The following is a 72089-nucleotide window of genomic DNA, read 5'->3' as shown; positions in this document are numbered from 1 at the left end:
TGTTTTATGGAGTCTTGTATGATTACATTTTAATCATCAAACGAGATATTCATATACTTACTTTCGTCGTCAAAACCTTCAAAATTATTATTTGATTTTTCATTATTGTCCTAAATGATTCAGTTTAGCGGACGTTGACGATACTATGCGCAGTACGTTCAAGTGGCCCCTACGACACCAGGACAAAGCCTGTTAAGCGCGAGCCCAAGCAGATAACTGCCCACCTCCCACCTGACCGACCGGTGCAGCCGGCACGAATCGCGTGGAACATATACAATAGAAAAAACAGACAAACAAATAATACTATCTATTAACTTAATGGGATAGGATAGATGTTTTAAGTATATTATTAGAAAACTCTGAGCCGATTACAGGGAATAGAAGGTTGTAATCAGAGCAGAGGACCCTAAAAGGTTCATGCATGGCATAGTTAGAAGAACAACGACTAAGGGATAAAGGTATCAAAGGATGTCTACTCCGTCTACATGGTACCGACAGATTTACCTGAGCTAATAACTCAGGCGAGTCGATACCAATTAAAAGCTTGTGCATAAAAATAACACCAAGCATAATTCTACGGTTAGTTAGGGACGGAAGGTTAATCAAGAAAAGTCTACTAGAATACGAAGGCAAATTGACATTGCGATCCCAGCTTAAGCCACGAAGAGCAAATAGCAAGAACTGCTTTTCAACGGATTCAAGTCTAATCTGGTGCGACTCATATTGAGGTGACCAAATGCAAGATCCATACTTTAAAATAGGACGGACAAGCGAAGTGAAAAGAACTTTAGTTGTATAGGGGTCGTCAAATTCTTTTGAATGAAGCCCAGAACACTCATGGCCTTTGTTAAGCAGCTCGAATTCAATAAAAATTCAAAAAAAAATTTAACAAATCTATTCGGTAAACATTTAGAATTTGAACATCAGAAGTGAAATTTCCACTAGGATTAGAAGATAAGTCAACGTAATCTGCTACAATCTTAGCATGGCAAATAACCAAGATATTGACCAAAGTCACTATTTTCCACCAGCTATATGATATGTATAGTCACCCGATTTTTAACCAAATCGGAACAGTCATTAACAGATATATTAAACTAACAAATGTTTAATTTGAAAGCCATCGCGTCAAAAGTAACAAAGTTATTGACAAAAGTCACTGTTTTCGATCGATCGTTCCTATGGGAGCTATCTACATGATATAGTCATCCGATCTTGATCAGATTTGGCACAATCATTTATGGGTGTAATAAACTCACCAATATTAAATTTCACGACGTTAGCTTAGAAAATAAAGAAGTTATTGAGAAAAGGAATCCCACAGGACAACTTAGCTACTGTTCAAAAAAGGAACCGAATGTCGATCCTTCTGCATATATTTCAAAATTAATTCAGTAATTCTTCATTAGAATTTGTCCATTTGCCCTAAAAATATAGTGATTACATCCTTCAGTACTTATCTTTCAACTTATTTGGACATTTTTTCTCTCCATTCATGAGATATTCGAGAAAATCTGAGCAAAAATTTGGCTCAAAGTATTCAAAGCTAAATGTATAGAGAAAATTCATAATTTAAGTACTAAGATAAGTACTAACCTAAGTACTTAAATCCTTAGAAATGAAATTACCGGAATACCATATATGTAGGTACTTATCCAGTTACTCACAAAAATATTCTGAAATGAAAATCAAATGAAAACCATTCCCAAATAAAAAGGACTCGAAAAGTTTTCATTACTTTGTGTTTTAAATTGTATAAATATATATTTTATTTAATTACTTAATGATTCGCTTCGCTCTCTCTCTCTCTCTCTCAATCGATCTCTCACTCTTTCTTTCTTTTTATTATTTATTAACATTTTAATTACAAAAAATTTCTAAAATTGTGACCAAGAAAATGTAATTTTTCCTTTTAAATTTCTCACATATAATTTTTTTTCATTTTAGAATTTTGTTTAACAGGCTGGCAAGAGGGCGTGGCACTGCGCTTTGTCAAATTATAAAAAAAAATTTAAAAAAAAAACAGAAAAAACATTTACAATCTTATTGCGGGGGTTTCGAAGAGGAGGGGAGGGGCTTCTGGGCACTGGACAAATAATTTTCTCCTGCCAATTTATCAAAAGTTTTCTTTTTATTATTTTTTTTTTTAATTTTTCTTGGTTTTTCTTTTTTGTTTATTTTAATTTTAACTTAAACAAAACAATTGCCATATTTTCAAGTGGTTTTTTGTTTATTATTATTATTATTATTAATAATTATATTTGTTTTTTTTTGTTTAAATTTTATTTATGATTAAAAATTTTTATGTAATACATTTTCAACGTGAATTTTAAAAAATACAAATACTTAATTCGATTTTTCTTTTACTTTTATGATTAATACATAGATGTAGGGGGGTGGTGGGGGGTGCGAAGGTCAAAGAAGGTCGGGGGTGGTGTGTGGTTGTTGTTGTTGTTGTTGTTGCTGTTGATGTCCATTAAAGAAAGCGCAAGAAGCTTAGGCTTAGATTGAAGCTTTCCATTGACGTCGAACAGTAAAAAAACAACAAAAGAAAAATTTGTTGATAAGGTTGTTGTTGCTGCTGTTGTTGTTGCTGTTGCTTATTGTGGCTAATGCTGATGAGTTGTTCAATTTCAATTTACTTGGTATAGACGCCACGCCCACAGGTATTAAGATGTAAATTTCTGCAAATATTTTGTTTGTTGCCTTTTTTTGTTTATTTTTGTGCATTGTATTTGTTATTGTTGTTGTTGTTGTTGTGCTGCGCCTGCGCAACATTATGGAAATGGTGTCTGTGTGTAGTGGGTTTGGGTGTGTAGGAGGGGGCGTGGCAGGGCGTGCTTTAAATAACCATATAACCAAATTCTATATAAACGAAATTATTCTCGCTTATTTGTTGTTGTTGTATCATATGTATATATATATATACCAACCACCCGCGATAAGGCATATTCCGGCGTCTTTGTAGATTGCATCTAGTAGTAGTAAGCAGTTTGTTTTTAGGCGGTAGGCGGTAGGCTTATGGGCGTGGTGTTTTCTGGCTTATTTTCTTTGTTGGCTTGTTGTTGGTCTTTAATCCCAGTTTATGTTTTTTTCTTTTGATTTCATATATATATTTAATTATTGTTTTTATGTGTCTTTTACTTTGTTTTTATTTTATTCTTGTTTAATATTTAAGAAAAGATATTGTAGATAGTTGTGATATTGCGGTGCTGTTGGTGCTGCGGTGCGTTTTGTTTTTTGTTTTTGTTTTTGTTTTTTTATATATGTATATATATATATTGCTGTGTGTGTGTGTATATATTGATTGGTAATTTAGCTTATCGCCAAACACACTGACTACATCTACAAATAGAAGAGAAGAAAGAGAGAAATATATATATATATATGTATATTGAAGGTGATGTATGTATGTATGTATGTATTGGTAATGTTTTCCATATGGTTGCTGTTTTTTTTTATGATTTTTGGTTAGGCCAGGTGTGGTGGGTGTGTGTGTTGAATGATATGTATGTATGTAGCGTTATGTGTGCAGAAGCTTTTTGAGCTTTTATTTATTTTATCAGAATTTTTATATATACATATGTATATGTATGGATGTATATATGTACAAATGTACCATGATATCTGATATCCAAAGAATCAAATAACATTTCATTTTAAGAAAAGTTCTCCAAATGTTAAAAAGTATTTCCAGAAATATAATAATAACTTTCTAATTTAAGAATTAATCAAAAATGTCTTTATAAACTTACAAATCATTGTGACTTTTTTTTTGATTATAATTATTTTTTTACCAAAAGCAACAGAAGAAAATGACTAAAAAATGGCTACAAAGTCTTTTTAAACCAAATATTTTAGACGAATAATTATAATCAAGTATTCCTACAGTTGTTTTAATGCTTTAACAATAATTCTTTTAAGAAACATAAATTGTTTTTAAGTACTGAACATTTTATTAACTACTTTGCTCTCTTTTTCTATCTTGTTTTTATTAAAATTGAATTTCAAACAAACCAGTAAGCAAATTTTGAGAGTTCTTTATAAAAAATAATTGAAATATTCAAAGAATTACAAATGAAATGGCTAAAAAATGAACTATTTTTAACAAAAAACCAATCTCCAATCGTCTTTATATAATTATTCTACATTTTTTTAATGTTCACAAATAAAATGACAAATGAATTGAATAAAATTGACTAATTGTGAGATTTTTTCTTTAAGTACTTGTTTTAAACAACTCTAAATAAAATATTTAAGAGATTGCAAATAAAAAGGCTAAAGAATTAAATGAAATTAAAATAGTTTTAATAAAAAAAAGTACTAGGTAATTGTTTCAAGTCAACAATAAACATAATTTTTAAGGCATTACAAATGAAAAGACTTGAAAATTTAATTAAATTTACCTATTTTCCTTCAATTAATTGTCCTAATTCAATGAAAATGATAAATATTAAGACATTTTAAATGAAAAGCCTAAAGAATCAAATAATTTGTCAGCTAATTCATTCCTATTGACACATTTTAAACGTATTTATATTTGTTAAATTATTCAAACTACTGAAAGCAAACGAATCTAATTAAAATTGTATACTAAGTAACCCATTCTATTTTTATTTGACTTTGACACATTAAATTCCATCAGTTTGTGGTTTAACTAGAATTGTAAATGCCGCGGGGAAGTTTTCTCCACTTATCTCACTAGTTCTCTCTAAACTGGGATTTACACATTAGGCGAATGAAATGTATTTGGTTTCTGGATATCATGTGTCGAAGAGGAAATGTATTTGCCTTTGACCAACACCAAGAAAAATAGTAAAGGAAATATGTTTTCTGTTTTTGGAAAACATTCTTCATGCACTTTAGCCTATGTATTTGATATGTACAAACAAGTTGTTGGTTGTGTTTTTGGAAAAGTTTTATGTTTTTTGGGTATTTTTGGGTTTTTTTTTTTTGGGATATAACTCACCTGTGCTGACGCAGATTATCACGTTGCTTGAAATATTTGCCACAAACCTCACAGGAATATGTTATCTCTGGCGATTTGTGTGTACGCTCGTGGATCATTAGATTGTATGGCTTGGTGAAACGCCGCTGGCAATACTTGCAAATGAATTCACACTTTGGACGCATCTTGCGACGGAAATCCGACCGGCAGTCATCGTTGTCGATTCGCATTACAGCAAACATTTTGACAGACGATATATGTATTACGTTCTGCTTCTTCTTACTAGTTAACAATGCCCACAGTGGGAGATATCAGCTCGGGCGCAAGCACTGGCACGGCACAGGTATATATCAGCAGGCCAACACACACATACACAGAGAGACAGAGTGTGTGTGTGTGTACTCGGGGGTGTACTAGCAGAGAGAGTGTGTGCACTCTCTTTCTCTCACACGCTAAATGCTAGCTGAGTGGAATTAGGTCTCTCTCTCTCTCTCTGTTTCTCTTCTTTAACAAATGTTCTCGCTCTCTATCACTATCACTCTCTCACTCGATATCTCTAATTGAGTGTGTGTGTGTGAGTTTGCCTGGTGTGAGCTTTCTTGTTGCACTGAGAGCGCAAGTATTTAACTTTAACGGTACTCTCTCCCACTATCTTGAAATCGTCAACCAGATAGATAGGTTAGGTAGGTGGATAGGTGAAATGTGGCAACGCTGCGAGATTTCTCCACTTCTATTCAATGTAGGCGTTCTTTTGGGTGGGCCGCCTCTGGTTTCTACTGCAAGACACCTAAAAAAAACAAACCAAAAAATAATAAAATTAAAAAAAAAAATTTTAAATAAAGTTAGCAACGCCTGGGACGACTTTTATGTGCCAATAAATTTCATTAAAAATACCAACCGACCGACCAACCGACAACAACAACAAGTTGTCAACTTAAATCACGCAACATGAAATTGAAAATGACTCATTAAAAAACGGCCACAGAGACACTTAGTTGGCGGTGGTGGTGTCGGTGGTGTCAGTTAGTGGTGGTGGATTCTCTCTTGGTGTTGACATTTACAAATCACCCAACACTTTTTCAGTCAGATCAGCTTAACCTTCGCCTTTGGTTCAGATTTACTTTGCGACTCATCGGCATATTAATATCCAATGTTTCAGTGTCAAAGTAAAACAACTACAACAACAACCCCATAAACTGCTTAAAACGACAAAATGTGACAAGAAAATAGTGTTTTTGTCACCTACTGTACACTTGCATAATAAACTTTAAGGAAAGTCAGCATTTAGCTTTTAAAAGAGAGCTAAATGCAATCAAAGATTAAGGCTAAACGGAAAAGACCTTATATAGATGGAACTCTAGGCATAAACCTCAATAACCGTACAATAATTTCCTCATAAGCTTATCAAATTTAGGTTTCGAATGTCCTTTATCCGAAGAAGTGACTCTATGGATCATGGCTCAATAAAATGGTGAGAACACTTTTCCTTTCAAACAAAAAGCTTACCTCTTGATAATGGCTTAATGAAATGGTGAGAACACTTTTCCCTTCAAACAAAAAGTTTTCCTCTTTGTATGCTAGCGACAAATAGAAGATCCAATTTGAAATTCAATTTGTTAGATCGGATTTGAATACTTTCATTATAAACTTGGAATAATTTCTCATTCGACTACTTTTAAGGAGATCAAAAACAAAGTTTTTAAACATTGACCCATTAATTGAACCTCATTAAGGCTCTAGATTCTAGAAGATCTCTTTAAAACCAATGGACCTGTAATTAATTGACGTAGGATCATGAAAAAATAAAGGTCAAATAGATAAAGTGTCAAAAGAAGACAACTTTCAAAAGTGCTTCTTGCAGATTTCAAAACTTTTCTCTTTAAAACTATAATTTTGTCAATCTTTATGAAACCTTAAAATTTCCTTTTTGATCTATGACAACATTATGGACTAAAGAAAATATTGTCAGAATAGAAAAAAGTTTTTCTGGAAACTCTATAGATCAGGTAGTTTACTGACCAAACTACAAATTGACAATTTTTCATAAGAATTTTATTGGGCAAAAGTTTATAGATTCTCAAGAACTGTTCTCAACAGTTTTCTCAACGATTTTGTGAATCATTGAGAATAGTTTTTAAAGTTGTACTTTTCCTATCAAAACTAAGAAATACTTTTGTTTAAAAAGAAATCTTTGAGTAATTGTTTAAATTCAGTCTAAATATTTGTAAGAAAAGTAAGGCAAATGCAAAAGATTTCTTGGAAAACCAAATGATTTGTTGTTTAAAGAAAAGTATTTCTTAGTTTTGGATGATTTCAGAAAGTATTTTAATTGCCAAGTTTTGAGTAGTTACTGCTTTCATTGGAAGTCCCTGGGTTCCCTGTTAAGTGCTTTGCATAATAATAATAATAATTTTTCGCTCTTCATTAAGTCTGTCTGAAATTGACAGAAGTTGGTAACAAGTTGATATTTTTTTTCTTTATTTTTATTTTGTTTGTTTGTTTGGATTTTTAATTGGCGCCTTGCCAAGCTCTGCGAAATTCGAATGAGAATTTATGTGAGGCGTCGAGCCGATCCTTTCTTGCAGTAGTTAACAACTGTTATTTTTTATGTAATTTTATTTTTGTCATTTCGGCGCCGCTGGATGGCATATATTTTAGTCAATTTCTTGTTGTTGTTGTTGGGGATATCTGAACAAACAAAAGGCTATGCTGACTGGTAGCGACAACCTATACACCACTTCTCCCCCCTCCCTTCACTAACCCCACAATTCTTAGCTGTGTGTTTCTTTGGGTATACTCGGTATACTGATTTCGATATTTATTTATATATGCTTTTTAGCTCGCAGCTGGAACACTTTTAGGATGTATATATGTAGGGAAACGTTGACAACAAAAGCCTCAAAAACGTCATCACAGCGGGTGATGCACTGACCGGACTGGAACTTGGACTCCGACTCTGAATTCGACTCGGACTCAATGTCGTATTTGGGACCAGGCAAAGCCGACGTTACGTAGTTATTGTCATTATAACATTAATGCCCACTAAACATATTCAAATTATAACACTGAGAGATATTTGGGTTCTCTCTGTCTCTTTCTGTCTCTGCTCTCTGGGCTATCTAAGCGGTTTTTGGGACCTGGCCTGGCCTGGCATGGCCTGGTCTCTTACCAATGTTAATTTGTGTACACAATGTGGCGTCACATCGGCATTTTAACGCCGTTAATCATGCGACACAGGGCGCCTGCATAAGGCCATCCATTTCGTTATGGATTCTCAGTTTAGTTACGGATTATTGGAGTTTGAGGTTTTTTTTTTTTGTTTCTCTGAATTTGTGTTTGAGTGGGCTTAAATGGAGCAACAACAACAAGAGTTTGCCATCTGATGGGGGGGGGGGTTAAGCACTCTATTTGATGTTTTTAACAGTAGGCACATGGGTTAAGGATAAGACCAAAAGGTAAAATAGAGTGATAAAGATTTAATGTAATGGCTTGAGGAAAACTTTGTTTCCAATCTTATTTGAAAATGGTTTTTGACTAAACTAATCGAGACGTGTTAGATAAAAGTGTCATGTTATTATGATATTTTAAACCAACTCAATCAATCTCTGATCGAATTTCAATCCCGAAATTTCCCTTTTATCCTTTTTATCACTAAACGATGAGCCAAGTTCTCCACTGGTTAACAAATTATATCTATCTCTAGTCTTTAACTATTCTGTAATCTATGTGATCAATTGAAACTAGCTTATCGAATATTAAATTGTATGTATTATCTAAACGAAATAAAGCCTAAATTCGTTTAGAAATCTTTATCAAATTGGCAATTCATACTTCTCGATAAGATCTAAGTAACTTCTCGATCTAAGATATTTTGATTTCCCAGACTCTATGCTCTAACTATGGGATTTCCTGGAAATCAAGCTAGTCTCTAATTTTAGAAAATTTATTCACTAGGCGTTAACTTTGTACGCTTTTTGTACGCAAATCCGCTTAACCTTCTGTTGTAAGATTGTAACACCCAAAATACTGGCCAGATATTGTACAACATGTCTGGATAATCCCATTAATCCTGGCACTGAAAATAATTAGTTGTTTTGTACACACAAAACAGCAAAAAGAAAGAGAGAGACAGCAGACAGAGGAAGATCAGGCGATCAGGAGAGATCTTCTTGGTCTCAGCGTGATTTCCTTTTTCTTTTTTTTTTTTTTTTTTTTTTTGTTGTTCGTTGTGACCTGAAGGGCCATGCGAAAGGCGTTAATGCTGCGTGAAATTAGATTTGCAGCAAGCCAAAAACCCAAGTGAGCGAATAAAAATCAAAAGAAGTGCAAAGTAAGTGCGACACAGCGCCTACGCCTGGACCTCTATCACCTACTCCCCTTAGCACTCGCCTTGCCCTCCCTCACGCTCCGTTCATGGGTCTTCCATGGAAAACCAGAAAGAGAGTTACAGTTTAACACCCTGTGAAAGAGATAATGTGTGTAGCGGTATGGCCGATAAGACTAAAAAGTGACACACACGATGTGCAAGATGTGTGTGCGAGTGTGCTAGTGTGTGTGTGTATGGACACGGAACATGGTCAAAAGCGATTACCACACACTTCTCTCCTTCTCTTCTTATTTTCTTTCATTTTTTTGGAGGCGGACAGTGAGTTGGCAAGGTGCCATTAAAAATTACAAGCCGAAAAGTGAAAAAAAAAAAATATATAATACCTTAAATAAATGACAAAAAAAAAAAAGGACAAAAGGCAAAAAAAGAGGAACCGAAACCGATTTTTTTTTCTCTTTTTCGTCTTTCTTTATTTTTGATACGAATCTAATTGTGCTAATGGCACAAAATTCTTAAGAAAATTTTATACAAGTCGCAGCACTTCAAGTAGAACAAAAGGCTCTACCACAACAACAGCAGCAACAACAACAACAACAGAAGGGCTCGAAAAGGGACTCTCATTCTGTTTTTGATATGGGAACAATTGTGGATCTATATAAATTGACAGTTGGTACGTTCTCATACTCATACCATCAAGGTGTTAGTCACTCTAAACCATTTTTAGTTTTTAATCGTTCAACTAATGCTTGTCTAATTGATGTGAATAAATGTGTCTGTCTGTGTGTGTGTGTGTGTGTGGTCGTTTTTGCAGAAATTTCTTGGAATTTTTCTAGTTTAACTTTTATACTCAAAATGACTCATTCATTTGCCTAAGACTTTGAGAAATCGATAATGATTGTTTAGTATTCTTTCATTTCGTTCGTTGGTTTTTAGACCTTGGTTTTAACAAAGAATTTGTTTTTATTAAATAAAACGCTGAATCATGCATTAAAGTTGAAGTAAAAATGTTTTTAATGGCTAAAGCTTAAAGATGTGGGATGGGGGAAAACCAAAAGCCGTCGGCATTATTTAACCACAAGTTGAAGGATTTTCAAAGAGAGTGATCTTCGATTTAAAAAGTTCTTAAGGAGATCATTATGATCACGTTCTAGAGCATATCAAATTTAGTCTTAGAAATATAGTTTACTCCACCTTAAGATCGTATACATTAGATGGACAACAACTTAAGAAGTCTTCAAAGAAATACAAAGAAATGATTACTTTGATTTTAAAAGAGTCTCAAAATATATTTTGAGAAAACTTTTTGAAGTTTTTACTTAATTTACTTGAGAATAAAAGAAATTTTAGACGAAATGCAACGAAATGAACAAAAAATGATATGAATTGACCAAGAGATCGAAAGCAAAGTAAATTTTTACCATATTTAACTTGATTTTCTAAATAAACACACTAGAATCAATGAATCCTGCAGTATCCTTGCAGGATATTTCTTTAGCTAACTAAAGCGTAGAGTTAACTTTAAGATTGACCATAAAAATTAGAGTCCAACGGGTCGTATGATTAGAAAATGTCAAACGCCATTTTGCAAATGGCGACAAATATTCTTACACCGAAAATAAAAGCTTCCATTTTCCGCACACGCACACATTGAAACGAACCAAGCGCACACAATCTCTCTCACAGACACAGAGTGAGTGGTGACTGCGTGTGTGTGTGTGTGTATGTTTTTGTGTGGGCCAATGAAAGAGCGTAAAACTGGTAGCCCAAGCACAAACAAGAAAGAACACGACGAGCGCCATTCTCAACTTACTTCGGCTACTGTGTGCCCACGAAACGATACGAAACGAAACTTACCTACCAATGGGGGCTACGAGAAAACGCACTGGAATTACGCGCAATAGACGGATCTTCAAAGTCAATGATGATCAATTGTGATTAGATAGATTGATGTAGATGATGATCTCTCTCTCGCTCTCTCTCTGTGTGAGTTTTATTTATTTTTGTGGTATTGATTATTTCTCTGATGGTTTTTTTTCTTAATTTTTTTTTTTTTTATTATTTTCTTCTTTTTTTTTTTTGTTAAGGTACACGCGAAAGGAACTGAGGGAACTACGCACGCTTGCGCGGCACAAAGTTGAATGAATGAATGCTACTAATAACTGAAAGAAATAGGTAGTCAACTGCCTGGGCTGACTGCCGACTGACGCTGCTGCTGCTGCCGTTGCTGTCGAAGTCAGCAGCGCTGCCACGAAGTTGAGGAAGCAACCAACGACACACACACACACACACACACAGACACAGAGTACCTCTGAGCGCGTCTCTTCTTTGTGTGAGTGTGTTGAGTACGGCTCAATACGGTGGCTCTGTCTTATAATGTGAGTCATCTCATCCAACTAGCCTTTCTTTCTTCTAACTGGTCAACGAAAATGCAAAAGCCGAAGCTTAAGCAAAAAGAAACCAGCCGAAGGAGTTGACGTTCACTTGGCGATCAAGCAAGACCAGTAGCCGAAGCAAGTTCTTCTACTGCGTTGCGCATGCTTAAATACAAGTAGCCCAAACTACATAGCTAGCCATCTCGCTCTAACACACATAACACAGTGGCCACAAAATGGCGGAAAGCTTACCCTTTAGCACTGTAGCTGTAGAAAAGCAATTAGAGCCTCTATTTGAGTTAGTATATTTATTAAATATTTTTTTAAATTTATTTTTAACACATCCAAACAAGGTTTGCGACGACGACAACGGCGAAAAAAACAACAAACGGCGACCTTTAATATTATTAATAAAATATATTTCACTTCCGAACGCTTCTGTGCGCGAGAGTCAACTGCAAAAGTTACGATCGAAACTTCAGCTTAACGTTACGTTTCAGTTATGTCTGTATGTATGTGTTTTTTCTGCTTCTTCTTCTTCTCAGTTGTCTTCTTTTTTTTTCAGTTTTTGTATCAGGCAGCTGCCTGTATTCAAAACGGCTTCTGATTTTTTTTCCTCCTCACACTCACTCACTCAAGAGAGAGAGAGACGCGTACACATTGAGTGGGAGTAACGGTTAGCCATTGGTTGACTTTAGTTTTGAGTCAAAGTCCACATAAAGAAGACAAGAGATAGCACTAAAGGTTGAATCCAAGCCACAGAGAGAGCGAGAGAGATGGCGAGAGTTGGACAAAATGAGTGAAAAATGTATAAGGGCGTTACGTTTGATATTGACGTTTAAATTAAAGCTTACAAAGTAAACAAATTAATTACTACGATTAAGCCAAATACTAATGGAGAAAGCCAAGGAAAAGAAACAAAGGGGCAAAAACATGTCAAAGAGACATTTGTCCCTTTCTCTTGGCTGGTGAAAAGCACTTAACTTTCTTTCACTCAAACGCATGCAATTACAGTTGAAAAGGTAAATGAACCGTTAAATTGTTAAACCTTTTTCCAAAAAAGGCCGCGAAAACGTTTTTGGAAAAAACCTTTGTAAATTGAAAAACCAAATGTAATTTTATATGATTTCTGTTTTTGCATAAGTTTCGGTATGGTCCACCAAAAAAAAACGAAACAAAGTGGGCGTGGTTTTTGATGTTGGCGCTTTGGGCGGCGCCCTTTTGTTTAACCCGTTTTCATATCTCTCGCTCTCTCTGTCTCTCTTTCTCCCCATGTATGTGTGTGTCCGTGTGTGTGTGTGTGTTGCTATGTGCGGTTGAGAGAGCCAACAAAACCAGTGGCAGAGCCAGAGCAGAGCCACTAGTCTTACGCCCAGTTCAGCTCCATTTTGTTGAACGTTGTGTGAGGCCCTTCTTTTTTTTTTTTTTTTTTTTTTTGGTTGAACCGAGGAAAAAATACATTCATAACCATTTTGATTGTCTGTTTATCTCATCCGTTGGCCGTTTCTCAATGAAACACAAAATGCTTCTCCATTCACATGTTTCTTTTTTTTTTTTTTTTTTTAATTTTGACTTTATTTGTTTCGGTTTGTTTGTTTGTATTGCCCAAAAAAGGATTTTTTAATTAAGTTTTTGTCTTCGGTCTTGTGTCGATTTTCGACATGAAGCATCAATAAAGTTTAAGTGCAAACTGCTGATGATGGCTTCATTTCTTTTGTTGTTGTTGTTGTTGTTATTAAACAAAATTTGCATATTTTAAATGAGCAATCAAAAAAGGAGATGAAGTGCCGAAGGAGAAACCTAATTAAGGAATATACACAAGGAAACCAAATAAAGACGATTTTCACTTCACAAAATATAAATGATGTAAACTCATTGAAATAATCTTTAAGTGTATACATATATATTATATGGCAATATAAGGCAAATGTTAATCGACTACTTTAAATGTCGTTTTCATTCAACAGTTTATACAGAAATTAGGTCATACTCTATCTATATAGCGAATTATAGCTTAAGATTAAGTCCAAAATGGGTTTTAATTAGTTAGATTCTTCGAATAACTCATGGAGAAGTATTCAATGTTCAAAATATTTAGAAATAACGATATTTTTTGGGAGTGTCCAGACTCCATAGACTTCCCAGAACTTCCAGACTTTCCTTCTGGTTTCTTTCATGAATCGCCTTAAAGCTTATAATGAAGTAAATCTAACTTATTGTATATGTATATTTAATTAGTTATAATAATAAAATACAAAAAATGTGTAAGATTTAAAACCTTTTTTTTGAAAATTATTAGAAAAACCCTTAAAAAGCTTTTAAAATCTTAAAAATAATTTGAAATTAGTTTTATTTATGGATTTACTAAATAAAAGTATTCTTTCCTTCTTCAGAAAATGTTAAATGATATTCAATTGTGTATTGGAAAAGTCATAAAATAAAAATATTAAAGTAAAAAATTAAAAATATTTATGAAATTACAAATTAATTACTGTTTTTTAGGTTCTCTAATTAAGATATATATAGAGCTTACTCTAATATTGAGTTAAGATATATATAGAGCTTAACTCAATATTAGAGTATTTTTTATGTAAATTATTATCACCAACCATAAAAAGTCCTTTGAAAACTTCACTATTTTCAATATTATTCTGAATTTGTTTAAATTTAAATATCTAAAGTCCTTTAAAAACTTCTTAGTTCTCAAAATCATTCTGAATTTGTTAAAATTTTAATATTTAGTTTCTATTTCTTTTATAAAAAGTCAACTAAAACAGTTTAAAACTTGCTATTTAACACAAATCACGACAAATAAAACAACAACAAATATAAAATTTGTTATTATGAAATGCAATAACATTAGAAATTATATTAAAAATAAAGAAATTTGTTTATAATCGTCTTTAATCTCCATTTTACAGACTTCCTTAACTTAAATAACTAACCAAGTTTTGTGACCATTAAGCTAAGTGTTTAGTCAGATCATTATTTTAGCCCTAATGTCAATCACAGAGAATTTAAAGAGATTTTTAAAAGTTTTAACATAAAATTCCCAAGTGGTTATAGCCGGATGTGGCCAACTATAAGTAAGTAAACCAATTCGCTTAACATCAAAGTTTAGACTAAAACTAAGCGTTTAGATCAGTAATCTGTTTTTTTTTTTTATGATTGCTATCACAAAGAGTTCAAGTTGAATACGGAACTCTGAAAGCATTTTAAAATCAATATAAAGAAATCGTTTTACAACCAAATTTCATTCAAAACAACAAACCATAAGTATAATGGCTCAGATGTAACTATAGTTGATCAATAACCAAATTGATCATCTCCTACCTCGCACACGCATTCACACACACACACACACTCACATTGGCACACACTCATGGACACTTTGTCTACTGGTTTATGGCAAATTAATAACCAAAAGCGCACAAAAAGATTGCTGGAAGGAAGAAGAGGCCAAAAAGAGGTATGAAAAAAAAATAAAAAAAAAAAACGCCAACCGAATTCCAAATAAACCATAAATTTTATTAATTTCAATAGCTGAACGATGACTAAGAGTTGTGTGTGTGTGTGTGTGTGTGTGTGTGGTAGAGACCTACAATAGGCAACGTTTTGATTTCAGATACCGATTCGGTTTCAGATTCAGAAGTTTCGTTTGGTTTTTGCACCGCGCCCAATTAACATAAACATACAACAACAACAAAAAAGTTAAACAAATGGAAAAGCCCAATTCCTAAGCGCTCCTACAGAAGTGACAACAAATTTAAAATTTACGAAATAAAAATTAAAATTAAATAAAGACAGACAATCCAATCGACACAATAGAGATGACTCTGACATTATTGAAAAACTGAAACTAAAAACCAAAAGCCAAAAGCCTTAAAATTAGCATATAAACTAAAATGCATATAAAATGAGAAGCGATCTCAAAATAGTAAAGGGAATTCATTGATAGATTATTGAGTTGGGTTTTTTCCCTCCCTCTCTCTCTCTGTCTCTCTCTCTCTTTAACGGTGAAAAAATAGAAACATCAGCTCCAAAAATGTACACAAAATACGATTTACCTTGAATGAACCATCAATGAAGATATATGTATAAAGAAATATATATATATGTATTCGTCATGATCATGACGATCGTCATCATCGTCTCATCTTCATCTGGATACTTTTTTTTTGCAGCCGTTGACAACGCCTTGCTGGGACTTTGGCTGCTGCTTTTGCGGTGGCTGCGGTCCAGTTTCAACAATATGAAATGTCTCTATCATAAACAAGCCGACTCTGGAATACTCTCCACATGGCAAGGATGGAATCTAATTCAATTAACAACTGTCCTTTACTCTTAGTTCCACATACAAAGAATGAAGTTTGATTTTCGAGCCATTCCTTTACAATTTTGGCCAAGTATATTGAGTATTACTTGAACAATGTGTAAGAGATTCCTTTTAAACTCTTATGAATCATCAAAAAATATATCTAAATACATATATGGAATAATAAATCATACTTTGAGTACGGACAACAGCTTTTGGATAGGAAAAATTCGACCAGTTTCTGTTCTTGAGGATGGACAAACATCTCTCATTACTCCCTGAGATTCCGGCTTTACTGGAAGAAGCCTTTGCTAATCGAAAATCAAAGAACTAAATCAAAGGACAAACTTTTCAAATTAATCCTCGAGATTCCGGGTGTATAGGAAGAAGAAGTCTTGGCTAATCGAAACTCAAGGAACTTTACGAAAGAAGAAGTCTTTGCTAATCGAAACTCAATGAACGAAATCAAAGGACAAAAGGAAGAGCTGTATAGGAAGAAGCCTTTGCTAATCGAAACTCAAAGAACAACCTTCTCTTATTAATCCTCGAGATTCTTGCTTTACGAAAGAAGAAGCATTTGCTAATCGAAACTTAACTCAAGTTTACTTAAGGATATTAATACTTTTTTACTCTGGATGTTCTTTTTGTGTTTACCGAATCTAGTCAGGCTTAAATGACTCCATTCCTGCAATATCTTCATTTCTTTCTAGCACTTTCTCTATTTACATGACGTTATTCAAAGGACTTTCAAAGGATTTAAGCGGTGAGGGAGGAAATTTCCTGTTTGAAAACCACTTTTTAGCCCTTATTGTGTCTAAATTTACCAATTTCTATCCCGATAGATCCGTCCTGAATGAAATTCACTCACATAACTTTGCTAGTTCTCATCAATTGAGTTGCATTTTCTTGACCCCTTTTTGTTTGATGTAGTTAAAATATATTAAATCTTACAAATGGTAACAAAATTCTGGCAATCTTACAAATACTAACCAAAATTCTCGCATACCCTTCTAGTTTATAGAGTATAAAACAAACGACGCCCACATTTTTGAACATTTGTATTATATTCTTTATTCTTTTATTCCTCTTCGTCGTCGTCGTCGCCAAAATTTATGTGAACGCATCTTCGACTGCCGTATGAATTTTTAATTTCGTTTCAACCAAAAAACACGAAAAAAAAAGCTCGCCTTGGCAATTAATGAAATTTAATACTTTTTGCGCAGTGAATGGTTTTATTATTTGTTTATACAGCGAATGGCTATTGTTTATATTGAGAAAGTTTCCAAAAGACAAAGACGAGACACGAGCAGAAGCTTAATGGAAAGTATTTCCTCAATATCGAGTAAAGTAAAGTTATTAAAAATATTTAAAATCTTTAATTAAACAATTATTTATTCTAATATGTTCTCTTGTTTTATTTAAAATAAACTATTATATATTTCCTGGTGAAATTTCAAGTTTTTTGTCTTTAGTCATTTGTTTAAAATATAAATTTAAAAACTTAAATATTGTTATCTTAAAAATAAACATCTGAAACATCAAAACACAATGATTTTTAACTAAAAAACATTAAACTTTTGATTTGAAAACGTTTTTGCGTTTCTTTTTTAATAAAGATCTAAAATGTATCAAACATAAAATATTTAATTAGAGTAAAAAAAAAAACTATTTAACTTAATATTGTTATCTTTGTTAATAAACATGTCTTAAAAATATATAAATAAATAAGTTATTGTAAAATTAAATGGATTCTTAAACTAAAAACCTTTTAAATTTAGATTTCAATACTTTTTGAGTTTTGTTAAAATTGATTTAAAGTATTTTTGTTTTCTTTTAAGTATTTTAGTTTGTTTTATCTTAACTTAAGTATCAAATATTTGATTAGATTCTTTAATCTAAAAGATCCATGTGAATCTTTAAGTATTTCCACTTTCTTATCTTAAAAATAAAACATAAACTTCAATGAAATTCTTGAACTATAAACAATTAAAATTTAAATTTTGTCACTTTTTTATCTTATTGGATTACTTGGATAAGTATCAAATATTTGATTAGATTAAAGAAATATCCATGTGAATCTTTAAGTATTTCCACATTCTTATCTTTAGAAAGACAAAAATTTATTAAGTCTATTTATTTTAAAAATAAAACATAAACTTTAATGAAATTCTCGAACTACAAACAATTGGTAAATGTTTACTATTACTACTCGAGATTTCAGTGTTGAAAAGTGGAAAAATCGGGTAAAGCTAGATTTCAGTGTTGTCAAACGCTATTTTTTATTTGGCGCGCTGTTTGACCGCCCTGGTAGCCAAATATTTTAATCTAATTTCTAAAGTCGAGGAATATTTGGCTGCTCTGGCAGCCGAATATTGTATTCTAAACTATATTTGTTCCATAAAATCAAGAAATATTGCAAACTCAACAATATTTTCGTTTGTTGAGAATAGTGCGAACAAAAGATTCAAAAAGCCCGCGTATTCGAGTATCCAAAATTCGGCATTTGGCAACACCATCTTAAAATTGAACAGCTTTTTTTAGCCGGAAAAAGCTACTTTTAGCTATAGTCCCGCTAAAAATATTAATTTTCTTTTGTTAATTACTCAAAAACTACGAAACAAATCGCCAAGGCGCACCTGAGGTCGTGCTCGTGGAATTTTTCTCTTTCGTTTGATACCAAAATTATGTAGTTTAAGCGCGTTTTGGGCCCGAGTAGTAATAGTAAACATTTACCCAAACAATTAAAATTTTGAAACTTTTTGATTTTTAATGAAATTCTTAAACTATAAACAATTAAAATTTAAATTTTGTTACTTTTTTATCTTATGACTATTGGATTACTTAGAATATTATATCCAAACAAAGTTTAAAACAGTGGTTTTAATATTTTAATTTAACTTCATTCCCTAATAAACACATACAAAAGATAAAATCAAAAGTTGCTGTTCTTCTTTTCGCTTCATGTAGTTTGAATTCCCAACTGCTTTAAGCTATTAAGATATGGTATAGCCCACACGACTCTGCACTATTTTTCGAAGCGATTTCGATTAAAAATCTTATAAATTAGTAAGATGTATTTAGAGATGTAAGTTGTATACTATAAACGCAGTTTCAACTCCTCTCTAATCCTTCCCCCCCCCACAACAACAATATCAAACTTTAGTTTCTTGAAACAATTAAATATATACAAATCTATATAATAAATAATTAACATGTCGAATCGATGGCCAAAGTAAATAGCACTCCCCATCTTGATATTAGTTATTATATTATAATTCCTTGTGTATAAATAAATAAATAAATAATTAATAAATAAAACCCAGTTTTGATTATACTTTAATATTTTTATTTTATGACTTTTAAATCAAAACATAATCATTTTAAACTTATAATAAGTTAGTTAAGTTTTAGGGTATTCTAGTAGTTAATGGACCAATTAAGGATCCCTTTAAACGATTTCGACAATTGATTTTACTTATCCTTAGCAAATAACTAACTCTTAGTAACCTAAATTTCCACACCTTAAACTCTAAACTCCCTATATATATATATATATATGTTTATAATTTCATTATTTGTCGATTTTTCTATTTTAAGCGCCACATGAGTTTCCGTTTTGGAAAAGAAAGGTGTCGCTCATGGTTCCGACCCTTTTTGGTCTTTCTCTGCCATGGCGTGTATGTATGTATGTATGGGTGTAGGTGTCAACCAACAGAAAGAAGAAGAAGAAACGAATTCAATTTAAAATTAATAGCAAAGAGAGAAGAGTATCACATCACAAAATAAAATAAAAAAAATGTTTTATTACATTGATTTGCATTTAAATCGATGTTGGCGGCGGCGTCACTCACATTCAAGGCACAGCGAGCGGTCAAAAACAAAACGAACCCAAAAAATCCCATCCAATTCTCTTTTTTGTTTCTTTTCTTTTCATTTCTTTATCTCTTACTTCTCTCTTCTTTGCCTTTCTTTTCGGTTTTCGGTTTTCTGTTTTGTATATGAATGAATTTTTGGTTTTGGAAATGAATGAAGCAAAAGTTTTCATCTGGTATTAGATCATAAATTATTATAGACGGCAAATGTATATAGGACTTTTGCATATGACAAAACAAATAAACTATATGATATTCCCCACCCCCTCGACCTTATGTCTATTCAGTAGCCACCCCGCTGAGAACCACCTAGGAATATATGTGGAAAATATTTTGTATTTTGGCGGAGAACTTAGGTGGCGCCTCTAAGCTCCCACACAAAAAGAGAGTGAACAGAAGAGAGAGAGACAGAGAGAGAGAGAGAAATACCCCTCACGATTTGATTTTTTTTTTTAGCCTAGAGGCAAAACTTTATATATTTATATATATATGATTATATACATAGATGTACATGCGAGAGCAGTTTGAATAGTTCGTCCTTTAGAAGAGACAAAAAGAAGGGGAAAAAATATATTAAAATTTGAAGAACATAGAACTACCAATTTCGCTTTCTTTTAAATTTCATAGTTAATAAACTAAAATAATTTCATAAAATTTTGAAATTTGAGTTTTTTAATCAAAGTTTTTTAAAAACAGTTCGAAATTCTACAACTAAATTAACCATAAACTGAGAATTATGTATTAAGAATTATGAATTAAGATTTTCTAAGTTTAGTTTTTATTTTTAACTTTACTTTATACTTAATTTATGAGTTATATGCAACTATAAAAAAAAAGTCAATAATATTTTTATAATATATTTTAATAATATAACTAATATATTATAACTAATAACTATAATAATAAATATATAAAGAATATGATCTTAAAATTAGGAAATTGTAGAAAATTTTTAACTCACTTCTGTTAGTTTTATAAGTAAAACATTAATTTCCTTAAAGTAAACAGCTAATATGGAAAATATGTTTTCAAAAAGAGGGAAAGCGACAATTTTCTTGTCAACGATTTAAGATTTTATCGAATTTTTCGAAAATTTGGTCTATAACTCTTAGTATTTCATTATCTTAAACTCCTAAGGACCTAGACTAATCTAGGGGAGGTTTTCTCGTTATCTACTAAAAATAAAGCTAAGTACTTGAAAATATTGATCGAATTTGCATACATCTAAAATGATAATTCCATAATTTTCGGATCGGACACCCCTTTAAAAATAAATTATAGATTTAAAGATATAAAATTTCAACTCAAAGTCAGTCAATTTCTATTTCAAAATCAAATTAAATATTCCTTTTCAAGCTCCAAATATATAACAAGCCAATGAATTATGAGACTACCCTCGTGTATATATGTATGTATGTGTAGTTAACGTATATACAGTCAGTATTTTCTGTTCATTCAAAGCGGGCAACAGGTTTGGTCTTAAACAATGAGAAAATGAAACTCATCTGGTGGTTTACTCGGCTCTGTCTCTGTCTCCATCTCAAACGAAGCTCGAAAACCACTCGCAAGCCTCCAAAGTTCCACTTTGAATCTCGAACTTGGTCGTCGTTTTCATCGTTATTGTTGCTTTTTACCCTGCTGCCAGTCACTCAGTCTCTGGTCTCTGGTCTCAGTCTCAGTCTCCGATTCCGATTCCGAGTCAGTCTCTTCGGTATCTCAGTGGAATGGCATCCGAATCCTACCGTGGGAAATGAACAGTAGTTCAGTTGCTGCCTCTTTGCTGCCTTTTTGTATATGCAATCCAACAACAGCAACAAGTTTACTCTTGCTTCACTTCACTTGGAGTTCCTTCTGGTTGTTGTTGTTGTTATTGTTGCCCCCCTTCTCGTTGCCTTTGTTGTTGCTGTTGGCCTGGCTAAGCTTTTGCAGTGAAATTGCTGCATTTCGAACTTCTTCGTCGTCGTCGTCGTCGTCGGCGCATATCAAATAAGCCTAATAATAATGCAATTTATGCCAAAAAAAAAAAAAAAGTGGATGGGAGTGGGTAAGCCACATATGTATATGTATATGTATATACAGATTGTCCTATTTCACCACAAATATAAAGGAAAAAGAGAAAGACAGAGAAAGAAAAAACCTCAAAAACCAAAAAAAAATACTCAGCTATCTGTATTTTTTTCTTCTTAAATTTTAATTTAATTTTATTTGAATTTAATAAGTAATATAGAAACAAATAATAATTTAGCATCACTAAAACATTTGGGTATTAATCAGATTTTTCCTGGTGCTTAAAGTTCAATCTTCTAAACTGTAAGGCTGCTCTCTTCTGGCCATACCCGGCTGAGTCCTTAATATGTAAAAAGAGAATTTTGCCTAATTTAAGTCTACACTTAATTTGGAACTTGGTAGAAAACAGTTTATAATGATTTTGTTAGCTCTTCATTTCAATCCATTGTGTCAATAGTTAGGTCCTTTTGATCCTTTGACTTAGCTGGATTTTCGAAATGCAGCCAACTGTTAGATAGAAAGTCGTATTCAAATCTTCATTTCTACAGTGGCGGACACGAATTTAAGACTTTTTTTTAGATTTTCTCGGCTTTTTTCTTTAAATTGTTGGTTATTGTATTCAGATAATGGATCGTAAGAATGGTCTATATAGTTTAATCCATTTTTTTCACAGGGGCATTTAAACAAAGAAAAGTCCGTTTTGTGGGGGGCATATAATTAAGACTTTTTTTCCAAAATCTAAAATATTAAAGATAGACGTTTGAAATCTTCGTAGAAGTTTTAGATCTAGCCAAACTAAGATAAACTGCATACAACAATTTTTGAATTTAGCCCCAACTTACGATTCGGAGCCAATTGAAAATCTGCATTTTGTATGCCCTTTGGGCGAGTCCATTTTATGACACTAATTCATACTAAAGTACTTTTTTCCTTGAACTAGGAAAGAAAGTGAATTGAATTTCCTATCGAATGACATATTTTTCATTAAAATCGGATAAAAATTAGATAGTTTTTATCGCCAATTAATATGGCCAATCTAAGCAGCGGCCTTCGGAAGGGGTATACGCATGAAAAGAAAGAGATGGAGAATAGAAGGGCACACTTTTGCAAAAAAATTTCCTTTATTGATAGGCAACGAAAACTATCTAATTTTTATATTGCTTTTTTACCTCCTAACTTTAGAGTAAGTAAAAGTCATTTTTATGATATATTTAAGGTGAAAATTTATGAAATTCTAAAGTTCCGAAAACTCTTTAATGACAGGACGAGTGCCATGTACATCTCGACAAATCGGAATGATTAACTAGAAATTCACTACAAATTATGTCTTAGAAAACCCATAAATAGTGTAAGGACCATTGATTTGAGTAAAAGTTGTTGGCCTAAACCGTTTAGTGCGCTAAGAAAATGTCTTCCTTTTTGGCCATGTCCATGCAGAAACACAATTTATTGGTCTAAATTATTCGAATGACTAGTAAAGAGAGATGTAAGGGATTTCATTCCATTAACATTCAAAGGACAAAACACAAATTTAGCCTTTGGGTCTCAAGGACTCTAAGGACTATGTGATATTAGAAACTATTTACATGGTAGAGAAAAAGTTATTTAGAAAATAAAAACCTTCTAGGTCAATAGTCTATACTTTTCCATTCAGGATAAACTTAGGAAATCCCGAATATTTCAAAGTGACAAAAATCGAATTTAGTAAGATTTTTAGTAAAGAGATAATGCTGGACTAGCTGAACATTCCAATTCTTCTAATCCCAAGAGAATATTAAATTTGATTAAATATATTTTATCCTTCTAATATTAGCAAGGATGCTCGCAATAAATAGAGGACATGATATGCCAAAATCGGAAGAAAGGATAATAGCCACAATCATAGACATCTAAGATTTCTGAAACTTCAGATTATGAACCTTATTGAACTCACAAAAATATTTTTTTTTTTATGTTCCCAATTGAATCGATTGCTGAACACGTAGCCATTTGTTGATCCTTACAAATATTTTGCGGTTCCTCCTCATCAGAAAGCAAAACAAAACAAAAAGAAGAACAACGGGAATCCTGTTGCACCACGCGTGCGCGCAATATTTGGAGATTTTTCAAGTTGTTGTTTTCCATTTGGTTTTGCTTTGGGAAAAACCTTTTAGCACGTTTGGCAGGCCACAAAAGTGATGAGGGGAGAGGATGGAAAAAAATCACAACAAGTTGCGGGTCGGACAACAGGCTTATCAGTCCGCAAAGTCCTCAGAGTGGGCAAACAAAGGGATGTATGTTGATGTTGATCATCATCATGAAATGTGCGCGTGCGTGGCAGGCAACACCTTTTAGGCAAACCTTTTGAGTATGGGTTTGGGTTTTGGGTTAGGTTTGGTTAGGTCATATGAGTATTATTTTTTTTCTCTCTCTCTCTCTCTCTCTCTTACTGTGTTCTTTTTGGTAGTAGTCGGCGGCGGCTCTTGTCATGTTATACGTGAGCTATTCGTGTCTTTTCTTATCTGATTCAGGATAGCAGCAGCTGATAACAATAAGGTGATAATTGACCGCCCTATTGGCTTAGCAACCAATTACGAATCTTATCAAATCAAACAAGTTCCAGTTCAACAACGTTGGTGGTCGATATTGTATCTCTTTAAGGAAAACGAGATCACCCATTCGAAGGTGTGAAAAATGTAAAGGATGTGCTAAATACAAATCATGAATATACATTTATGATCATTTTTATGTTTATCATTTATTTACATGACCCTATCGAGTATGCCCGAATGAGTTTGACGCACAATATCCTGATCGTGGGCATGCACCAGAAGAGCCACTTCCAAGTTTAAATGAGCAATATCCTCTTTGAGTTTAACAATTGATTTCTTAATCTGTTGTACAGAACCTGCAAAGAAATTGTAATTAATCGATCTAGGCTAGAAGTGGGTTTTTTTCGATAGCAAACTTTCAGTGTTGCACAATGTTATACACTACTCACTGCCATCAGACATCACTTGTCCACGACGCTCCATTTCCTCCTTTTTAAGCTCCTGCTCCATCATAATCTCATTAAGCTGAGCCATTTGCTTCTCCATATCAGCTTGTACCTGATTTTGGGCATATTGAATGCTGCTCAATTCGATAGATAGTTCTTTGTATTGCTGAATCAGGGGCTGAAGTTCGTTATTTAAATGCTTCTCACGACTCTCGATTTTCTCCAGACTAAAAGTGAATTCGCTATGCAATTTTTTTAGCTGATTCTGGGTGGGCTCTGATATTTCGGCTATATTTGATTTTAACGTATCCATTTGACTGATATGCGAACGCCAATCTCGAGCATCGGCCTTAACAAAGACCTTCAGATGTTGCAGCACCCGCTCCAGCTCCAGGCGCCATTGCTGATGATCGCTCAAGCGGTTTGAGATCTCTTGGTTGACCTCCAGATCGCCTATGGAACGCCTCTGGGGATGATTCAGCCAATTAAGTTGCTTGAAATTATGAGCCTCTAGTTCGAGATCACTGTCATCGCTTTGGGTGGCGGCATTTTGTTCATCCTCCAGCTTTTCCAATATAATCTCTGCATTGTCCTCCAGATAGTCACCGAGAAACTCCTCCTCTTGGGCAATATGTAGACGCTGAAAGGATAATTTGCTAACCTTAATGGCCTGAGTGGCCAGGCTATCCAAAACCATCAGACAAACAGAGCCACCGCCGCGTATTAACTTATTTGGTGCAAAATCTACATTTACATCCTGTAAAATTCAACAAAAATATATATACATATATTTAGATCCGATTAAATGTTCCTAATACTTACGATTTCCTCTAGAATTTGCATTATTTTCGCTATCACAGTATTCGGATCATCGGATTCCTGTGGCCTTTCCATATCCTTGCCCAGTTTTTTGCATAGCCACCAACATATCAAAGTGAACATATAAAACTGTTCACCCGGATTGGTAGCCTTGACGAAGTAGAATCTCGACAAGGGTTTCAACTTAAATTCTTTTAATAAATGTTTCTCGTAATTGAGTAATTTTAGCTTTTCCAATAGATCATCCGATTGGAAATTTTGCAATTGCTGTCCAACATCTTCTTGTTGCATTTTCGATTTTTGCAATGAAACTAAAATATTAGATAGTTAGTTAATTTTTGTTTTGGTTTTATAAGAATGTCTCCAAGGCAACCGCAGGCTTCAACTTTTCATTTCAAATGTAACGACCTATTAAAATGAAATCCAGTGGGTGCCACAGAGCTCACACAGAAATATGGGGTGAATGGTCGCATCAAAACAAAAACGTTCTTTTGACTAAATTTATAATTTATTTTTACCCTATATCAGGAGAAAAAATTTAAAAGGTCCGAAAAAAAATGATTGGGGTTTCCCCCAGCCACAATAAACTTGACCCTGGACCATGTTTCTAGTGTGACCAGTCCAAAGTCGGCGTAGTGTCATACGCGGTTAACATATGAAATACTGGCACAACCATCGGTCCATCACTAACAACAACAAATCATCTCTAGAGCTGAGAATCCATCGATAGTCTCTCCCCTCGATGGTTTTTTTAGCAATGGAAAAAAAATCGATAGTATCGATGGTTTGGTCTTTTTTATCGATACTATCGATGGAGCCTTCGATGGATTTCCCAGCTCTATTCATTTCCATTTTACAAAAAAAAGTCAACAAATCAATATTAATCTCGCGCTAAAGACATGGAAGCCAAACCGGATGAGCCCATATCACCAGCTCCGACATCAAATTCAAATGCCACTCCCAATGTGGGACCTGCGGCTACAGCAGCAGCCGGAGGAGGTGATTCGAATGCCGCCACAGTTGCCACTGGCAATGGAACCGCATCTGGAACCATGGCCAAGAAGACCACCACCAGCGGGGAGACAAGCACATTGCCCACTCGACAATATTTGGATCAAACCGTGGCCCCAGTGCTGCTGCATGGTATGCAGGCTCTGGCTCGAGAGAGACCGGCAGATCCCATTAAATTTCTGGCTTCCTATCTGCTGAAACATAATGGCTGCGAGGATTCGGGCTCGGCGGCGGCATCAGCAGCAGTAACTTCCGCCACAACAACAACAACTGCTGCAGCCACAAGCACACCATCATCAACAGCAACAGCAGCGACCACCGAAACTAGTTCTTAGTTCCCTAGATTTATAACCCCGTTAAGTTCAAAAAAGACTCTTTTTAAAATAAAGTTTACTAAATAATCATTTAGATATCTGTGGCGAGCGAGTTTTCCGTTTAGGCCCTCCATAGAGGGTCCTTTCTTGAAATCCTAAGGAAGAGCCGGCTTTTTTTTGAATTTGCTCCAAAAGTTACAAGACTATATTTCTCTACGAATAATCAGTAGGCTAGAGAGATAATAACTGATCATGAATATATTATACATAAATTATTATGAATTATATTATAAAATCTATGCATCTATGAAGTGAAGTGATAGTTCACCTCTAATGTCCCAAGAGTGTGTCGAGGCAATTATCGATACTTTATAAAATCATGAATACTGACAATTTTTATAAATCATTTGGGAAATTAATTTATGTTAGTTTCATTTGTTTATTTTCACCTTAGTATAAGTATTAGTAGTATTCAGTTTTTATTGTTTGTTACATTTTAAGACAATTGATTACAAACTCACGAGCAGCCAACAGCTGTCATCTCTAAGCGGTAGTGTCATTCTTTCTCAAGCGTCCATCTCTATTAAATTAAAATTAAATTCGCATATTTTAAATAAGGATTTAAATTAACAGGATTTTCGCACATTGTAATGGTAGTTGCTGATCTTAATTGATGTGTTCAACATTTATCTATAAGAGGAATTTCAGTCAAGATGGCAGACAATGGGATTGGAATGATTGGACGGATTAAAACTGTCTATTGTAAAGATTTTGTGTGAGTGACAATTGGCGGGACTTTCTCTCCATGCGATGCTTGATTGTTAAACAAATTATTGTTTTACAGCTCTTATAACGAAATAGCGTATTGTCCCAAGAAGTATTTAAATGTATTAACCGGGCCGAATGGCACTGGCAAGTCGACAATTGTTTCGGCCATTATCCTGGGATTCGGCGGCGAACCCCAATTGCTAAACCGATCCTCCAGCATCTCTGACTACATACAGAGTAACAAAACTCAGGCAATTATTATTATTGAAATCTATGGGCGTGGCGAAAGTGAAGTCGATGTTTTTCGTCGTACCATTAATCAGAATGGTACTTCTAAATATGCAGTCAATGACAAGGATGTCTCCAAGAAAGCGTTCCTGGCAGTCGTTTCCACCTATAATATACAAGTTAGCAACTTATGTCAGTTTTTACCACAGGACCGAGTACAGGCAAGTGGCAAATTTAAGCACATTTGATTGCATATTAAGGATTTCCTCTATATGCCCTTTCATATAGGACTTTTCAAAGATGAATCCCCAGGAGCTGCTGGTTAACACCATGTCCTCTGTGTGTGATAATGAACTAATCACAGCTTTTCAGCAATTGAAAGAAATGAGAACTCAGCAATTAAGTGCCCATGCTAATTGTGATCAGGAGAAGGACAATTTGCAGAAGAAGGAAAAACGTCTCGAACAGTAAGAAATTTGTTTTTATACTTAAAATAGTTCAAATCGACTATTGGCATATGGTTTTCAGATGAAAACTAAACAGGAATTGAAGTTAATATTAGTTTAGTTTGAGTTTTGCTAAAACTATGACTAGAGATCTTAAGTAAATTCAGCTGTGAAGACACCGAACCTCACTCTAAGTTCTTTTAGCCACCATTCCAAAAAATACCCTAAAACAATGTTAAATTTGAATTAGAAGAGAAGAAAAACTATTAAGTTTGATGTTGATGTTAAATTTTATGAGGTAAATGTAAAATTTGTTTTTATATTTGGAAATTTGTTGACCCAATTTCTATAATTTGTTTTTGGCTAGCATAGAGGAAACAACACCACCATTGAGACAATTTAAGAATATATTTTAATTGATTCGAAAGATTACTATTTTTCAAGTGTCATCAGTTCAGATATTGCTTCAATTACAACAATTGGAACTGAATTATATTCTTGTTCACATTTTTGTCAATTAAAAGATTCGTCAATTATACGATCTGAACTTAGAACTTACGTATCAATCATTAGTTATATAAACTTTATATTTTGTATTTGTATTATATATTTTGTTTGAAAGATCTGATATTAAATTTCAACTATTCTCAGATTACAAATGTCTGTTGCTCAATATCGTGATCGAGAAGAGTTGATACAAAAATCCAAAGTTTTTACTGCGAAAAAACTTTGGATTATGACTAAAATTGGTGAAGATAAATTTAAACAATACGAAATTGATATGAAAACTGTAAAAGCTAATTACGATGAATCGGAAAAAAGTTTTAAAATGCAAGTGCGAGCTTCAGATGAAATTATAAAGATATCATCAAAACTAAGAGAACAAAGTTTGGAGATGGTAAGTCAAATGTATATATACATTCATACATATATGTAAAGCCTCTACATATATTGTTTTTACAGACAAATCAGTTGACGCAATCGACAACTAGGCACACCGAAATGGAGACACAACTGTCAAATATTAAGCAGGGTATAAGGGAAAAGAAAATAGATATGGAAAGAAATATACAACTGGCTACCAAAAATGTAGATGAAGTTAAGAAAATTACAAATCTAATAACCACAAAGGAATACGAGTTGGAGCAGTTTAATGAAACTAAACCGGATTTATTGGACGATTTGGAAAATCGTAAAGCAAAAATAATAAACACACGTCAGATTGCAATTGGGCATTATAATAAGCGCAAAGAACTGGAATCAACGATTAATGAGGAAAAGATACCCGAAATTTCAGCACTGCGAAATAAAATCGAGCGCTTACAGAATGTGAGAAGTCAAAAGCAAGAAGAGATAAGTCGTAAAAATCCAAATTTGTTTAAGGCTATGAATTGGTTAGCCCAAAATAGGCATCAATACAATTGTAATGTCTATGATCCAATGATTTTGGAACTGAACATGGCTAATGACGATGAGGCAAAGTATTTGGAGAATGTGATACCATATCGGGATTTATATGCCTTCAGCTGTGAGGACAAAAGTGTGATGTCCCAGTTGATAAACGAATTGTGCGTTAAACAGAAGTTATCAGTTAATATTATATACTGTGAACCAAAGGAGATCTGTTCATTCAAGCCCACTGTGCCCTTGGATAAACTGCGTCACATGGGTTTTCATGGTTATTTGGTGGACAAGGTTTCTGGTCCGCCAGCAATTTTGAATAAACTCTGCTCAGCATATCGCATTCATAATATACCAATTGGTGGCGAAGAAGTTGCCAATTACACGTCAATGGTGCCAAAATCAATACGCGTCTTTTTCGGAGGCAATAAACGATTTAGCGTAACGACCTCAAGATATTCGGACAACACAATTATCGCCGAAACGGTTATCTCTGGCAAAAACCTTCTCATTTCTGTGGATACCAAACAGTTGAGTAAACTTCAGAAAAGATATAAGGAGGTGGTATTCGAGCAGGACTCAATGAAGAACAAATTAAGCACATGTGATCGGGAATTCGAGCGTTTGCAATTGATTTTACGTGAGGAGGGCGAGGGCAAAAAGAAAATCGAACAAAAGATCTTACATTTCAAGAATCTTGAGAACGAAGTACAAGGATTAAAAAAGAAAATCAATGATCTAGAGCAATCAGTCACATGTAAGTATTGGCATAGATTGAATCCTTAAATAATTTAATTGTTTTACAATTAACCCACAGCAAAGAGTGAACTAAAGTCTAGATTTAAACAAATTCTAATAATGGAAACCAAAAAGATGTTAGACATTGAATCCGAACTAATAAAGCAACTTAAAATTATAATAGACCAGCAATTTGAAAAGCAAATTATCCAAACTAAAGAAACTATTCACAAAATGCAGCATGAAAACCAAGCAGAAGCTCTAAAGGATAGCGAGGATTGTCTAAAAAAAGCCAGAAGTTCTGTCGAAAAGCTCATGAACTCCATTGAAGCACAAAAGCGGGAGATTGAGAGGAAAATTGACAAGATACGTGAATTGTGTAATGGTAAAATTCCAACTAACAAGGATTTTCCCTTTAAACAACAATTTACCGAAATGCAAGACTTTGATTTGGAGCAAGTTAGTGAGGCTTTGCATGATATCGAGGCAAGATTGGAATGTATGAAGAGTATTAACGCTGAGGTAAGCCAGCAAAACGATCACTAACTAAATCTTACTAACCTATTTTCGTTCTCTATAGACAATCACTCAGTATGAGCAACTGCAAGCGGAGGTTAATCAATTGAAGGAAAAAATTTATGCTTCTGCAAACCAGGGCAAAACAGTTGAAAGCCAAATGAATGTCATCTATAATCAATGGGAGCCCAAACTATTGAGCCTAATCGATGGCATTAGCTCGAAATTTAGTGATTTTATGGAATCTATAGATTATGTTGGAGAAGTTGTCCTAACTAAAGCGGATAAAGTAAGCGAACATTTAAAGAGAAAACTCTAATTTAATTTAATCCCTACATGAATTCTTATCGTTTAGTATGATTTTGGCTCGTATGGCATACAAATTATGGTCCAGTACAGAAAAGATGCTCAATTGCAAATGCTGGATAAATATGTTCAATCTGGTGGCGAACGCGCTGTGGCTATTGCCATTTACTCATTGTCTTTGCAGCATATCACCCATGTGCCATTTAGGTAATATCAACAAACCATTTTACTTTAAATATAAGTAATGTATTTGATATCTCTTAGATGCGTCGATGAGATAAATCAAGGCATGGACTCTACAAACGAACGTCGTATTTTCGATCTACTCCTTAAAGAAGCTACAAAAGAGGGCTCATCTCAATATATATTTGTGACACCAAAGGTTAATATTTCCATTTATTCGGAATTCTTTTGGCCCTTTCTCCCAATAATACAGTTTTCGTGTGCTTTATCTTTTCAGTTACTCCGTGATTTAAACTACAATGATCGCTTGTGTGTATCAATCGTTCATAATTCCAAGACTGTTCAGATTGGTACCTCGTTTCCGTTGATTTGAAACTGTTTTGTGTTACACAATTGATTTGAAGCATTAAACTACTACTATTTTTATTGCTTTAATGTTAAATTTGTAAAAAATTGTCGTTTGGTGTATTTGCTTTCTTGTAGAGGCTAGATTGTTTTTAGAGATATCGAATCAAGTTCAAATTTTCGAAAATAAACCAACACAAATAAGATAAAATATTGTAAAGTGTATTACACGTCGTCGCAGTCGTTTGAGGAATTATACATTTTTAATTCACAATCCTTTCATTGTTCCTGATGGATTGTATTGCTTTATCGGATGAGAATCACCAACTTTGTACTTCGGGATTTGAACTCAAGAACAACATTATTATTCTAGATTTATTAAGTTTCTATATAAACATTTGTTATGTTACATGATAGCGAAGATTGAAGACTTTGGCTAAAGGATTGAGAGCACTCTGAGTGTAAAATGATTTAAAAGGAGGAAACTAATAATCACCAGAATTTTATGCATTAAATCGATAATGTATTATCCATTATACAGAAATGTAAATGTTACTCTTATGCAAAATTAATATTATGATCTAGGACTTATTATGATAACGTCATAAAGAAAACATTTTGAAAAGTTTCTCCGTCTCCGTGTAGGAAATTCGCAACATAAACATAACGAAAAGGAAAAGAAAATGAATATAATAAACCAAATTTTCAATTTTAGTGGCTCAGAAGATTCAGAAACAAAGATAGTTTAAGTATTACCCTTTTAAACTTTATATCTAACTGCTTACTTTTGCAAACTGCTTAGAATTCAAGTTAATTTGAACTTCTTGCACTGCTTGAGGTCCCATTTAACTGCTTGATCAGGGCTAGCGAAACAGACTGCTTTACTCTTAATAAACATAAACAAGTTTTACTTTAAATTTAAAATCAGATAAATTGAAAAAAGGTAAACGAAATAAGCATTAAATTTTATAACTTTTGACCATTCTTGTTAATACCAAAACAATATCTCAAATGAGAGAGAAATTTATTAAAATCAACCAAACTAAATCTAGATTCAGATTTTGAATTTAAATAACAAAGATTATAAATTTGTTTAAAGAAATATTGTATATTTTTTTTTTTTTATTAAATGTTTTTCTCTGACTGTTAAAATTTATTTTTCTTAAAAACGTTCTTTTGTTTTTTTTTTTCGTTAACTAAATTATATTTGTATATATACAGTTGTTTTTGGGATCTAGATTAATATTGTTGTACAAAAAGTGACTAAATACTAATTTTAAAAGGAAACCTTGGCACATTATCTACAATATGAGGGACTATACGGCTATAAGCCCAAAATTTCCTGCTCCGATTCATCGCAGCAAATTGCCTCAGACTTATTATTATTATGCGTTTCCACAACATCATCCTCATCCTCGATTTGCTTCAATTTTGATGATTGTTTCTTTGTGTTCTTCTTCAAACGCCTTGTAACCGCTATTTGAGCCTTACGCACTGGATCATGGATACGTGAATGTCGCTTCAGATCTCCAGAGACACGAAATGTTTTCTCGCATACTGTACACTTGTGTGGTCTCTCGCCGGTATGGACTTTGATGTGACTTAGTAGATACGAACTGGCTCTGAAGGTCTTATCGCAATACTCGCACGCATAATTCCGCTCACTTGTATGGATGCGACGATGAAGAACAAGCGAATATCGACGGGAGAAGTTTTTGCCACAGAATTCGCACATGTGGGCCTTGAGATCACTGTGTCGGGATATGACATGATATTTCAAATCGCCCCAAAGACGACATCTGTGATCGCAGTGCTCGCACTTGAATGGTTTGTCATCAGAATCTGGAAAGAGGATTTAAAATCACTTTATACATATAAATATTTCACGATAAAGGATCCTTACACCGAAATTTGATCAATTATTTATCGATTTTTCTTAAAGTTTATGAAACAGTTTAAACTCCTTTCTAGTTAATATAGGGAACTAAATACTTACGTCTCTTTTCATGTGCATTGAGAGCACTCTGGGTGTAAAAGGATCTCTCGCAGGTGCCGCACTTGTGGGTACGCTGCTCATTGTGCGTGAATTGATGATATTTCAAGGCATTGTATGAATTGAAATTTCTTACACATTTCGCACAATAATATTTCCTTCTCGACTTCGATGCTGGATCATTGTCATCTTCGGGAATTGCATCCATCTCATTGGGCTCAATGCTGTTGGCATCTTCCCAGTTCTCGTTGTAAGGTGAGGCAGGCGCACTGTCTAGCAAATCATCGTCCTCCAGTTTCAATGGTTCATTAAGCACAAGGGGTGATCTTTGCAATTGCTCAATGGATGAACCCCGTGTATGTGTAAGTGGTGGAGTTGGTGGGGGGTGGAGTACAGCAGGTCGAGGGGGTTGATAACTGGGGGGGGAGATTTTGTCACCTCATTTAAGTTCTGTTCGAATGTTTCTACAGTTGGAGGAATCGTTGTCTGCGGTTGGAAAGCCGATGGTAGTGGGGCTGGAGGTTCGGCTGTTGTTACTTCCTGTGGTGGGGCCTGTGATGGTGGTGGCGGTGGTTCACCAGGCAGTAATAGCCCAGAAAAAGCAATATCACTGAAATTATTATTAAACCACGTTGGACGCATGCCACTTGAGGCCAATTCCAAATCCACCAGCTCATCGCAGGTGTCCTCAATGGATACTTTATCGACTACGTTGCGTATGCCTTCCAACATGTCCTCCGTATCGCTGAATTCCACATCATCGACAGCCACATCGTGAGTGACAGCATTGGAGGCGACAATCGGAGGAGCTTTAACAGGTGATTCATCGCCAGCATGGATAACCATATTGACACCGCCTACATCGTCATCGACATCATTGACATGATGAGTGTGATGCATATTGTGGAAATTCTCAAAATTCAATTGAACATCATGGAAAACCTGAACCAATTTGGCCTGCTCCTGCTGCAATAGGAATTGACCATTTAGGAATTTAAATTATAGGATAAAAAATGTACCCAAATGGACTTACCTTATCCTCCACGGATAGACCACACATATCCAGTGGTTCCTTTTGCTGTTGTTGGGATGGCAATTGCTCCTGTTCTTGTACCGTATGCAAACTCTGTGGCATAGTCGTCGGCGGTTCATAGTGGGCCTTGAGATGGGCAAAGAAATCCAATTGAGTGTGAACAGCAAAGCCGCATATCTCACAGCTGTACATGGCTGTTGGAATCGTTTCACCAACTGAAATCGGTTTAAGTTGCTGTTGCTGCTGCTGCTGTTGTTCTTGATGTTGGTGATGATGCAGTTCCTGCTCCATAATATCCGATTCAAGGTTGCCCTTAAGTTTACGTGATATACGCTTCTTGTGGGGCAACACCTTGCGGGCATTTGTGGCATGTGCGGCAGCGGCATTACTGTACAATAGATCATCATCAATTGGCACAGTGGGTTCTATAACCAAAGCGGGAAATGCAGGCTGTCCCCCCTGATCCAAGGGTGCTTGAGCCACCACATCATCCTCCACATGTTTGTTGACAAATTGAAATATGGAATTATGGAAATTCATATCCGGAGTTAAAGAGTCACCCGTTACATTGCCTTGATCAGAGGTAACAATTCCCCCAGCTGCGCTTGGTCTTGTGGTGCTTAAATTCGTAGGTCCTTCCGATTTAGGGAAGACGCCTGTGTCTATTAGATCCATAATGAAATTGTTTGGATCTCGCATGAGATCCGAGGCGAGCAGAGTCTAAAATATCATCAGAATGTCAATTTTAATCAGGTATTTTACGGAACTGTAGTAACAAGAAACACTTACATGATCATGGTCTATAAATTGTTGGGCGTCCACCTCTTTGCGCTCCATTTTGTCCTTGAATAAATGAAGGATCTGTAATTATTTGAGAGTCCCCAAGTTGCTGGGTAAGTGTGGACTTCTCAACGTTATGTTTTAAACTCATAAAATTTCTTAAAACTGCTGAATTCACATTTTAAAAGTAAACAAAAACAATCTGGAACTGTTTACGGCTCGTTCCTCTTCTTCTTGCTCCCCTTAACCGACTATCGATTAACTATTATATCGACAGCGTGTTAACTCGATATGATATCGATAAATTTAGAGAAAGCGCTCAATTTAAATGATTAAAAAAGAAAACTATTAAGAACAGCGCTATTATTATTATTTAAAGTTATAAATAAGTTGAAAAACAAAACAATGTTTCAGATTCAGATTTAGGCATGTCCTGAAAATCTTTAAAAAACAAAGCTAAACGAGAGATTATTGCAGACCATTAATATTGCTTCGGCTTAGTTTGTAAAAAAAAAAAAAAAAATGAAAATATAACCATAATTATATTATAGAACCGTTTAATATAAATATCATAATACGTTTTTAACAAAAAATTTATTTTTGTACTTTAACTTCAGCATCTGTTTTACTTATATTTGATGCTTTAGCTGTGAGAACCTTATCATAACTCGGTAACAAATTACAGGAAGTTTTACTATTAATAAAACTGCGAATAAGCAAATATTGATATTCACTCAAATTCGCCTCGTCGAGAAGCGGCAGGACTTCGGTGGCATTGATTTCGGCAGGCATTGAAATTGATTTTGAGTGTCCTGAGCTCAAGGCAGAAGCTATAAACTCGTCATTAAGTCTTGCTTGTTTTATCCTCTCAGAACACTCTATGAAATCTATCTCCAAGTCCAGTTGATTATTATTATTATTATTATTTTTTGGTGGTATCTGCGACATTTTATAGGCACAAATTCTTTCCTTTTGATCGAACCATTTAGAATGATACTTAATAAGATGATATCTACGTCTGTTGAATTTTTTCCATTTAGCTGCAATCCTTTTACATACATAGTGAAGGCGTTTTTCTAGTTCGCCCAACTCGGGATTGTAGCCGTGACTTTCTATCTTTTCTCGTAGAACTTCAATTACGTTTTTCGCTCTTCCCAAAGAGGTTCCCCTTTGTGTGCACCACAGATTGAGAACATATAAGCGTGTAAATACGCACTCATAAAATGTGCCTGTTAGAGATAAAGCCAAATCAATCTGGATTAGTTGTGACCAAAATAACAAAGATGGTGAACAAAAGGACATAATTTGATCCTCTCTGTCGTTCCAAGATCCGTTTAATGGTTAAATTCTCTGCTTACATTGATTGTTATCGGCATTACCAGTGTCCAGTGGTCTTTTGCCGGCCTTGCGGGGAGAAGTTACATCTGAAGCGATTTGCCAGACTTCATCATCATTGATTATTAATTCATCTTCTTGTTTTATTTCATGATCAAGAAGTGGAGTGCATTGGAATTCAGAAGTGATGACCTCCGCCAGCTCTGCGTCGCATGACTCCTCCACTTTTATGTCAGTTGATGGAACCGTTTCCATCTCCATTAGATCTTGAATCTATAGAGAGTAAATTATTTAGTACTAACTATAGAAAACAATGTTTAAGTAGCTCAGATTAGTGCAATATTTTGACCGCTTTAATTGAATAATAATTTAAAAATCTAATTTTGGTTTAACCAGCTGTGAATAAATGTTCGATGTCAATCTTGTTTGTTATCGATAGTTTATATCGATTACCCTGTAAATAACAGCGATGACTCATTTTCGGCGCGAAATTTAATTAAAATATTTTTGTCATATACAACTAAAAATTTGGTTTTAAAATAAATCATATGTATCTGAAAACTAAGAAAGAAGGAGGAAAAAACAAAAAGCTTTAAAATTGCTTGTACTTAAAAAAAATAAACATCTTAGTCATGGGTAAAGAGCAATTTCTCATTTAAGAGTAATCATGTGTCATGTGAATAATTTAATATTCTAATTAATTAACATTACATTTTATATGTAGAATCATTCAATACTGTTTCTCCCAATCCAATCTCTATAGAGGCTAACTTGTGTGAATAAGCCATGCGTTTTTGCTTTTTTGTTTGTCAAGTTAAATGATAAAATTCCAATTAAATAGAATTTAATAGTATTAGGATTACTTTCGGGCACATGGATACCCATTAAGGAGCTGCCTGGTCCAAAATTCTCACTCGTATAGCCAAAAACTAGAAAACAAAAACTTTGAAAAGTATTGATAAGTGTGCTTGCCCTTTGATGCGACGATGGCGGTGTTCCAATGGAGAACCAATCAATTCCAATCGCTGGCCCCTATATCGTGAGGGCTCATCCTTGGGTAGCACACAAATGGGCCACAGGTCGGTTTAATTTGCCCACTGCAAGGTCATGATCGCTGGCCTTCCGATAGTTAGGATGAATAGCTACTTCCTCGAACTTGTAGCCGACTTCAGAGCCGCCTTGTCCATGCTGATCGAAGTAAACCGAGTCAATGTCATTTATGACACACTGTGCTGGCAGAATGACATGGAGCCGTGTGATGAGCATCGATACACATAGGAATTGATTGATTTCTCCTCCTCGCACTATTCCCATCCAAGGGTATTCCCCATCGCTGATGAGTGATTGTGCGTTTAAGAATTGTCCTTCGTTCACATTTCCACAGTGTTCGAATAAACACATTGACTACTTTGATTACAATTTTTATGAAATTAGAATAAGCCGGGCTAAAGCTACAAACAAGTTCTAAATACTCACCAGTCAATAGAATTGTTAAAAGAAGAGCTATCAACAGCATTTGATCCCATCTGATGCTTTGACAACTTTGCCAAATTTGATAAAGATCGGGTGACTATATCATATAGCTCCCATAAGAACGATCGGTGGAAAACAGTGACTATGATCAATATCTTCGTTATTTCCTATGATTGTAGGCCATTCTTTCGCAAACATAAGTCTTTTTAGATAAAACGTTCTTCCACATTGATGGCTAATAGGTAAGAAAAGAGTTACCAAAAAAGTTGCAAGGGTATACAAACTTTAACGCGGTCGAAGTTAGCCCCGGCCCTCTGGTTATTAACTATATTTGTACTCAACTATCCAAATGAAAAGGGCTATCTAGTTGGGAAAGATTCCGCCCTATGATTAGATAATTACATATGCATATTTATACTTGAGTCAGTCAAGTCGATTGAGACACATCTGTTCTCTCTTTTTTGGATGACTTAACCGATTATTTTGTTGTTGGTCGTGTGACATTTAGTTGTCCAACATTGTTTAGTTCACAATATTTGAGACAATGTACTTACACTTGGACAATGTATTAACTATTAGCTAGTGATTATTTCGCCAAGTTTCAAAAGCCTCAAATAATTGAATTTCAAAATGTTCGTTTTAGTTTGACTAAATTATGAATCAATTTGAGCGATTCTTAGTAAATAGAAGAAATATATATAGATATAGGTACATATAGGCAAAATCTGTTTAATTGATGTTTGAATTTCAATCACTTGCAGATCAAAGTGCAGCACTTTGAATCCATTCCACTTGAGAAATTTCGCCTCCTTCTACAAATCGTGCGGGGTGTTATGTTGATGGATTTCTCCCTATATGTTATTGTTATGATTCGTATGAATTTTATCATGAGAAATTGCCTTAAAATCATCTAAAACCAAACAACGAAATGTGTTTGAGAATCTTTTTCTTTTACAATTCGAATCTCTTGTGGGTATTTATTTTTACACTCAACCACAGATCGAGCAGATTGGATCAAGAGAAAAGATCAGTGTTAAAATTATGTTGTCTAATAATTGTTTATTAAACATTTAAAGGCTTTAGCAAAATTATTAAGCAGCCGTTGCTAAAAGTCTATAAAATTTTACGATTATGCCCCCGAAACCACAATGGGAACATATGGTCCAACCACTGAGTTGGCTCCGATCGGTTGGAGAGGTGGAGGGTAATTTGTTGGCTCGCTAAGCCCAGTGATCCGTTTACCATAAATATGTTGATATATCACAGAGCAGGATTAGCTTCCTGTTTGCAACCATATGGAGTATTGCCCCTCAAGATGACTTTACAGACAAAAGGGAGTTGGGGAATGAAATGCATTGAGGATTATCTACATGGAGCATATGTATGTATGAGAATGTGAAGTGTTAATTTGTTGATGATTATGATGATGATGTTTGTTGTTCAATTTTATGACTCTACAAATTGGTTCAGTATGGATATATATACCTTAATGTCCTTTAATATAGAACTTGAACTCTCTATAAGAAATGCTTTTAGTTTGTATTTGGTTTCTATATTCCTTATTCTCTTTAACATTTCTATAGTTTTGTCATTATTTGCATTTAGATTCGATGTTTATTTTTTTAGATTTTCGCTTTGCTTTTTCTATATTTCAAAATATTTTCTTTTCATTAAAGGAAAATGCAAATGGAAACAATTCCAACGCCCTTTTTCAGCAGCTGGGATTGTTTTTCAGTTTTCATTGTTAATTCCTACCTGCCTCTTGTTTATTTGCCTTTGCCCACCACCAACGCATTTGATTTCGAAATTGTTGTGTTTGTTTTTTGAAAATCTGTTCGTTTTATTATTTTTCTTCTTCGTTCTATTCAGGTTTCTTTAAATATTTTTCACAAATATGCCAAGTCAATATTTGATTAAAAATTTGTTCAGGATAGCAAAACAGATTTTCGGTTTCTTACAAATTTTCAATGTGCTCGTTAGAAATAGCTAAAAAAAAAACACAATCTCTTATAAATACATACATACATATATGTAGGTATACTGTATTGTATTGTATGTAAGTATTATATGCCATAATGTCATTATTATTATAAGCGTGCTTTTTTGTGGATACAACAATAAGAGAAGTAACATGACACAGAAGAGGAAAAAAAAGAAATATGCGAAACTTTAGGGGGACCCCCCACAATAATACATTATAACAAGGCAGAAGGCAACCAGGCAGGCAGGCAGGCAAGAGGAAGGATGATGGAAAAGGAAAGGAAAGGAAACATGCAAGTGTCCAAGTGCCTTCTTTTGTTCTTCGTCACGTACTGCTGCGGTGCACTTGCGCCAGCAAAATGTTACAAAACCACCTACCTTCCTATGCTGAAGCCAACCCCAACCCCAAACCCAAACCCAACCCCAAACCCAACCCACTCCTTCCACACTCAAAACGAATCCAACGATGCCCTCAAGTTTCCACACACACACACACACAGAAAAGCAGGAGTGGGGTGACGCTGCAGAAGAGGAAACGGAAACAGCCACAACAAGAAGTAACAATAATAACAACAACAACAACGACCAGTCTCATCAAGAGCCGTTCGATTGACGAGTAGACTCTTTTTTTTTATTTTTATTTTATTTATTATCATAAAATACCCTTACAGGGTAGAAAACTTGTTCATTGATTTTATCAAAGCTGTCATCAAAAGTAGTTAAATACTCGTTCTTGTGATATCAGAAGTGTTTTGATATTATGTTTTCTAAAAATGCTTATGAGTTCCAAAGTATAATTACAAATATTGATTATTGCTCTATAAATGTACTTAAAATAGTTAATATTCAAATACAACTTGTCGCAATATTAGAAAATAAGAATTATATAAACAATACTAATAATTTTAAATCGGATTTTGATGAAATTTTAAGTGTTGCTCGATACAAAGATTGAATTTAAGTGTACCAAATTTGATAGCATAAGGTGGAAAATTACGGGAGATAATCCAGTTACGGGGGTGCAAAAAGGCTTGGCAAAAATTTGAAACAAACTTGATTATTTGACATTCCACACGAGTCCACAAAGAAAATTTGGTGGCTATAGCTTTTATATTTCTCGAGATCTAAGTGTTCATACGGACGGACAAACGGACATGGCTAGATCGACTCGCCTGTTGATGCTGATCAAGAATATACCATACTTAATATATACTTTATGGGGACAGATTGGCTTCCTTATGCCTATTGTATATATTTTGGCGACTTTAATATATCTTTTCACCATATAGGTAAAATATACATGTAGAGGTACATTGATATATCTTTTAATACGTATTGTTCTCTGAAATGTTTTTCATATATTTCAATATTATGCCAAATGTTTCTCGAAATGCCCAATTTTCAAACGAATTACTATTATCTTTAAAATGTTTTTCGAAGGTGTATTTAAATGTTTTATGCATTTTTGTGAATATCTAAGAAAAAAAACTCTTAGTGTGTTTGTTGATTAAAATTTTACGAAATTTCTTTTAGAGGAAAGTTTCAAATTCATATAAATTACTTAAATGGGTTTTCTTCGTTGGAAAACATTTGTTTTTCGATTTTTTTCCCAAAAGGTAATTCGAAATTTTAATACTTTGGGAGATATGACGGTTTTTGTAATCATGTAAATTTTATCATTTTTTTTACTATAAATTTATATTAATATTTAGGTAATATGTAGCTCTAAATGAATATTAAGTTTAAAGGTTGAAATCACTATGACTCCCCCAATTTATTCTAATTTAAGTAAAAGTTTGTTAAATGGGTCCATAGATTTGATGAAAGATACAAAAATTCGTTTATATTCTAATTTAATATTTAAAACATAGAACCAAAAAGAATTTTAAGTCCATTAGAAATGATTGCCATCTAAATTTTAGTTTTGAAAGAGAACATTTTTGTGGGAATTCTTCCGAAACTTGTTGTTTTTATTGCATCCTTTGTTTTTTAAATTTCATGGTAAATCCATCATTATCAAACCCAATATAATCGTTTCATATAAAGTTACCGTCATTCATTGTTCGAGTGTATACAATATTGAAAAATTTTCCCTTTTGTTGCTAAAGGCGGTTTATAAATTAAAAAAAAAAAAGCAACAATAGCTGAAAATTCTAAAACAAAAAAAGAAAATGCAAAAACAAACAGTGTATAGTATACATATATACATGTTTATAGGGCGATGGTGGAGGTGGCGTGCCCACGCCCACATTCAGAACTGCTACTGTTGGTGCTGCTGCTGCATAAATATTGTCAACAACAAATACGAGAGGTTGGCTTGTCTGGGGTTTTTTTTTTTGTCCCCATTCTCTGCTCACGTCTTCTCGCTTTCTCTGTCTCTCTGGCTCTTGCCCCAATCATTTTGTGCTCATCTCAGCGAAAAATGTGTTGACGCAATTGTCACGTGCTTTTCTACAGCCTGTCGTCCCCCTGCCTCTCCCTTTCTCTCACAAGTTTGTGTGTCCTGTGCCCAAAAAGGATGCTGCTGGCTGGCTAAGGCACGCGCAGTGTTTTTTATAGTTGTTTTTTTTTTTCTTTCTTTATACATCCAACACACACACACACACACAAACACGTACATGTGGATGCATAGCATGGAAGGATGTGTCTCGTGCCACTTTCTCGAGATGTCCTGCGACTAAGTGCAATGCAGTAATGTTAGAGTGGCGACGGTAATCAGATCTTGAATGAAAGGCTATGCTAAGAGAATAATGTGCAGTTTTGTTGGTTAATATTATATAATAAAGGATGCTAGATAAACATCATTTCTAAAAAGAGTTTATTGCAAACATAAGATAAAGTTAAAGATCTCTTAGATCACAAGGACAGACAGCGTTCTCTAGGGCCAAATCAATTCACTTAGCTAAAGGACATCATTCGTAAGCCGCAGTGTTTGGTTGTAGAAATGAGGGATACAAAATTGTCGTGAAATACATTTTATAATAGTTATTGCAAAATATATTATATTTTTCTTTAGATGTATCGAGGGGGGATCCTTTGCGGTCTGGATTGTTAACTTTTTTTCGACACACAACTAAGAAGTTTCAATTTTGATAAATTCTCTACTAACAAAATACCAAGCCGAAAATTTTAATTTCTTTACATTTTCTAAAGACTTTTCCAACATCTGTCAATAGAAATATTATTTAAAGGAACATTTTAATAAGTTAAGTGAGATTTGGCCATTTGATTAAGTGATCCTAAGAAACTAATTGAATTTGAATGCTTAGTTAAACGATTAAAAAGTGTTTTGAGAAACTCCTGTTAAGCTCTGTATAAAATTTACAATTGTCAAATTGAAACCCAAGATTTTCTTCCAAATACTTTAAAAACTCAAAAGAAATCAAATTTGGTTTGTAAACTTAATGAGCTTACGAATTCCTGGCATTCATAGCTTGAAGCATTTTTTGTTGGAGGACTTCTGAAAAGTGATCACTTGAGAACGGAATGAGTTTTGGAATTATGATTTAAACTGTATTGAAACTTGCACTTTTCGGAATTACGTTCTGAGTTTTTGCAGCCAGTTTTAAAAACGTGGTTAAGAGATAAACAAAAAAATGACAAAAACATTGCCTGTGAGGCAAGTGTGAAATGTCTTAAAGTTATGCGAATTTGGAACAGTCTAATTAGTACGATATTCTTAATAGCCCACATATATCATCATAAATTGTATGGCCAAACAAAAGCCTATAATGAAGTAAGCTAGAAAAATACTAAAATTATAACTAGATGTCTTCTACATCCCCTAAACATCTGCTCCAAGTCAAGGAATCATATGTGTCTTGTAACTTTTTTTGGAGTATTTTATTACATTAACTTAACAAACGATTCAATCTAACTGTTGAGATTTGTTCGGGTCCATAAAACTGCAAAATTTAAAATGTTCTTCATATCGAGAACTCACTGACAACACCCACCCAGTGAGTAAGTAAGTGCAACTGGAACTGAAACTGGAACTGGAACTGATCGGTTACACACTAGAGCATTTGCCTTTTCATTTTTTTCCTCCTTGATTAAGTTGTCTCTGTGCGGTTTGCTATATAAAAACCTAGCACATGGCTGCATATGTTGGCATATAAATAAAGTATATACATATATCGTATGCGGATAGGAGGCAGGATATGGCGATTTGGTATCGTTCAACTGGTTGCAGCTTGCCTGAAACTAATTCTGATTCGTCATGCAGATTTCGATACATTAAATGCAATCATTTGACAACAGGACGAAAATATTTTCATCCATTGTGTCCTAACAATTGTGTGAGATGCAGTTGGGACTCCCCCCCAAAGCGTAACTAATTCATGATGAGGACATGTGTGTGTGTGTGTGTGTGTGTGTGTATGTATTGTATGTGCCCGATACAATAAGGTTTGACTTTTCGACATCGTCTTCATTTTGACTGTGTGAAATCGTGAAACGACACAACGCCTGGGAGCTGGCGATAATTGCTCGTTAGTAGCCAAACCCTGCACATTTAAGCATCCATTCTTCCACTTAGATTCATTATCCTGCTGTGTTCGAGTAAGATGTCTGCACTATGTTGATAAAGGAATTATAAAAGACATTTTATTTTGATATAAGCAGTATCTTGTGAAAAATTGAAATGTTTTACTAAAACTGAAATGGAATAGGAGAAAAACTTGGGCGAAAGTCTTCGGAATTAATATATATAAAAACCAATATGACCCATGTTATCTATATACATATATCTATTTCACTCTTCAATTTCATATTTATTTATTAATTATTTTTAATGAATATTCCCAAGATAAGTAAAACAGTCTAAACCTAACTTATCAACTGTTCAATCATATTTAAGATCTTTAAATGCTTTTTTACCTTAAACTTAACCGTATTCTCTTAGAAGCTCATTAGATATTAAGATTGCAAAATGGAACAGGATTTCATGACTTATTGTTTGCTCAATGAACACATTGATCATCGATTAACTAGGATTACCGCAAAGAATGTCGACCAAATGACACAACTTTAATTCAGATTTACAGGATACAGAAATTGGCAGGAGTATTCGCATATAAGCATAAGAATGTGAAAATCTGAATGTGGTTTAATAATACCCTTGCAGAGGGTATTATAAAATTGGTCAGATGTTTGTAACGCACAGAAGGAGACGTTTCCGACCCCATAAAGTATATATATTCTTGATCAGCATGAGAAGCTGAGTTGATATAGCCATGTCCGTCTGTCCGTCTGTGCATATGCGTTTTACTCAGCCGTCTTAAGAGCTATCGGGCTGAAAATTTTTTTCGGGGCTTTTTATTACCTGGGAAAAATATAGTATGAAAACTATAAGGATCGGACCACTATATCATATAGCTCTAGAAGAAACATTTTCATAAAAATTGGAGTATCGCTATGAAATTTACATAAGTATGTGATAATATTGGATATAAAACCCCAGATCCCAAAATTTGAATGTGATCGAAGAAATATAACACAAGTTACACCAACTTAAGTTTTTTTTTTTGCATACCTAAATCATATTATCTTACTTTCAGCCCTTTTTTACATATCTAAATCATATTATCATATTAATTTACTTCTAGAATCATATATATCACAGTATTACTTTTTAAGCCAACTTATTTATAATATACTATAATAGTAAGATTTTAAAATGCCTCGCTTGTCGACATAAATGTGTTTTGAATTCAGTAGTTTGAAAAATATTTAAGCATTTTAATTATCGGATTAACTATAATAAAGAACTGCAAGGGTATATAAACTTATAGCCGAAGTTAGCTTCTTTGATATTTTTTCTTTTAGATTTTTCCCAATAAACAACAAATTTATTCACAAATATCAAGATCTACAAACACTCGAGGACTTAGCCAGGTATGGGCAGAAAAAGCTTACTTACAATTTGTAAAATTTATATAAGATTTTCCATTAAGTTTTCAATTATTTGGCAAAACGTCATGGTTTTGAATGCTTTACTACTTCATGCCACTGAGATTACATGGCTAAGAAAACAAAGAAGCTGACACAATTATCTTAGGATCATATTGTATTATCGAAAACCTAAAACCCATAACTGATTACCACCAAAGCAGTAGGGATGGGGAAAAGAAAAGTAATGCGTTAATATCTCTCTTAAAATCCAGGATAAAATCCAATACTTTTCAATGATCCATATCACTTTCAATAATTTTATAAAAAAGAACCAAGTCATAACCCTATTATACTCGAAAGGACAAAAAATAAAGAAGGTCACAATATAATCCTTGGGGACGAAAAAAAAAAAAAAAGAAAACACCGACTGTCACCTTGTCATCGTCGTGATTCTGCGGCTAATCTAGTGATTTGAACACAAAATTGACAACATTATCAAGAGATCAGAGGATGCGACAGCGGCAAAAGATCCAAACAGCCGCACCAGAAATGAAAAACAAAAAACAAAATGAAACAAAGAGTGAAAAAAAAGGGAAGCTGCCGCCTTACATTGTTGTCAACGTGCCGTGCCGAAAGGTGAAAACCAAGTTGTTAACGCAATAAAAGCCAAGAAATGAAAAGACCAAAAATGTCACCTGAAAAATGCAGCCGTTCGAGAATAAAATGAGAAAAGGATCGCCACAACCACCACACATCGACTCATAGGCTCATAGGCCAGGATTCGGTTTATCGACTTTGATGCCATTGTTTTAAAAACATTTGCTATCACATTGTCATGACCTCGTCCTACTACTAGACATCGCCTTGGATGTGCGGCTAGAAGAAAGCCGGCGACTCCATGGCAAGCAACGTCTCAATTATATATTGAAAAACCAAAAGGCAACTGGCCAAGGCAACGCCTCGAGCACTGCGGGAGTCCTTGATTTATGCGACGGCGCAGATCCTTGATCCTAGTCATGCAATCAAATGAAGAGAAAAGAGCAGGACCGATCGAACAATAATCATAATAATCACCACAAATGCTGAGCGCGCGTGCAAAATGTTAGACCTCAAAACTCGCTCTGATCTCAAAGAAGTAAAAATATCGAAGCTGAATCGAAGTAACGACTATGTGATACCCTGTACAAGGACTAGTAATGTAATATCTATGTCTCTATTTGGTTTGTTCCCAGATCGGTATAAGCGTTATTTAGCGACTTGTTTTCTCAGAGTTAACTTGCTGAATATAGATCGATAACTTTTCGATAAACACGATTGCTATTTAAAATCAACTCTGCACTAGAAATAACGGCTTAAGGAAAGATTTATAAAGCCATTTATTTAAAATTAATAGGCTTGTCTCTATTTATCTTAAAAAATCAAGAGTTTCTAGACAGAAACTAGAAATTTTGACTCAGGGATTCCGGATTTTAATGGCGGATTCCGGATTTTACTTCGCTCCTTAAAGTAGGCAATGGGCAGGAAAAGTATTCGTTCATCATACAATTAATTTATAACTTTTGTGTAGCTTCACAGAACATTCCAAAGTTTCTGTTTTTGTTTCAAATTAAGAATTCCGCTGATTATCACATACTTTAGGGGCCAAAGTTCTCCCCAAAGAAGTTCGTTAGCTGTAAGGATCTTTCAGATTGAATATCATCTGGGTATGGGTAGGTCAAGGGATCAATCTTTGTTTGAGATGTCTCTAATGCTTTAATGCCAAAGAAGTCCATCAGCCTTAGATCAATTTCCAAACACAAATTGATTGATTCAGTCCCTGACCAACCTGTTACTTTCCATTTGGGAATATACCCTTCGCCTGTTATGACTATAGGGTATGATAAGGAAAAACAATTAAAAAGTCAAAGGAATGCCAGAGAAAAAGAAGTCCAAATCCATAAGCGGATTGTTTGCTCCTTCGTTCTGTTTTTTTTTTTTAATAGTCTTAAATTTTGTTGTACATTTTGGTACGTTTTTGGCCTTATTGAAATGAGCAGCGAGGTTTTTATTGTTGCACGATTTGTGTGCGTGTATATGTGTGTGTGTGTGTGCGTGTTCTGTTTGTGTATGTTGTGTTTGCCGTCTGTTGTGTCTCAATCGATCGGTCGCTCTCTCTTTTTGGACGTGTTAACACAGCAATTAACTTCTTTTACAGGCTGCTAAGGAGCAAAAATTTGGGTTTGATTTATTGTGTGTATATGTGTGTATGAACAAACAGAAACTAATGATGACAGCTGGTCCAAGATCCAAAGATCCTGCCTCAGATCATCTCTGAAGATGATGCCAAAAACGACTGTGATAAATTTAGGCAAGGACCTAAGCAAAAGTCGTTCATGAGATTAATGACATGAATATTCAATATTTAGGTCTTTTTCTTTAGTTTGTTTATTTATATTAACACTGGAAACAGAATGTCAACTCTTCTTTAACCCTCAACTGGTGGCAATTTACCCAGCCTTGATTTCACACCTTGCCCCGCAGCGACCCCTCTAAAACTGACAAGATGGAACTAAAAGATGCACGCGTTTGGTCTTTTACCGCATACGTCACATCAAGATGACACTTTCTCATTAACACGGCGGAAAAACGAGTCGAGGGAAACTCCCTGAACACTTTTCATCATCATGATGATGTTGATGACGATGCTAGTCCAAGGCTTTCAAGGCGCCGGTCTAACTCCCTAGCTAATGTGTTACTTACTTGTGGAGCGCCGCCTTCAAAAGGAATCAGATGATCAGGAGACGTACAAAAATGCTGAAGAAAAAGTAGATGAAGGGAAATCTGATACAATTGCGGAGACGAAACACATGCAAGCGGGGGAAAACTACACACCAAGTGAAGTGTTTAGGCGTGGACGTGGCTCGTCATGGCCTGCGTCTGTCTATGTATGAAAAGTCGGTTAATTACAAAACTACAACAAAAAAAAAAAAAACACAAGAGAAATGATGGAACAAAAAAACCCCCGAAAACACTTGTCTCCTTTCAGGACAGTGGGACCGACTGACTCACTCAAATTTCATTGGGATGCAGGGACGGAGGGGCAACATCAAAGAACTCTGCGACTTGTATGTTTTCATTGCTTCAAATTGAGAAAATGCCTGAGCATCAAAAATATTTGGTTATCATTGTGTAAATACTTGTACTCACATATGTCTGTATGTCTGTGTGAGATGAGGGGCGGTAGCTAAAGGATAACTTGTTGAGAAATCGCTACACACAAATGAAGTCCTTTCACCAAACCTGTAACACTTGAAAAAACAAAAAGTGATCACTTTGACCAATGGATAAGGCATAATTTATTGTCTATTTTTTTGTATATACATATGTATATTATATATACATATATGTATATAACCTAAGCTTGTCTTTGATAAATGATTAAAGCAAAAATAAATTTCATAGATAATCAACTTACTCTTAAAAATTTTAAGTTATTAGAATAATTATCAATAAACTACTGCAAATTAAAGATAAAGTAAAAAATTGCAAAAGATCAGGCACGAAATGAGGGTTATTCAGTCTGAAGCTGAGACCCATTTTAGAAAAGTTCTTAAAGCCATCTGAACTTCTTTACCATAATAAGTTTTTTTACCTTTAAAAGCAAAGGAAATATAGAAATAAGTTCTTGCTTTTCAATTTAGTTTTGATTCTGCAGCGATTCCAGAACAAGCTTCTACGCAGAATTGTTCAAGTGACTCCTTTCGTGCGGAACTCAGTCATTTACGAAGAACCGGAGGTATGGCATTCGGTACCTCTCCAGGCTTAAAACCCATGATAATGCACTAGCACTCTGACTTCTGGACAACAGCATGCAGATTGCACGTCTAAAGAAGTCACCCACTTGACCACCTATTTAGACCATGATTACCTTTGACAATCTTGCTTATTGTCCTTATAGGATAGTTCGCAAATATCAACTTCGATTACTTAAAGTCTTTCATAAAATGGTACAATGAATTTATTATAAGTTATTATAAGTCATTAAGTTCTGTAAATTGTAATTAAGACAATTCATTTAAACCAATCGGTTCAGAAAAAACCCATGAAACCCATGTCTAAATCTTGTACTTCAAAAAGGACGACAAAAAGGAAAGTGTTCAAATTTTAGTACCAAGAAATACAGGGAGTATTCAGTAAAGAAATAAAATAAAAGAAACCACCAACAAAAGTAAATTAAATTTTGTTTTAAGCCTAATTCCAATGCCTATTTAGGTATTAATTTCTTAGATTCCTTTCGTATTATTATGCGGAATTCTAAAGGACATATCTGGGTAAGCGACTAAACTACATCAGCTCCCTTTAATTATTGTCTCTTTGAAGAGAATTTGCATTTCCTCTACTGTTTCGTGATAGAATTTCTGTCCCGTTGAGTTGCCAATTGTTTGTTTAGTAAGATTTGATCACGTTTTTCTTTGCTGTGTAAGAGAGAGAGAGAGAGAGGGAATGTGTTATAAATATGTCGAAAGGAGTTTTGTATGTTTAGGCCTCAGGTGTTATCTTGAGACAAACTAAAGCAAAATAGTTTGGAAATCAAAAAACTTGTCCTTTTGTATTGGCCTGACATTGGCCTGCAGCATTGTTTGATTTCAAATACATAGAGAGTGCGAGATGGAAAGAGAGGGAGAGATATCAGAAGGTTAGTGTTAAATGTCAAACGATTTGCACCAGCAGTGCACCAGAGGGAGCACTACGTAAAGAGACAAGGAGAGATCCATCCATCCATCCATCCATCCACAGCGTGGTGTATAACAAAAAAGGACATTGCACCCGCTGTGGGATGAGCGTTGACAGCAAGCAGGCCAAAACATAGCACAGACTGAGAAAATTCAGCTGCTGTTCACTTGAGGTGAGCCTTGTCCTTGAGCCCAACCAAAATGTGTGTGTCCTTGTACGCCTTACGCTGGGCTGAATGTGGCCAAAGTAAATGGCATATTTTGGCCTATGCTGGTTAACCATCACATCTAGCTAAATTTCACAAACTTTTGTGGCCATATCATTGACCTTGATGCACAAGAACCTACAGATTCATTCCAGGAGGAGGAGGACGATGACGATGAGGAGAAGGAGAGGCTCCTGTCGCGTTATTTGGTCACAGTTGTTCCACAAATCAGTTTTTCAGCATGTTTCTGCTTTCACGGCTCACTGGAAACACAATAATCTTAATAGGGGGAAAGAACCACAGAGAAAAAAAAAACCACTCCTTGTGTTGGTCAAATTCATTTCCACTTGATTACATTTGGCAAAGCTAAATGCATAAAGTGGAAATCATTTAAACGGAATTAATGTTTGAACAAAACATGTGAAAACTATCGCTACACACACAAAATAATCATCGCCATCATCATCAGTTCGATTCGCAATTCAAAATATACGTAAATATACGTTATTATTATTTCCTCACAATGATTCCTTTCGAAAGGCATCGACGGGGCATTCGAACTCGCTTGGGGTGTGTTTACTTTTAGACAGTTGCGGCACAACTGTTTGAATCTACTCGAATCGCCAAAGGTAAAGGCACATACATACATACATATATTGTTCTATATAGATTAGCAAAAAGGTAGAGCAGGGCGTGTGCACGCTTAGCGGGACATTAGTTAGTTCAAAGAAAAGAACCACAAAAAATGGTTCTAGTTGATATACAGCCAATGCTTTGTTCCACATAAGGTATTTCGATATTGCTGTTCCTCTAATTGCATGTATCCTTAAAGACTTCTCTATTTGCAGTATCAGAATCAGGAATGAAACATTTTCAAATGTATCTTGCCAAAAAAACTGAAAAATATAAAGTAATGGTTAAGAATTACAAAGTTTTCTTCAAAAATTGTAAGGTCAAATTATTTTTTTGTAATTTTTTGCAAAACGCTTAATATTTTTGCATTTTTTTTGGGAAAATAATATTAAAGTCTATAATTTTTCCAAAAAGTCGTTCTTTCAGAATCAACAACGAAACCTTTTTTAAAAGAAAATGACATTTAAAAACCTTTGAAATAAAAAGTATATAATAAAGTACAAAATTTTCAAAGCCATATAATTTTAGAAATTTCTACAAATCCTTTTTTATACCCTTGCAGAGGGTATTATAAAATTGGTCAGATGTTTGTAACGCACAGAAGGAGACGTTTCCGACCCCATAAAGTATATATATTCTTGATCAGCATGAGAAGCTAAGTCGATATAGCCATGTCCGTCTGTCCGTCTGTCCGTCTGTCCGTCTGTCCGTCTGTCCGTCTGTCCGTCTGTCCGTCTGTCCGTCGGTGCGTACGCGTTTTACTCAGCCATCTTAAGAGCTATCGGGATGAAATTTTTTTTGGGAGCTTTTTTTTACCCGGGTGAGATAAAGTATGAAAATCTTTGGGATCGGACTACTATATCATATAGCTCTGGAACAAAAATTTTTGCAAAAATTGGAGTATCCCCATGAAATTTACCAATATAATAGAATTTGATATAAAATCTCAGATCCCAAAATTTGACCCTGATCGGATAAATAGAACACAAGTTACAGTCTATATAAATCGGTTCAATCGCTGCCGGCAGCTCTGCTTGCTGCCTACTACGTCATCATCAAATCAACAGAGCACATGCATACACACACAGACGCAACGCTACATAAACTGTATGTGTATGCGTGCGTTGCTTTGCTTAGGGAATGAGGGAAGAAGAAGAACAAATTGTACATAGTATGAAGAGTAAAATTGTTTTGTTTGTATATTAATGAATTGAGTTGCAGAAAAGAAATTTTGAACATGTGAAATTATTATTGTCAAGGACTGCAAGGGTATATAAACTTCGGCATAGCCGAATTTAACTTCTTTGATATTTGTAATACATATGTACATATATGTAATTTTCTTTGTGGATTGACTAGTTTAGAAATTATTAGTAAAATTAACTATGTCTAGATTTCGACCTTATTGAAGTTAATCAAAACTGGGTTTTAGCTGGCCTTCAGGTCAACAAATCTTAATAATTTATAAGATTTAAAATCGTAGGCAGCACAAAAGGTGAGCTGGTTATCCGTATAGCTATTTCAAGAACCACCAAGTTCTATTATCAGCGGACTTTGCTAAAGAATCCACAGTTGTTGTGGCCATAGCATATATTCAACGCTTGAAGTAGTTGGGAATTCGAACTACATGAAGCGAGAAAACAAAGCAAAGCTTGCAACTGCAGATTCCACCTTTTTTATGTGTAAACCCTTCCAATTAAATAAGTATTTTGCTTTTCAAACAGGTTCCCTTTTTAACTGATATATAATCATCCAATATATTATAAAAAATATCATACTTATATTATATGTTTTAATGATATTTTCAATTGGAAACATATACATCGAAATTTAAAATGAATTTATGTCTTTGAAGTCGCTTTTTGTCTAAAGTCATTGGAAAATTTGTAAATTACCCAGTTTATAACAGGAAATCTTTAAAAAAGGAGAAAAACTTTTAAAGTAACGTATTTGTCTTAAGTTTTACTTTAAAGTTACTTTGAAGTAAGATCTTTAACCCTAGATCAATCCAAGCTAATAATAATAATAGACGAAATAAGTAAGTGGTTCAGATAAATCTGAAAATATTTTTTTAATTGTAGAATTTCATAGTCAATTCAAAAGACAAAATGAAAAAGTATTCAGAAATTTCAGCTTTGGATTCAAGAAGACTTTTGAGAACGTTCGATGACTGCCTAGGCTCTAGACTCTTGGGTTAAGTAGGGCTAAATTTGTTTATATCTTTATTTCCAACTCTTTTCACTTGAATGCAGATATTATTATAAGAATACTTTGATTACTGAAACAAAACACTTGACTACTTTTTAGAAGTGTTTGTTAGCTGTTTAATTTATCCTGAAATGAACATATTTCATGTTTGATCCTGACATTGACATTTTGGGACAAATTCTCTAAGATGTATAATCTCATTGAAATTATGAACAAACTACAATAACTAAGTAGGACAACATATGCAACTCATGTGGATCGTTGAATGTATGGAATGTGAAGATCAAACGAAGCGTAGATCGTTGAGCCACTACAATAATAACAAGGAAAGGAAGTACAAGTGCCTTCAAATATATATGTATGTACATATGTATATATACATTATAGTAGTAGTTATACTCATATGTATTATTTTTTTGGTGGCATTGTTGTTGTAGTTGGTTGTTTTTTTCTTCTTCAATGTTTTTATGTTGGAACAATTGAAAAAATAAATTGACCGAAAGTCAAGTACACACAATGAAGACGTCAGCGCTGTGGGTTATTAGAAAGATGTGCTCTCTCTGTGGATGTGGCGGTATTTCACTTTGATATTTTAGACAACTTGACAAAACAATCAAATCAGCAGCAGCAGAAGCAGAAGCAAAAACAACTACAAAACATGTGCTCAAATGACTGTCTATTAATTTGCGCCATCTATATAGTAGTTTACAGTTATTGTTCTTACCATATTCCTCCCATTCTACAGGTTTCCCATTATTTTTTTTTTTTTTTTTGCCCAAAATATTGTGTGCGTGTCCCTATACACAATGGTGAAATGTCTGGGGGAAATTGTAGGCAGCTCTTTTTGACGCAGTAGTCCAATTGCCGAATGATAATGATGCACTCACTCACTGAAAGCGGCATACTTGAAAGGGCAATAGAGAGAGAGACAGAGAGAGAGGGAGAATCGTGGTGTACTAGTCAAAGAAGTTGAAAATGGAAGTATGTAGGCGGCAGGTTTCAGATGAAGATTTGAACGCCTTCAATTTTCATTTCTCTCATTTTTTTTTTTGTTTTTGTTTTTGGGTTTGCGGCTAGAAGAAAAGGCCAAAGCAAAAACTGGGCAGAGGGGCACTAATTGAGTTGGAAATTTTCAAACATATTTTTTGTTTTCCCTTTTTGATTTTTTTGCAATTTGCCGACAAAAACCAATGAACACGTTGCTCGATTGACTTTTCCCTGGTGTATCCTTTTGGCATTTTGACAGCCGCGACAAAACTAATTGATTTAAGCCGTATTAAGAAGTCAAAAGAAACCACACACATAGCGCAAAGTATTTACATACTTTATTTTAGAAATATTTTCAAAAAAATTATGACTTGAAGGGATTTCGAAGTGAATATAAGTTAGAGGCTCGCTTGATGTTTCTGGATGGAATAGATTGGAAATGGCAACAATTTATATATAAGTGAAATGAAAATCTGAATTCGTTACAGTATATAAAGAGACACATTCTGTTCAGAGTCCACATTACTATTCGACTTGAGGAATTTTTAAGCGTAAAATGTATACTAATCGAACCATTATAGGATACGGCACTCTTTTCACTCTTGACTCCTTCATGGTTTAAGGCGTTGCACTGGCCAAAGAGAAAAGGAGACCCACATGTGGTCAGGCACTGATTAGTGATGATCAGAGATGAGTGAAACGAGGAGCCTTTGATTCTATGGGATGACTCCATGCTGGCCAACATTATGGTTTCATTGCCCAAGCCACAAGCGAGGCGATTCACCAGATCGAATCACACAGTTCACGCTTCGAGAAACCATAGGACAACGCCTTCGACTCATTGGCTCATTAAAACCAAAGACTAGGCAAAAAAGAAAACCAAACGGCGAAACCTCAGCGAATTTCATTTCCAAGATTCACATAGAATGTTTGCCATGTAATTTTCAATTAACGCCACAAGAAAATTTCCTTTTTTCTGTTGAGTTTTCCTGAAAAAGTTTGTTGGGCCCATACTGAATATTCTTCTTCTTCTTTTTTTTGCCCATTTCGTTCCACTCCTGGACACCATTCAGTCTCATAATTGATCGTAATGTGCGATATTTTCCCTATGTTTCCTTTTGCACGAACAATGCCTGTCAACAGGGCGAAGTGTCCTGCAAGCAGTATGGAAATGCCTGTTGATTCTGGCCTCTCTCTGTCAACAGCAGGATACTGTGATAAAAGGGACATTCTTTGGTTGCATTTGTCGCGCTCTCGGCAGTCGCCCGCACTGACTCTTGGCCTGACTTACTGGATCGATCGATCGATCGTTCGTTCGCTTGCCCTTACGTCCTTTTGTCTTATCCTAGTTCTTCCTTACGATTTCCTGTTCATGATCGATCGATCGATCTGTCGTCGTCGTCTGCAAATTTTCTTTTCTATGTCCACTTGGATTTATTATATGGCTTTCTTCTGCTTTTCTCACCTACGCTTAACCCCTTTGTGCAAATCTTACTTTATTGATAAATCCTAGATTTTGAATGAATCCCCCTACTCACTGGACTTCTTAACTTCTTAGGTAGCCAACTGAAACATTTTTATGAACGGATTTATGTTCCATCTTTATGACAAGGGTTTATGGGCTGCTCTTAAACAGGTAATTTTATATTTTTATGGTCAAGGGTTCAATCAAATTTTGCAATAATTTCTAAATATCAATTTAATAAACTAAATATAAATATGAAAGATCAGGGAAGAAATTAATTAATTACTTAGGTAGTTTATAAATTTTTGAGTATATAAAATTTCAACAATTAAAATGTCAACCTATGCTTAAATTTTAATTCTTTCATACGTAAGATGTAATTGGTTATGAATAATGTGAAATTTGGCCATTGATTTTGATAGAAGAGCACTTTTCCAAGGACATAAGATAGTGTTTAGTTTATTTCAAGTACATAAAGTTGGCGAACTTCTATCATAATTGTTAGTACTGCATAAAAGAAGAAGTAAGGAACTATTCTATCCTTAAAAACTAATAAAAAGAATCTTCGAATGAAAAAATGATTTATTAACAAATATGTAAATTACAGAATCATAATATAAAAACTGAAACGTATGAAACTGTTTCTACCTTTTTGCAATATATTAAGATTTAAAGCCATTTTAGAATCTGAAAAGTATGCATTTTTAATATTGATGCCAAAAGAAGGATCAAACAGATCCAGGAGCTTCTAACCAACACTTTTAATCACAAATGTTTACACTTGGATACATCTTTCTACAGCCAAACATAAGTGTAGACGTGTGTGTGTGTGTTTGTGTGAGTATTTGGGAAGGATAAATGTATGTAGAAGGAGATTTACAAAATGTTTAGCCAGAACTAATTTGCATGTATGCAAAAATCTGTTCAAGAAACTAGAACAAATCCAGCGAATTAACCCTTTTATGCCCAAAGGATTACCTGGTCAAATTTTTGAGCTCCATTCAAATCCAGGATTTGAGAAGTAAATCCCAAAAACCAAATATGAAGCAAAAATTGTTGGTGAACTAATTTCAACCTTTTGGCTCAAGGATTAAGAGAAGTAAAGGGAAATAGTCGCGAAATTCTATGGAAAAATAATTGTCTATGAATTTTTGATTAAAATTGCAACAGGAGAAAGCAAGAGAGAGTACAAGCATGGGAGAGAAAGGGAGAGAGAGAGAGATAGTCCGATAAAGAGAGGGAGCCAAAAACTGTGTTTGGATTGGATGTAATAGATATTTTGACGCTGAAGCAACTAAAAACGGCAAATAAACATCCACAAAATCCAAAATAAAAATACAACACACAACAGAGGGTGTGTGTGTGTGTGTGTGTGTGGAACAAAATGGAACGCAGAGGCGGAGCTACCTACCAAATTTATCAGCTACCTACTCGTCTGAACGACCTCTTGTGTGCCTGCGTTCCGCAATCTCTCTCTTTTGTAGACTTTGTCTGGGCTCTCTCTCTCTCCCTCTCTCTGGGGTTCTCTCCAGGGTATAAATAGCCTGTGAGTGGGCTATGATGAGTCAGTATTGAGCTACGCCTTGCACAGCAAACATCATTGCATACTTAAGAACTTCCGTTTGTGTTTGTGGAGTGTATCATATAGAAAGAAAGAAAGAAAGAATCATGGTGAAAAGTGTCTGCGAAATGGAATTCAAAAGCAATTTCTCCATTGATGCCATTTTGGCTAAAAAACCAACAACAACAACTGCAACTACAACAACAACAGCAGCAGCAACAACACAAAATATTATTAAACAAGAAATCATACAAAATCAACACCAACATCAACATCAACATCATGCCTATGTCCATCCATATGCCAATTCGGATGGTGAATTGTCTGCATCGGAGGATTTTGATACACCATCACGTACCAGTACACCGATGAGCAGCAGTGCCGCCGAATCGAATGATAAACTCGATGTGGAATTCGATGATGATGATGATCATCTTTTGGACGAGGAGGAGAGCGATGACTGCGATAGTCAGGCAAATCCCAGCAAGAAGCAGAAACTATCATCGAATGCGGCCAACGATAACAAGAAGCCACCTTACAGCTACAACGCCTTGATCATGATGGCCATACAAGATAGTCCCGAACAGCGTCTGACCCTAAATGGCATCTATCAGTATCTGATCAATCGTTTCCCCTACTTCAAGGCCAACAAGCGGGGCTGGCAAAATTCCATACGCCACAATTTGAGCCTCAATAAATGCTTTACCAAAATTCCACGCAGTTACGATGATCCCGGCAAGGGTAACTACTGGATTTTGGACCCCTCGGCCGAGGAAGTGTTCATTGGAGAGACCACTGGAAAATTGCGTCGCAAGAATCCTGGAGCCAGCCGAACTCGTTTGGCTGCCTATCGTCAGGCCATCTTTTCGCCCATGTATGGTGGTGCTCCTGGTGCACCATCGCCTTATGGTTATCCTGGAATGCCGCCATTTGCAGGTGCTGCAGCTGCAGCAGCTGCTGCCGCCGCTGCCCTCTATCAACGCATGAATCCGGCTGCCTTCTATCAACAACATCAGCAGCCACCTCAAATGCAATATCAACCAGCTCCTCCGCCGCCACAGCCCCAGCTCCAGGGATATCCACCACAATTGAGCGCCGAGTTGTTCCAACGCATGCAATTCTTTGGCAAATTCCCACCAACAAGCGGCTAAACGATGACCACCAAAGGGAGGATCACGCCCAAAAGCGCTTTGGCAAAAATCTAGGAGTGAGCACGAGAGGCAGAGAGTGAAGGGCATAGCTGCTAAGCCTACTAAGTAGGCTGCAATCACCTCAATGACGACGACGACGACGCCGATGGCGACGTCTAAATCTTGACACATAAAGAAAAATTTAGCAAATTAATCCGGCCTGGAAAGCCGCCTGCCCCAATAGGACAACGTTCAGTTTGGTAGTAACGAGATTTTGGGAAGGTCTGCGCCGAGCAATCCAAATTGGCGCTCTTTTTTTTCGCTGATTTGTTGGAGGCTTTTTTTTGTTTTGTTTTGAAAAACAATGTTATCAATATTACAAATTGTTGAATAAAAATTTATATCATAAATCAAAAATTTTAAACAATTCTTATATATTTTAAACAAAGTGGGGAAAGGGTTATTATGGGTCTTCACTCTTAAGATCAAACATCACAATTAATAAGAAAATGCCAATTCTTTTCCTTTCGTTATTTTTTTTTCAGAATTCTCAGTTGAAGCTTTTGAGACTCTTCTTTCTTTTAACTTCCTTTTCCCTAATCTTTTTTTCTGATGACTTAATTAGTCATTTTGGCTCTGGCGGCAAACATGAAAATGTTTTCCAAAAAGAAGAAGGGAAACAAACGTATACATATATATATATTTTTTTTTTCCAAAATGAGCCATCACCCATTGACTTTTGTTTTCATGTTGGCTCTTTACATGGACCCAGTGACAACTCCAGCTGTGAGCGAATGCTGAGCACCGCAGGTATAACGGATGGGATAGGGATACCATTTGACTTGGACTCCTTTGGACATTGAACGGAGACCAGCTAGGCCATTGTCTCAAATAGAAATCGAAGCACACTTCTCAGATCGTCATCCTCCTACTCCCGTCTCTCTATCTATCTATAACTTTTGTTATACAATTTTTCAACTAATATGCCTAGAATCTTGTGTGCGCCTTGTGAAAGATGAGAACCTTAGGATACAAACGATTGTCTTCTTCTTTGCTGATGTCTAAATTTTGTTTTGTAAATTTTCCCTTTATTTGGTAGGCGGCTTTCTTTGCCTTTGATCACTTGCCATGTGTGTTTGCTGGGGTGAGAAAAAAACACAAAAAAAGGGAGCATCATCATCCCAGTTCCAGTCTCGTCTTTCTTCACCGATTTGTTAACTGAAATGATATAATTAATATCATCGTTATCCGATTAATCTATTTCAACTGGTTCTCAGGTGAGAGAGAAAGATATACTTGCTCAATTATCATATATTTTTTCTCTGGTTTCCTTCTTCTTTTTCTCTTCATTTTTCAATAATTGTAAATTATTGTGTGTTTTGTTTGTGTGTGAGAGTGTGTGTTGTGTGGGTAAATCATATTATTGAAACGATTAGCTGGCAGCTTTATAGGGTGTTAAGCCAGGGAGCTGGCTATAACAGGGACGGTTCTACCTTAAATCGGTCGGGGCTTCCTTTGGTTTCTATAGTGACTTGGCATATATAAGTTATTCAAATATTTAAGTCAACGTTCCGTATAAACCGCTCCTGTTTGTTAAATTCACAATGAGAACGAGAGCTAGTTTATTTTGTTACTTATGTAAAGTAGTTTATTGAGTTCTAAACTTGTTTTTGAATTGCTAATCGAGTTAATGAAATTGTCGTAATGTGGCTTATTATTTATGAAACTATTTCATATGTTTTTTTACAAGTTTGACATGTGTGTAACATGTAAACATCAATGCCATTTGGAGGTATTCAGTTCTAACCTACTGACCAAGACTGTATGTCAGAATCGTCAGTCGAAAAGACAAACAATAATGCCATCAAATCTGATCCAATTCCAGTTCCTCATATAAACTCTGAACTTAAGTAAGTTTTATGGTGCTCAACTTATATAAATTTCATGATCTTGATATATAATATTGAATTCTGATGGAACTAAGTCAGTTTCTGAAACTTTCGGAAACCACCAACATCCTGTTCTGTGATGGCCAAAGTTCATATGTCAAGTTGTCATCTCTCTCATCAGAAAAATCCTCATAATCATCATCGTGATGTGTAACAGTTTCAACCCGGGAATGAACTCACTTCCGTTCTAAAGAATCATGAATCGAGGCGGGTCCAGTCATACAAACAATCTTCAAGTGCAATTCCATATTACTTACTCTTACTCATTCATAATTTTTGCTTTTTTTTTCCCTCTTTTTTAATTGCATGTTGTGTTGTTCTCTGACAATTGCCCCGTACTACACTACGTACACTACACTACACATAGTATCCATTCATATACACAGTTTATTTATTATTTGAATTGGTTCCGTTGCTGGACCGAGGACCTCTCAGTTGCCCTCTCATCATCATCATCATCATCGTCGTCGTCAGCAGAGTTGTGTGAGGCGTCGCGTAAATTAACTTAATTGAAATTCGGGTCAACAGAGAGGCCAAGATAATGAAGGAAACTAATTAAAGACTCAAACATTGTGAGAGAGAGCGAGAGGGGAGTAGGGCTACTCTCCTGCCCACATGCTGGCGATTTGTTGTTCACAAATATTTTCCTATTATTCGATTACTTGTGGACTTTTATTAATAAAATATTTAAGTGTAATTTTATTATTATTCTTGGTTGCCCTCATCTTTGAACCTTTCAGACATCAGTTTCAATTAAAAACACATTCTGTGGTCAGTTTTGTGTTGAGGTGACACGCCCGACATCAGCCCAACTTGGAAGGTTTCCCCATTGCATTAGAATGGGTTCCAATCAATACAGTTTAACTAATCTAGGCTAGTTCTTTGTGAATCGAAACACCTTTTTCTTGCTCTATACCCCTAATTTCTATGCTGATGATGATCCTTTTTCTCCTTCATCTGTAAGCCTTCGAAATCTAAGCCTCTCAGTTGTCTCTCTCGGGGACGGGGTTTGTATCATTAAAGCAAAAACCAGAAGCAAAAACCTAAGGAAAAGTGTAACAAACGGCACACGGTATACAAATGAACTAAGGCAATAGTTCAATCGATCAATCCCTCCATCGGGCCTGCTGCTGAGTCTTCAGGTTGCTCTTTCGACTCATCCCATATATATATAATCCTATGCACTTAACCCTGGGTAATAAGATAAGTAAGGACCCGAAAGAGATGCAGTTTCTTTCCTTTCGGTTTGTTATCTTTGTAAATTGCATGTCGAGCACTTAAGCCAATTGTCTTTCACGAGACTAGAGACTAGAGAGAGAGAGAAACTGGTTCTTGCGCTTGAGCGCGTGCTGCATCAACGTTTTGGTCTGCTCGCATCCTAAAGTGATACAGTTAATACCTAATACCTAATCCATATGCTCATGAACCAATAATTCGTACAATACAATTCGCACAATCAACCCAACCCAAAAACCTAGAGAGAAACGACTTAGTCGCTAGTCCTCTGGGCTTAGGTAAGTGGATTGCTTTACTGAAAATTGAATCCTCCAGCTTTTGGAAAACACACAAAACGGAATCCAACAGCAGATATGTATGTTCAAAAATGTGTTAAGTATATAATGCGCTCATCCGATCTATTTCAAAAACAAACCAAAGACCAAGATTTGTCCAATCCAATGGGCAAGTTGTAGGCTTTTGTACACAAAACTTCTCAAGCCTAAGTCGTTCGTTTTTCGATCTACATACATACATTTGCACATATATTTTTGTATATGCAAAATATTGGTTCCCAAAATGGATTTAGGCCATGGCGATTTAACTCTTACATGGGCTTAAGCCGAGCATAAACCCCAAAATATGTACATACATGTGCACAATATGGCAAGGGGTGCATCCATACAAAACATTTGCTATTTGGAGAACAGGAAAGCAGGGAAAAGGCTTACCTTTAACTGAAATGAACAGTGATTAAACCAAGAGGTGAGTTATACAAATGAACAAATGTGTTTTTCACAATTGAACATATAATCTGCATAGGCAACAGAAGGAATAAGGAAGCAGTTCTTTCGTTTCTTAAACCTATAGACACTTTTAATGCCTTAAGAACTAACAGATCCTTAAACATACAAATTTAATTGCAACTAAAATTATTAGTATATCACGTTGGACTTTTCAAAGTATCCATAAAATTGCCACCCGGATAAAGGGCTTTCTGTGTGATTGCCTGTTGCATTTGCCTTGCCTTCATTCAATTGCTCTTTGAATCAACTTCCTTTGTGGAAGATCTTAGACAGATTTCACACTGATACTACCAGTTTGTAGCATCTGTGTGTAACCATTAACTGGACACAATCAACAATTAAGTTAGGCCAAGGGCCAACACTTGGACCTCAATTAAATTGATTTGGATCAAAGGCAACCGAGCCAAGTGACCAGCATAATCAGTCAGTCCATATTACTCTTTCTCTCTCTCTCTCCTTCTCTCGCTCTATGTCTCTGTCTTTTAATATGCACTCTATGAACTACTACTGTTTGTCCGATTATGTGGTTATAAATCCGCAAAAGTACCCGCAGCGTTCATCAGAGCGTCGTTTCGGAAGCGTGGCCAGTGACTTTTTGGTTGAGCTTCAACTTACATTGCGTGGTTGCTGCGAATACCCTGTAATTTGAGTAGGGTTGAAAGGGGATTTCAGAATTGCGAGTGACCCTTCTATCAGCTAAATTGAACTCCAAAGGCAAATTGCTCAAATTGATTGTTATAGGGTATCAAGCGTTCGGCTCACTGTCAATTATTCCTATTTTTGTTGTTGCTCATAATTGTTACGCAGTTCATTAACACTTATACACACACTAAAGAAGGGAGCCCACCCTCGCCTTGCGTGGCACACGCGACCCAGACCCATGCTAACGATGACATCTAAGCGGTTGGACCCTTACTCGCGCTCTAAGAATGTCACAATGTAACGATGGTCGTCGTCATAGTCGTCATTTCGGTCGTTTCGGTTGTTGCTGTTGGCGCTGCGTGAGTTTTAGCAATGTTTCTCTTCTTCAAATGCGTGTAAATCAGTTTATAACACATTGTCAACAATTATCAAGTAGTGTTTAGGCGAAGGGGTGACATCTAGACTGGGTATTGGGGGAGGTTTTTTTTTTTTTTTGGTTTGGTTTTGTTTTTTATATTTTAACGAACTTTAATGCCCTACAAGTTGTGTCAACATGGAAATAATGTGTTTTTGTTAACGTTCTTGACTTTTAGAATTGAATAGTCTATAGTCTTGAGACTTTAAACTTTGTAAATAAGAGATCAAAGCTTGAAAACCTTCTTATTCCATAGAAGGATTTTTAAGGATCTTCTTTTGAAAACCTTAATAAGGGAAATTTCGAGGTTTATCCAATTGGTAGTTCAACTAAAATTTTCAGTTTTTTTTTACAGATCCTAACGATTAAATTTAACCTCACTTAAGTGTTTAATAATAACTCAAAGTAAAAACAATTCATTTATGACCAGTATCATCAGTAGAAAATGTTTATGAACTTTTCCAGATTTCTGGTGGGAAAATCTACGTTTCTTAACTTCAGTGCCTTATGGTTGTGGATATCCTTAAAGACTTCTCTAAAGAAGGGCATTCGTGTCCTCGACTATGGTCATAAATATTTCATTCCTTGGTTAACAAATCTCCCCTTTGTCGCTTGAACACCCTTGTTACATATGAACCATATGCTTGCACAGCTTCCATGCCACCTCATACACCCCCTCCCTTCCCTTATTTCACCCTCACCAACAGAGCTCAACTCGACTCAACCTCTAGCACACTCGTTTGGCTGTGTTTATTTGCAAACAACAACTACAACAATAACAAGTGTGTCCAAAGTCCAAGCAAACTGTCCACTCCGGCGAGCGTGATTTCCACAAAATTTGGCCAATTAACAGAAACCAAATCCCTCACCCCATCAAGAGAAAGGGCCGTGGTATCCACAACCCTCTCTCGCAACCCTAACGCCGCAGTAAATGATTGTTTTCTCAACGGTTAAAACGAAATCAGATGTCAAGAGAGAGCAAAAGAATCTCTGCCTTCTGGTGAAAGGTTTAACCCGTTTGTGTTAAATTTGGAAAAATATTTGCATGGCTAAGCGATGGCGATTAGGTTAGGTTAGGAGGAAAATGGGAGTAGTAGGAGTAGGAGTAGGTTTCACGAAATGAGATTAATACGCGCTAAGCTTAAATCCGGCTGGGGGACATTCTAATCCTTCTTGGTCCTTCTTTTAACCCGTTCACATTCGAGAGATGAGATGTTTGTAGGTAAGAGTAGGTATTTGCCAGGGTAGGACAATTTGTTGTAAAATCTCAGCTACCGTCCGGTAGGGTCCATGTAAACAGATCATATAAACAAAACGGAAGCACATGCTTAAACCCTTTCATCTTAGCTACCTACTTACCAACAAAATACGGTAGTAGTTTACCTAGTGTGGACCTCCGTTTCGCCCACACTTTGGATAGAACCTCCTGTTTGCTTGCGCGCATCCGCGCATTGATCCGTTGAACAAACATGCTAATCCTGCGGTTAAACTGCCATTGAGTTTATATCAAAATATAAGGCATCGATGCCCATGCCATGGCATATTGTGCCAGGTATACCCGGAAGGACTTCAAGGCTGGACAGGGGCGTATACCAACTACCGAACGGGTTGAGTCGGCAGCGGCGGCGGCGGCATGGAACGGGTTAAAAGGATCTTTTGCGGATTTATTTGTCCTCGTCAAATACATCAAAAGTCCTTTGAACAAAACTAAATGCCAGCCATAAATCCAGCCTGATTAGCAAAGTACTCTCGCCCCTTTGAACTCACATCGCAACTATGTAGGTATAACATACAGATTGACAGCGAGTCTCAGTCATATTGATGACAAATTCCTCTATGATTCAGCACTCAAAAACGGTAGCCTTTGGGTAAATATGTCTCGACTTTTCCATGATTTTCAATCAATGACAAGTTGGTTTTTTTCTCTCACCAGTTTGTTTTTGGTTTTTGTAAGGATTTTCAAATATTTGCAGGCATAGAAATCCTTATGCCATTTGTCGATAGTTATCCGGATGGAGCGGGAATTTCAAAAGGATAAGAAACAATTACACAAAGTCTAAAAAAGTGTACATATGTATATTGCTTACTGTATCCTTTTTATGTTCGTGATGATAGAATTGGTTTAATTTCGATTTCAGGCAACTGCCAAATAAGTTTATCGCATCCTTTTAATGTGTTATGGATCTTAAGAAGAAGTTAGAACTTCCCCAAGATTCATATGTCAACAAATAGAAGCGTATTTCAAAAGTCCTCATCCAAAATTAACATATACCTTTTTTGGAAGAGTATAAAACGTTTGAGGTATATGAGAAATAAAGACAATTTAAAAAATTTACTTTTACCCACTATAAAAATAGATAATTAATAGTAAGAATTAAAGTACACGAATGGCTTTAGGTCTTGCATAACAAATAGTTTAAGTTATTTGAATAAAATACAATTTCAAGTTAAATTTATCATTTATTTATATCATTTATATAACAAAATATTCAAATAACGAGTTCGAATCTCTTCAATTACATTTCTATTTCAATATAAACTATAATTAGATTTGTACTTCCTTCGATTCTTAACAACATTGAAAAGTACAACAACTAACTTAAAATGTAAAAGTAATTATTAATTTAAATACCATTCCACTCTTTATAGTTAATTTATTCTCTTCCATACAAAGTCAATGTTAAAGTTGTCTTGTATTAAGTGGTAAGGATTACTAGTCCACCAGTTATGACCAGGCTATAATTACTTTGTATTTCTGAAGACTTGTTTCCTTATGCAAGACAAGCCAAAACAATTACCACACAGACATGTGAAAAAAATCGAAATAATGAATAATTTAAATTGAAATAATAGAGAAGAAAATCAATTGAAACAATGGAAGAAAAAAACAAGCTAAAGGTAATAATTAAAATGCCAAAGCTTGCGCCATTTTGTTTTGACCCGAAAGCACTTTTACGGTTAGAAGGAGAGAGAGACATAGAGTTCCATCTCGTTCCTTTGTTGGGGACTCACATACACTCCATTCGCTCTCATTCTCCACTCAGTGAAAAGCAATCAAAAAAACAATATTTGTATAGAAGTCTAAGAGCAGAGAGCGCATGTCTCCAATAAATAAAGGCCAGCCCCAAAGTTTAACTCTCACACACACACTTAAGCTCATACTCGATGCCGTATGAACATTCCGTTACCTCAGACCCCTGAAAACATGGCGTCTTTGCGCTGTTATTGCATTTTTATGGCATTTTGTGTGTGTTCTTTGCACATTTCACTTCAGGTAAAACATGTTTTTCCTATGTTCCTTTTTATTTCTGTTTAATTTTTTGGTTTTAAGGCTCCAATCAGAGTGCCGCGACCGAGGCGAACCTTTGTATTGTCTGGACACTGCACAACACGCCCCCTAAAACGATATTGTGAAAACAATTATTGTGATTAACCCCCACTGCAAAATGGGGGAGTGGCCCATGCGAATGACAGCAGATGTTTTTGTTTCTCTTCATTGGAAATGTGTGTGCGTTTTTTTAGATTAGATATAATTGTTTTTTTGCTGCATTTTTCATAAAGTCCTTCAAGGTGATTCGTACCTACAACTATTGTAATTGGCATAAACGTTGGAAAATTGCCAAGAAATGATCAATTTAAATAACTAAAATATAGGTAAGTACCTACACTTTGGAATAATCAATAAAAATATATACATAAAGTTTCAAAATTTGTTTTTTTAAACTTTTGATTTTGTCAATTATATTATTTTTAAGTTACATTTTATTTTGAAGTTGATCACGATATTTGATTCTTATGGCTATTATTTAGGGTAAGATTAATTTCTTTATCCTTTTTATCCTTTGCAATTGTTGAGAACCATTGAATTTTGTAAAAAACAAAAATTTGATCTCAGTTTAAATCTTTTTCTACCAAAAATTTTTGTATATTGTTTGAAAATCATAACTAACAAATACAGAATGAAGAAAATGATCATACTTGGTGTTTTTTGATTGATATAAAACCTTTTCCTTGCCTACTGGAGATCAATGAAAATTATCTGAATTATATAGTTTATCTGATAATGAACTTAGAGCTCTTTAAGTATTCAAAAGCCAAGATTTATATACATGAATAGAACAACAAATATACAAAGGATATCTAAAACAACTACAAACTATTCAACTAACATAAAGTGTATGAAAAATCAATCAATTTGACAAAAGTCCCAAAAGCCATGAGAAAATTAACACCTGGAAATTGTATGTAACTCCATAATGAAATATATTGCATAAGTATATTTCTGGTTATATCAAAATGTCTTAAACCTTTATTTCAGTTCCAGACAACAAAAAAAATCTCTTTATTTATCCATATTTATAAATGTTGATCATATCGTTTGCAAACTTACTAGAACTGAATAGAGGGCAACTCAACAACAATAACAGCGCAGCTACAATTAATAATTATGGCAACTGTGTGTATGAAATCCATTAAACAGGCAGCCAAACAAAAATATCCTCAAACCAAATGGAGTAAAGGCAGCTGCTGCTGCTGCTTGGTCATACAATACAGAAAAGAGCAAAAACCTGGCGTATCAAAATGCAACCCGCAACACATTAAAAAAAGGGTGACCCCGACGCTCCATATGTTTGTATGTAGCTATACCTAGGGCAATGAGAGAGAGCGCGTGTTCGTGTCAGTGTGGCAATTAGCAACAACACACAACTGAGAAATCTCAACAAAAGGCAGGGACAAAACAGGAAAGAGAGAGAGAGAGGTAGCTAGAGATAGATGTAGAGAGGGAGAGACTGTGAGAAAGAGAAAAGGAGAGCAAGTTGGAAACGTTCCACAATTGCCATTGGCTGGTCGACTCGTCAAGCAACCCTCAGTGAAAAACAACACAAAAAAAATGAAAAAAATCAACGTGAACAAAGCAAAGTCGTTGCTGTTGCATTGGGAATCTTGTTTTTAGTCTACACAAAACGCCACAAAGCAACGGACGTTGATATCGTGTGATCACTGTCGAAGAACGCATGTGAACTTTATCCGTCGTCGATTTGCGTCGATAACAAAAAAGAAAGGTGCTCACGTCGCGGAAGTCGAGTTGAAAGTTTAGAGAAACAGAAATGTTTTGTCAATAAGAAAACGGAAGTAAAGTGAGAATTTCAACGATAACCTATACAAAAATGGTGAAGATCGGCGAGGGTGCAAGTGTGCCTAGCGATCATCATCATACCGTCGGCTTAAATTTAACAAGTCTCATGAAAATGGCACGAACACCGCATCTGAAATCGAGTTTCTCCATAAATGCCATTTTACCGGAGACTCTTGAACAGGATGAGGAGAAAACGGAACCGGAAATCAATCCCTCACCATTGGGCTCTGAAGAACCGGAGCCGGATAGTGATGTGGAATCTGATTTAGATGTGACTTCTATGTCCCCGGCACCGCCTCAAATGAATCCCAGTGAAATGAGTGATGTCGACGATGTCGAGGAGGAGGGAGACGACGAAGCCGATGACGACGAAGAGGAGGAGAACGAAAGCGGAGGCAATGGCGAGGGCGGCAAACCTGTCAAGGATAAAAAGGGCAATGAGAAGCCCCCTTATAGCTACAATGCGCTCATTATGATGGCCATACGCCAGAGTCAGGAGAAACGTCTAACTCTGAATGGGATCTATGAGTACATAATGACCAATCATCCGTATTATCGTGACAATAAGCAGGGCTGGCAAAATTCCATTCGGCATAATCTCAGTCTGAACAAATGTTTTGTTAAAGTGCCACGGCACTACGATGATCCCGGTAAGGGTAACTACTGGATGTTGGATCCCTCGGCCGAGGATGTTTTCATAGGTGGCTCCACGGGAAAACTGCGAAGAAGAACAACAGCCGCCTCGCGTTCTCGCTTAGCAGCCTTCAAGAGATCTCTCATTGGACCCAGCATGTTTCCCAGCTTGGCTGCCTATCCCCAATTCGGACAATTCCTTACATATCCTCAGGCGGCGGCAGCAGCAGCAGCAGCTGCAGCCGCTGGACCAGCTGGTCTTTTGGCCAGCATGTATCAACGTTACAATCCCTTTGCGCCAAAAAGTGGTCCTCCCATGAGCGCCATGCCGCCTCATGGTCCGTCCCCACATCATCATCCGCTCAGTCCACATCATCATCCTCACCATCAGCAGGGACCACCACCTATGCCTTCGTCGTTTGTGGGGCCAGCAGGATCGGTAGGTGCCCCGCCGCCATCAGTCCAACCTAATCCCGCCGCCGCCGCCGCAAGCACGGAACTGTATCAGCGTCTGCAATATCAACAGTTGTTGCATCAACATGCAGCGGCAGCCGCTTTGGCGGCACATCAAAGGCAATTGTCGGCAGCGGCAGTGGCTGCCACCTCCAGCATGTCGCATCTGGGTGGAGGACATCATCATCATCAACATCAACAGCACCAGCAACAACCACAGCAGACATCAGCTCCGGCGTCTCCGGGAGGACACCACGGTGGGGCATTGGGGGATTCGATTTCCCCTGTTGGCTCGCCTCAACCCATGCTCAAGCCTGTCACCGTTGTCTCACGCCATAGCTAAACCTAGCCTAGACTGGATGCGGAGGCAACTGTAGTTTAAGTAATGTACATAGATATAGCCGCGACTGAGGCGCTAAGACGCTTGTAAATAGAAACGAGAAAAGATGCCAAGGTATTTGGATACGGGCCAATCGAATTACTGTAAATTTATAGAGAAACTAGGAATCCCTGCAGAGTTGAATCAAAGACAGGAATAAAAATTCATATCCCATAATTTACCAAAACTTTCTACTGAAGATACTTCTTCATCTAAAAGAACAGAGCGCAGAAGTTTCTTTCTAGGACCTTTAGAAGTAACCCTTTTTTAAACCCCTCCAATCTAAACAATCATAATAACGGGTATTCGACAAAATCAAAGGTTTCCCAAAGTATTCAAACTAATAACGTTATTTTTGATATCGACAACTTTGTTTCTTTACAAGTTTTAAAACATTAATATCAGTTTTGACACCATATATCGGATCCCCATTGAACCAAATTTCCTTAAATTTACTTTCAAAAGATTAATTAGGCTTTCAAAATACACAAATCAGATATTCCTATTAGATATAGTCACAAATATCGTAACAGAATTATGGGAAAAGAAAATTTTGTCTTGGAGTTATCGAACATTTTGTACACATTGAATATACTTTGCATAACTCAAAGTATGTTCAAATAATCAGGATATTTTAAAAAAACTTTGGAATCCCAAGATTTAAAAAGAGCACTTTTTACTTTTTTAAACATATTTTTTAATTTAGATTGTATATATAATACGAAAAGCTGTTTACACTCTGCAGGGAAACTTATGATAGAGAGATTCAGAATGTTTTTTGCTAATTTGTTGTCACATATCTACTTTAATTAAAAAAAAGAAGATATTAATTTAAGATGATACTTAAGCGATGCTGGCAAAAAATCAAGATCTAAGCACTAATTAATTTATATATTTAAATATTTAGACACTAAACAAAAAATACAAACGAAGAACACATGAGACGCAAGAGAATAAGAAAGTGAAAATAAAAACAAAAAATTTAAACACAAACATATACATATACATAAATGAGACCCCTATAATTTTAAGAAGGGGCAGAAACTGGGCATTGGACTAGTGGTAAATTGAACTGCAGTTGCCTTAAATTAATCTGTTGTCGCGACAAAACTTGACGATGTTCAACAGGAAGTCCTTAATAAGTCGCCGTCTGAACACGCTATCTCTCTCGTTCTCTCT

The 72089-nt window shown here is 35.3% G+C and overlaps 7 protein-coding genes and 1 long non-coding RNA gene across 10 annotated transcripts; 4 read left to right on the top strand and 4 right to left on the bottom strand.

Moving 5' to 3' along the window:
- Positions 1-2211: 2211 nt before the first annotated feature.
- Positions 2212-11996, bottom strand: drm (drumstick). 3 transcript variants are annotated; one of them, XM_068294636.1, is made up of 3 exons: positions 11900-11996; positions 4970-5735; positions 2212-2684 (listed from the first exon to the last, which is right to left on the bottom strand). In XM_068294636.1, exons 2-3 carry the CDS (start codon positions 5188-5190, stop codon positions 2639-2641), a joined length of 267 nt encoding a protein of 88 aa, XP_068150737.1. In that variant the 5' UTR covers positions 5191-5735; positions 11900-11996; the 3' UTR covers positions 2212-2638. The 3 variants fall into 3 exon arrangements, with proteins under 3 accessions (XP_068150737.1, XP_068150738.1, XP_068150736.1); XM_068294637.1 differs by lacking the exon at positions 11900-11996 and adding an exon at positions 11130-11322 and having other exon boundaries at positions 2212-3345; XM_068294635.1 differs by lacking the exon at positions 11900-11996 and adding an exon at positions 11130-11322.
- Positions 11997-24582: 12586 nt separating this feature from the next.
- On the bottom strand, positions 24583-25928 carry IFT57 (intraflagellar transport 57). Its single transcript, XM_068294833.1, has 3 exons — positions 25641-25928; positions 24822-25575; positions 24583-24728 (listed from the first exon to the last, which is right to left on the bottom strand). Exons 1-3 carry the CDS (start codon positions 25926-25928, stop codon positions 24583-24585), a joined length of 1188 nt encoding a protein of 395 aa, XP_068150934.1.
- Positions 25929-26458: 530 nt separating this feature from the next.
- Positions 26459-27056, top strand: Dpy-30L1 (Dpy-30-like 1). Its single transcript, XM_068295149.1, has one exon. It carries the CDS (start codon positions 26537-26539, stop codon positions 26981-26983), a length of 447 nt encoding a protein of 148 aa, XP_068151250.1. The 5' UTR covers positions 26459-26536; the 3' UTR covers positions 26984-27056.
- Positions 27057-27543: 487 nt separating this feature from the next.
- On the top strand, positions 27544-32104 carry SMC5 (structural maintenance of chromosomes 5). Its single transcript, XM_068295446.1, has 10 exons — positions 27544-27737; positions 27807-28179; positions 28247-28425; positions 29056-29302; positions 29368-30562; positions 30623-31065; positions 31124-31348; positions 31415-31572; positions 31630-31747; positions 31826-32104. Exons 1-10 carry the CDS (start codon positions 27676-27678, stop codon positions 31919-31921), a joined length of 3096 nt encoding a protein of 1031 aa, XP_068151547.1. The 5' UTR covers positions 27544-27675; the 3' UTR covers positions 31922-32104.
- Positions 32105-33040: 936 nt separating this feature from the next.
- On the bottom strand, positions 33041-35935 carry LOC137580476 (uncharacterized). The gene is given in 5 exon segments (XM_068294535.1): positions 33041-33735; positions 33890-34318; positions 34321-34852; positions 34920-35639; positions 35709-35935. Coding segments are annotated over 5 exon segments (2247 nt in total). The 5' UTR covers positions 35757-35935; the 3' UTR covers positions 33041-33217.
- Positions 35936-36276: 341 nt separating this feature from the next.
- LOC137581198 (uncharacterized) lies at positions 36277-37441 on the bottom strand. The gene is made up of 2 exons (XR_011033097.1): positions 37058-37441; positions 36277-36928 (listed from the first exon to the last, which is right to left on the bottom strand). It is a non-coding gene; the product is annotated as an uncharacterized lncRNA (long non-coding RNA).
- Positions 37442-58175: 20734 nt separating this feature from the next.
- slp1 (sloppy paired 1) lies at positions 58176-59698 on the top strand. Its single transcript, XM_068295201.1, has one exon. It carries the CDS (start codon positions 58259-58261, stop codon positions 59300-59302), a length of 1044 nt encoding a protein of 347 aa, XP_068151302.1. The 5' UTR covers positions 58176-58258; the 3' UTR covers positions 59303-59698.
- A 9584-nt stretch (positions 59699-69282) lies between these two features.
- On the top strand, positions 69283-71180 carry slp2 (sloppy paired 2). The gene has a single exon (XM_068295156.1). The coding sequence runs from the start codon at positions 69477-69479 to the stop codon at positions 70872-70874; it is 1398 nt and encodes a 465-aa protein (XP_068151257.1). The 5' UTR covers positions 69283-69476; the 3' UTR covers positions 70875-71180.
- The last annotated feature ends 909 nt before the right edge of the window (positions 71181-72089 follow it).

The sequence above is a fragment of the Drosophila tropicalis genome, unplaced genomic scaffold (assembly GCF_018151085.1).
Source record: "Drosophila tropicalis isolate 14030-0801.00 unplaced genomic scaffold, ASM1815108v1 contig_845, whole genome shotgun sequence".
Taxonomy (NCBI): domain Eukaryota; kingdom Metazoa; phylum Arthropoda; class Insecta; order Diptera; family Drosophilidae; genus Drosophila; species Drosophila tropicalis.
The sequence above is the reverse complement of the archived record's forward strand: the minus strand, read 5'-3'. Positions and strand labels throughout refer to the sequence as shown.

Bases quoted from the DNA above. Each gene is read 5' to 3' on its own strand.
- drm (XM_068294636.1), bottom strand. From the start codon at position 5,190: ATGTTTGCTGTAATGCGAATCGACAACGATGACTGCCGGTCGGATTTC. The intron at 2,685-4,969 runs GTGAGTTATATC...AAATATTTGCAG, and splicing joins GATAATCTGCGTCAGCACAG to AAATTTACATCTTAATACCT.
- IFT57 (XM_068294833.1), bottom strand. From the start codon at position 25,928: ATGCAACAAGAAGATGTTGGACAGCAATTGCAAAATTTCCAATCGGAT. The intron at 25,576-25,640 runs GTAAGTATTAGG...TGAATTTTACAG, and splicing joins TGCAAATTCTAGAGGAAATC to GATGTAAATGTAGATTTTGC. The intron at 24,729-24,821 runs GTGAGTAGTGTA...ATTTCTTTGCAG, and splicing joins ACAAGTGATGTCTGATGGCA to GTTCTGTACAACAGATTAAG.
- Dpy-30L1 (XM_068295149.1), top strand. From the start codon at position 26,537: ATGGAAGCCAAACCGGATGAGCCCATATCACCAGCTCCGACATCAAAT.
- SMC5 (XM_068295446.1), top strand. From the start codon at position 27,676: ATGGCAGACAATGGGATTGGAATGATTGGACGGATTAAAACTGTCTAT. The intron at 28,426-29,055 runs GTAAGAAATTTG...AACTATTCTCAG, and splicing joins AAGGAAAAACGTCTCGAACA to ATTACAAATGTCTGTTGCTC. The intron at 31,066-31,123 runs GTAAGCCAGCAA...CGTTCTCTATAG, and splicing joins TGAAGAGTATTAACGCTGAG to ACAATCACTCAGTATGAGCA.
- slp1 (XM_068295201.1), top strand. From the start codon at position 58,259: ATGGTGAAAAGTGTCTGCGAAATGGAATTCAAAAGCAATTTCTCCATT.
- slp2 (XM_068295156.1), top strand. From the start codon at position 69,477: ATGGTGAAGATCGGCGAGGGTGCAAGTGTGCCTAGCGATCATCATCAT.